The 70,611-nt window shown below is 44.3% G+C and overlaps 5 protein-coding genes and 1 non-coding gene across 25 annotated transcripts; 2 read left to right on the top strand and 4 right to left on the bottom strand.

Annotated features, from left to right (window-relative positions):
- Positions 1-23,334: 23,334 nt before the first annotated feature.
- LOC123123732 (uncharacterized) lies at positions 23,335-26,271 on the top strand. Its single transcript, XM_044544327.1, has 2 exons — positions 23,335-23,603; positions 24,713-26,271. The coding sequence occupies exons 1-2, from the start codon at positions 23,503-23,505 to the stop codon at positions 25,887-25,889; spliced, it is 1,278 nt and encodes a 425-aa protein (XP_044400262.1). The 5' UTR covers positions 23,335-23,502; the 3' UTR covers positions 25,890-26,271.
- A 930-nt stretch (positions 26,272-27,201) lies between these two features.
- Positions 27,202-44,880, top strand: LOC123123731 (uncharacterized). Of its 15 annotated transcripts, none has more exons than XM_044544321.1 (18): positions 27,218-27,482; positions 27,590-27,703; positions 28,554-28,714; positions 28,818-29,030; positions 30,983-31,152; positions 31,260-31,505; positions 32,307-32,361; positions 33,178-33,300; positions 33,410-33,481; positions 36,009-36,126; positions 36,990-37,153; positions 37,250-37,571; positions 38,655-38,802; positions 38,942-39,006; positions 39,154-39,267; positions 39,431-39,514; positions 39,972-40,081; positions 43,220-44,880. In XM_044544321.1, exons 17-18 carry the CDS (start codon positions 40,062-40,064, stop codon positions 44,436-44,438), a joined length of 1,239 nt encoding a protein of 412 aa, XP_044400256.1. In that variant the 5' UTR covers positions 27,218-27,482; positions 27,590-27,703; positions 28,554-28,714; positions 28,818-29,030; positions 30,983-31,152; positions 31,260-31,505; positions 32,307-32,361; positions 33,178-33,300; positions 33,410-33,481; positions 36,009-36,126; positions 36,990-37,153; positions 37,250-37,571; positions 38,655-38,802; positions 38,942-39,006; positions 39,154-39,267; positions 39,431-39,514; positions 39,972-40,061; the 3' UTR covers positions 44,439-44,880. The 15 variants fall into 15 exon arrangements, 11 of the variants coding, with proteins under 11 accessions (XP_044400261.1, XP_044400256.1, XP_044400255.1 ...); XM_044544320.1 differs by adding an exon at positions 30,003-30,339 and having other exon boundaries at positions 33,178-33,481; XR_006460795.1 differs by having other exon boundaries at positions 27,208-27,482; positions 33,178-33,481; positions 40,001-40,098; positions 43,223-43,444.
- On the bottom strand, positions 40,808-41,008 carry LOC123126797 (U2 spliceosomal RNA). The gene has a single exon (XR_006462016.1). It is a non-coding gene; the product is annotated as a U2 spliceosomal RNA (small nuclear RNA).
- A 158-nt stretch (positions 44,881-45,038) lies between the features above and the next one.
- Positions 45,039-48,166, bottom strand: LOC123123730 (uncharacterized). Of its 6 annotated transcripts, none has more exons than XM_044544312.1 (6): positions 47,925-48,164; positions 47,553-47,813; positions 46,521-47,417; positions 46,155-46,304; positions 45,437-45,900; positions 45,039-45,339 (listed from the first exon to the last, which is right to left on the bottom strand). In XM_044544312.1, exons 3-5 carry the CDS (start codon positions 47,382-47,384, stop codon positions 45,529-45,531), a joined length of 1,386 nt encoding a protein of 461 aa, XP_044400247.1. In that variant the 5' UTR covers positions 47,385-47,417; positions 47,553-47,813; positions 47,925-48,164; the 3' UTR covers positions 45,039-45,339; positions 45,437-45,528. The 6 variants fall into 6 exon arrangements, with proteins under 6 accessions (XP_044400247.1, XP_044400250.1, XP_044400248.1 ...); XM_044544315.1 differs by having other exon boundaries at positions 46,521-47,414; XM_044544313.1 differs by having other exon boundaries at positions 47,553-47,792.
- A 3,387-nt stretch (positions 48,167-51,553) lies between these two features.
- Positions 51,554-52,657, bottom strand: LOC606391 (receptor-like protein 3). Its single transcript, XM_044544308.1, is given in 2 exon segments — positions 51,554-51,826; positions 51,829-52,657. Coding segments are annotated over 2 exon segments (852 nt in total). The 5' UTR covers positions 52,546-52,657; the 3' UTR covers positions 51,554-51,691.
- An 8,999-nt stretch (positions 52,658-61,656) lies between these two features.
- Positions 61,657-66,085, bottom strand: LOC123123728 (probable inactive receptor kinase RLK902). The gene is made up of 4 exons (XM_044544307.1): positions 65,121-66,085; positions 64,589-64,634; positions 62,082-62,161; positions 61,657-61,883 (listed from the first exon to the last, which is right to left on the bottom strand). The coding sequence occupies exons 1-4, from the start codon at positions 65,974-65,976 to the stop codon at positions 61,657-61,659; spliced, it is 1,209 nt and encodes a 402-aa protein (XP_044400242.1). The 5' UTR covers positions 65,977-66,085.
- Between the last annotated feature and the right edge of the window lie 4,526 nt (positions 66,086-70,611).

Here is a 70,611-nt window from a genome sequence, read left to right as displayed (position 1 = left end):
TGTGGTGAAGATGGAGCATAGCCAGGCTATATGATTTTGTAGGGATAACTTTCTTTGGCCATGTTCTTTTGAAAGACATGATTGCTTTATTAGTAGGCTTGAAGTATTATTGTTTTTATGTCAAATGATAGACTATTCCTTTGAATCACTCGTGTCTTAATATTCATGCCATGATTAGATATGTGATCAAGATTATGCTAGGTAGCATTCCACATCAAAAATTATCTTTTTTATCATTTACCTACTCGAAGACGAGAAGGAATTAAGCTTGGGGATGCTGATACGTCTTCGTCATATCTATAATTTTTTATTGTTCCATGCCAATATTCTACAACTTTCATACACTTTTGGCAACTTTTTATACTATTTTTTGGGACTAACATATTGATCCAGTGCCTAGTGCGAGTTCCTGTTTGTTGCATGTTTTATGTTTCGCAGAAACCCCATATCAAACGGAATCCAAACGGGATAAAAATGGACGGAGAATATTTTTGGAATATTTGGAGAATTCCGGAAGAAAAATCCACGCGAGACGGTGCCCGAGGTGGCCACGAGGCAGGGGGCGCGCCACTGACCCTCGTGGGCCACCCGTAAGGCGGTTGATCCCTTCTTCAGTCGCAAGAAAGCTAATTTTTGGTAAAAAAATCACGGCGAAGCTTTCAGTCCAATCGGAGTTACGGATCTCCATATATATACGAAACGGTGAAAGGACGGAGGGACAGAACGCAGAAACAGAGAGAGACTGAGAGACAGATCCAATCTCGGAGGGGCTCTCGCCCCTCCCATGCCATGGAGACCAAGGACCAGAGGGGAAACCCTTCTCCCATCTAGGGAGGAGGTCAAGGAAGAAGAAGAAGGAGGGGGGCTCTCTCTCCCTCGCTTCCGGTGGCGCCGGAACGCCGCCGGGGGCCATCATCATCACCGCAATCTTCACCAACAACTTCACCGCCATCATCACCAACTCCTCCCCCCTCTATGCAGCGGTGTAACCTCTCTCTTACCCGCTGTAATCTCTACTTAAACATGGTGCTCCACGCTATATATTATTTCCCAATGATGTATGGCTATCCTATGATGTTTGAGTAGATATGTTTTGTCCTATGGGTTAATTGATGATCGTGATTGGTTTGAGTTGCATGTTTTACTATTGGTGATGTCCTATGGTGCTCTCCGTGTCGCGCAAGCGTGAGGGATCCCCGCTGTAGGGTTTGCAATATGTTCATGATTTGCTTATGGTGGGTGGCGTGAGTGACAGGAGCACAGACCCGAGTAAGTAGGTTGTTTGCATATGGGATAAAAGGACTTGATGCTTTAATGCTATGGTTGGGTTTTACCTTAATGTTATTTAGTAGTTGCGGATGCTTGCTAGAGTTCCAATCATAAATGCATATGATCCAAGTAGAGAAAGTATGTTAGCTTATGCCTCTCCCTCAAATAAAATTGCAATAATGATTACCAGTCTAGTTATCGATTGCCTATGGACAAATAACTTTCTCGTAACAAAAAGCTCTCTACTAAAACTAATTTAGTTGTGTCTTCATCTAAACAGCCCCTGGCTTTTATTCACTCGCTCTTTATTATCTTGCAAACCTATCCAAAAACACGTACAAAGTACTTCTAGTTTCATACTTGTTTCCGGTAAAGTGAACGTTAAGCGTGCGTAGAGTTGTATCGGTGGTCGATAGAACTTGAGGGAATATTTGTTCTACCTTTAGCTCCTCGTTGGGTCCGACACTCTTACTTATCGAAAGAGGCTACAATTGATCCCCTATACTTATGGGTTATCAGAGTACTATGTATTGTTGAAACTCAGATTAGTAGTGAGAGAGCAGAAAATCTAGCAAGTACTCTAGGTTATGATAATTCTTTTGCTGTGGGCTCCTTTGGTAGGAGCGGAGGTTTGTCTATCTTTTGGAACAATGAAATAAAAGTTGAGAATTTGGGTTACTCAAAGTATCACATAGATATTAGGGTGAGTGATCTTGGGGGTGATCCTTGGCGATTGTCATGTTTCTATGGGGAGGCGCAGACACACATGCGCTGCCATACATGGGACACAATGAAAAATTTGTCAACTCTCCATGATATCCCTTGGTTACGTATAGGAGATTTTAACGAGGTATTGAGGCATGATGAGCATGACGGTATAGGCACCAGAAGTCAGGCACAAATTCAAGGCTTTCGAGATGCAGTAGATGTTTGCGGTTTGATTGATCTTGGCTTTAATGGAAATAGGTGGACATATGAGAAAAAGGTTACAGGTGGGACGTATACACGTGTACGCCTGGACAGGGCCCTTGGATCGGTTAGCTAGTGTGACCAATTCCCAAATGTTGTAATCCAACACCTCACGGCAACCACTTCGGATCACACGCCAATCCTTTTGCAATTGGTACCGGCCACACCAGGGAAGAAGGAGAAGATCTTTAGGTATGAAGCAATGTGGGATACACACTCAGAATTGAAACCCACCGTTCGTTCTGCATGGGAGCCGAACAGCCATAATCTTACGGTCAATGGTGTACGAGCGAAGCTGGCTGATATGGCGAATAACCTCGACGACTGGTCAAAGGCTACTTTTGGGAGTGCCCGCGGGGAAATCAGAACTTTGAAGAAAGAGCTCGAGCGGATGCGGAGTGATGTGCTGAGAACTGCACCTTCTAGTGCAGAGATCAAAGTGAATGACCGCTTGATTGAGTTATATATGCGGGAGGAATTGATGTGGCGACAACGATCCCGAGTGGAATGGCTCTCTGCTGGTGACTGAAACACACATTATTTTCACATGCGAGCATCCATGAGGAGGAGGAAGAACCTTATCAAGGCCTTACAGAAGCCAGACGGCCAGCTTACGGATGACCCGACGGAAATACAGCAGCTAGCTCTGGATTTTTACAAAAACCTTTACACATCGGAAGGAGTGCAAGGGGTAGCCGAAGTGTTGCAGCATGTCCCGACCAAGGTCACCCCAGCTATGAATGATATTCTGTTGGCACCATACGATGAAAAGGAGGTAAAAACGGCACTGTTCCAGATGTTCCCTACAAAGGCGACGGGACCCGATGGGTTCCGTGCACACTTTTTCGAAAGGCATTGGGACATCTGTGGTGAAACGGTGACCAAGGCGGTGTTGAGTATTGTCCGTGAAGAAGAAAGTCCTGAGTGTTTGAATGACACAATGTTGGTGCTGATCCCAAATGTACCTAGCCCTACATTACTATCACAATTCCGCCCTATTTGCTTATGTAATGTCTTCTATAAGATTGCATCCAAGGTGTTGGCTAACCGTCTCAAAGTGATTTTGCCTGACATTATATCTGCGGAACAGTCTGCTTTTGTGCCTGGCAGACTCATCACTGATAACATCATATCAGCTTATGAGTGCCTCCATTTTATGAAGAGGAACAGGTCGAAGAATAACACCTTCTGTGCACTAAAACTCGATATGATGAAAGCATATCATAGAGTTGAATGGACTTATCTTCAGTCTATGATGGAAAAGCTGGGCTTTGCTACACAATGGATAACTACTATCATGAATATGGTGAGCTCAGTATCGTTCTCAATTATGTTTAATGGAGTTATATCATAGGAATTCAAACCTACACGAGGTATTCGACAGGGAGACCCTATCTCTCCATATCTCTTCTTATTGGCAGCAGAGGGCCTTTCGTGCCTTTTACATTCTCAGAATCAGTCATCCCAGCTCGGCGGCATTAAGGTGGCGCCATCGGCTCCGCCGGTGAACCACCTTTTATTCGTGGATGATAGCCTGCTGTTTTTCAGGGCGAGTATCAATGGGGCAGAAGCAGTGTCAAACCTATTGGATACATACTGTTCGGCGTCAGGCCAGCGGATCAATAGAGAGAAGTCCTCCATCTTTTTCAGCAAAGGAACTCCGGAGATAGTACGAGATGTTGTGAAGGGTTTCTTGCATGTTCCTAATGAATCTTTGAGTGAAAAGTACTTGGGAATGCCAACTGACGTGGGACACTCAAAGAAGGGCACCTTCAAATATTTGAGTGATCGTGTTTGGGATAAGGTAAAAAGTTGGATGAGCAAGTGTTTATCAGCAGGAGGCAAGGAGGTACTCATCAAATCAGTAGCCCAGGCAATTCCGGTGTTCTCCATGGCTTGTTTTAAATTGCCAAGGGGTTTGTGTGATCATATAAAGTCCATTATCAGAAAGTTTTGGTGGGGCTGCAGGGAAGGGGAAAGAAAACCAGCTTGGGTCTCATGGGATGTTATGACTCGTCCTAAATACTTAGGCGGGCTGGGTTTTAGAGATATGGAGCTATTCAATTTGGCGCTCTTGGCAAGGCAAGCTTGGAGGATTCTGCAGGAGCCAATGTCTTTGAGTGCTAGGATTCTTAAAGCCTCATACTTTCCTGACACATCTCTCCTTGACGCGGAGTTGGGGTCGCGGCCTTCTCAAATTTGGCGGGCAATTGTTGAAGGACGAGATGTCCTGAAGCAGGGTTTAATTAAGCGTATTGGTAATGGTCAGACGACTGACATTTGGGAAGACAACTGGATACCAAAAGAAACCACACCGAGACCTATAACTTCACTAGTCACTGATCCACCGAAGAAGGTCTCGGAGCTGCTTATCCCATCGCTGGCAGAATGGAATGTGGGCTTGATTCGGTCTGCTTTTCTCCGGTTTGACGCTGATGCGATTCTTAAGATACCTGTGTGCACAAGAAACACAGAGGATTTTTGGGCATGGTGCCCTGACAGCAAAGGATGGTTCTCTGTTAGTTCGGCGTACAAGTTCCTAGTGAAAACCAAACTGCAGAGGGAACAATGGCTTGACGGCAGATTGGGGTCTTCAAGCAATGAGAGAGAGGAGAAAGCATGGACGTCGCTATGGAAACTCTCGGTCCCTTCAAAAGTCAGGGTGTTCCTCTGGAGATTAGCACGTCACTCTCTGCCAACGACTGATGTGTTGCAAAAACCTAATATGTCGAGCCAGTCGACCTGCCCGCTCTGTGGAATGGCAGATTCATGGAGACATGCTCTTTTATCTTGCACCATGGCCAGGTGCGTTTGGGCCCTATCCGATCAGATTCTGGTAGCGAAGATGGCAGAAAATTTGGAACCAAGTGCAAAGAGCTGGATGTTTGATATGTACGAAAGTCTAGATCACGCAAGTTCCACACGGATGGCTGTCACCCTATGGGTGGTCTGGTATGCCAGACGTAAAGCAATTTACGAGTCGATCTTTCAAAGTCCACAACAAACTATAATATTCGTTAACAGGTTCCTTGGGGAATTGGATCAGTTAGCAACACATTCAGCAAGGCCGGTATCTTCTGTGATTCCAGCTGCACAACCTAAGCGTTGGCTTTCCACCAACGCAGGGAGAGATGAAGGTAAATGTTGATGGGGCAGTAGCGAGACACAAGCGGGGAGGTGTTGCTGCAGCAATTTGCCGGGACTCAAATGGTGTTTACCTAGGATCGTCAGCGGTGGTCTTTTTTGGGGTCACCGATCCTGTGATTCTGGAAACATATGCCTGCAGGGTAGCCCTCGTTCTTGCAGATGACCTCTCCATCTAGAATTTTGTGGTAGCCTATGATTGCCAGGGAGTGGTGAATGACATAAAAACCGGGACGGGAGGTCCCCATGCAGCTATCATTCATGAAATCATAGAACGTAGTAGTAGCTTCTCTTGCTCTTTTGTTCATGAGCGTAGAAATTTTAATTTCAAGGCACATAATCTCGCCAAGTTTGCTTGTAACTTAGGTCCCGGGAGACATGTTTGATTGGGAAACCCACATGACCCAAACCGTGTACCTATGAACATTGTTTTGAATCAATAAAGAGGCGAGATTTCTCAAAAAAAAGCTACTTAACCCTGGTTGCTAAAAAAACTACTTAACCCTGCCTCACACGCAAGTGCAAGGCATCTAGTGGATCACGGCAATGGCGGCGGCGGCACCTGTTCCTCTCCAACCTTCGATCCCCTTCTTCTAATTTCTGTACCAGAGTCTTGTAATTGCTATTTGAGACCCGAATTCATGAGCAAGTGTAATAGATCGAGAGATATACAAATGGGTTCTTAACATCTGGTATTCAGAGCCATCGATCCGCACCCTGGCGCATCTGATCAAGACGCGGCTGTAAAAATCAATCAAGGATCGACTAGGCGCCATGGATCCGTCCTTCAAAGACTACTTCGACAAACTCACCAACTCTCTCGATGTGATCCACTCTGACATCCGCTGCCACACCGCCAAGCTAGACGTTTTGGGCCAGTGGCGCCCTGATCTGGAGCGGCGCGTGGATCAACTCTCGGCGGCGGTCGCTGAACTCCAAGCGCGGCATGCAGCCACCACGGAGGAGCGGCCGGTGGAGGCACCAGCGCCACCACCACCCGCACCCCCGGCGCCTCTGTGTGACCGCGTCAGCACCAGCAAGAGCGCGGAGGGCGATGCCCTCGGGTCAGTCGACCGCGGCATCGACGTCCTACCACGGGGTCTGGCACCGGCGTTCGCGTCGGTGGCCACCCCGGCCAACGGTCAGTCACAACTTCCCGCCTCACCATCCATAACATCTCCATACACGCATGCCAGCCAACTTCTCTTGGGAATATATAGGCCAGGCTCATCCATCAATCGGGTTTCCCCATTGGGAAACGTTTCCAACCAGGACGCCGGCCGAAACATTGCGCGGGTCTCTCGCTGACCATCTGATCTGACAATGCGATCTCACGCCCACACGCCCCTCTGCATACGCGTTTTTTCTGGGCCACCCACCGCTCCAGCCCTCAAACCTTATCCTCTTCTCTACATCGTCTTGTCCATATGTTCTCTTCCTTTCTCTCCCCCACTGTCGTTCTTTGCGCCCAGCGCGTTCTCTTCCTCGTCTTCTCCATGGCTACCCTTTCTCCACCATCTTCCTCGTCATAGCCGGCGAGCCGCCTTCCCATCTCTCCTTCCCACTTCAGCCACGGGGGCACGCACGAACTCCCCCGGAGATGCTGTGAGTTCGTCCTGGTCACCCCCGGGACGCACACGACGAGCATGTTGCTAGGAGAGGCGCTGGATTGGGCCACGGCCATGCGAGCCACGGCGGTGTTCCCTCGGGATGCTACAACGGTGCACCCGAAGACTGTGCTACAACCAGCATTAGCCGGAGCTGGAGACGACGAACACAGGTGTTGCAACCGGCACCCGTCGATGCTGGAACGAGGTGTTGTCGGTATGATGGCTAGTCCAGGTTGCTGCAACCGGCACCTGAGAAAGCTACAACCGGTGAGAAAAAAGCTTCAACCGGAGGGAAGACGGAAGCTGGGGCCGGCACCATAGAAGCTGCAACGGGTGTTTGAGAAAGCTACAACCCTTGATGGAAAAGCTTCAACTGCTGACAAAAAAGGCTTCAACCAGAGGCGACATAAGCTACGAACGACACAAAAAAGCTGCAACCGGCATCTGAGAAAGCTTCAACCGGCGGTGAGCTGACGATGGTGCCAGAGGCGACGCTGGTGAGAGGCAAAGGATACACGGTGGTGCTGCAACGAGACGGCGAAGAAGCTACGACCGGCCGGCGAGAAGCTGCAACCCTTATCGTTGGCCGATCAGCAAGCACGAGCAGCCGCCGGCGAGCGCGGTGCCACGAGAGGCCGGCGAGCGCGGGGCGCGGGTGGCCGGCAAGAGCGGGAAGCCGAGGACGAGCGCAGGTGGCCGGCGAGCGCAGAGTCCGGCATGTGCGCACGCGACTTCCCCCAGTGTTCTATATCCTCCTCCTCGTGCTGACTATTTTAGGGCGAGACCGATTAGAGCTAACGATTACAGGTTGCATCAGACGGTGCAGGAAGTTTCGATCCAACGCATGCGCGGCGACCGGCCGAAATTGGGTCGGTCGACCTGCGCCTAGCCTTGGCCTTCCCCAATTCACGGGCAAGAACCCGCGCCCGTGGAAGACGCTATGCCAGCAGTATTTTCATATGTTTGATATCCATGAGAAGTTCTGGGTTCCAATGACCTCACTGAACTTTGCAGGCATTGCGTCAGTGTGATTGCAATCAGTGCAGAGGAAGTTAACTGAATTTGATTAGGAGTCGTTCTCGTCACAACTGTGCACGAGGTTCGGCCGCGATCGTTACCAGCTCCTGGTACACCAATATTACTCTCTATCACAGAAAACTTCCGTAGCTCATTACATTGAACAATTTGAGTTGATTATCAATCACCTTTCTGCTTACTTCGAGTCAATTCACCCTTATTATTACCTCACTCGTTTTGTCGAGGGACTCCGAGCCGACATCCACGCGATGGTGCTAGTGCAGCGGCCACCCGATCTCGACACCGCGTGCGCCCTGGCGTTATTTCAGGAGGAAGTAGCGGATGTTGCCACGCGCGAACGCGCATGACCCTCTGCGGCATGGACCGCATCGGATTGGACCAACCGCAGTAGCACGAGCGTGCCGATGGCACTTCCGCCGCCACCATCTCAAGGACCGCCGACGCCGACACCGACAGCCACGGATCGGCGTGCAGTGGAGGCCAGCCGTGCGGATGGCACCAAGCTCAAGGCCCTACATGAGTATCGCCGCGCGAGGGGCCTCTGCTTCAAGTGTGGGGAGCGTTGGGGGCAGGACCACAGCTGCCCCACCAGCATCCAACTCCACATTGTCGAGGAGCTTCTCGAGCTGTTCGGCATCGACTCCATCGGCGATCCACCAAGCCCGGTGACGCGTTGGCAGAGACTGCAATGGCGATCTCGTGCCACGCCCTCACCAGTGGCACGTCTTCAAAGGCGATTCGCCTCCACGCGTGGCTGCGAGGCCATGAAGTGTGCCGCTCCTGGTGGATTCTGGGAGCTCCACGTCCTTCATCGACGCGCGCCTTGCATCAACTCTGACGGGCGTGGTACCCCTGCACCGACCCTGCCGCGTCAAGGTTGCGGATGGAGGCGAACTATGTTGTTCCTCTCACATGCCACAATGCAGCTGGACATCACAGACGGACGAGTTCATCACTGACATGAAGTTGTTGCCACTAGGAGCTTATGGCGCCATCCTCGGCATGGATTAGTTGGAGGAGCACAGTCCGATGAGTGTGGACTGGCGTGGCAAACATCTGCTGATCACAACTCCTCGAGGGCCGACCCAATTACAGGGTCACTCTAATCGCATTGCACCCTGTTCTGAGATCAATACCTTGCAACTGCAATCCTTATAGAAACAAGGCTCGCTGACGCAAGTAGTTCAGCTCTATCAAGTCACTGAAGGAGATGAAGTGTATACCCCAACACCAGACAACATTCAACAAGTCATTGATCAGTTTGAGGACGTGTTTGGTGAACCAACAGGCCTACCTCCATGCCGTGACTGCGATTACAGAATTCCTCTGATGGCTGGAACACAACCGGTCAACCTGACGCCATACAGGCAGTGGCGGATCCAGGATTGGAAGAAGCCCCGGGCCCCAAAAAAAAATTCGGCACAAGAGAAAACTTAACGTTCATCACGCTATAGCTACCTGAAAAGAATACCTCAAATGTGGCTCAGTTGCACCGGAATTTAGAATTTAAACTCAATGCTTAAAGATACGACAAAATACATAAAAGATGACAAAAACTATGAACAATACGTGATAAAAAAAGAGTACCAAATCAATGGCTTGCTTCATTAGTGTCTTTCATAACTTGATCAATGGTGGAAGAAGAGCCAACGCCTTAGAGAAATCAAAAGCAAAATTTCATTAGAGATGACATAAACATCAAGTGAAACAATTAACATTGTACAAAGTTGAAACAATTAAATATCAAGTGAAACAATTAATATTAACAACAACAATACAAATACAATTGAATATAGGACGGTGATTAACAACAGCAAAAATATCTGTTCAACTCTATTGTCAACATTCATATTCAAATACAATTGCTAGCTAGCACAGTCATGTATCTCTGAATCTCTCCATTACCAATTCTGCAGTGCAGCCGGCAAACAAGTTCAGCAGTTTCTGGGGAGGCCGGAGCAGAGCTGGCGTGCAGAGCGAGCAGCGCCGGCGAGCGGGCCCCGGGCGGAGCAAGGGGCCAATAGCTCCTGTGCGATGTTTTTGAGGTGAATTGGCAAGAGTGCGACGTTGTTCGAGCGAATGGCTGTGGTGCGACACATTTGAGCGTGTAAATAGCCCAGGGCCACATGGGGTGTTAAATGTGGTTAAATTGGTCGTCAACCAAGCCCGCCCGTTTATGTTAGGACATGTGGGTCCAACTTAATTGTTCCTCAAAACAGCTGACCGTGCCCTGCCGCCCGACCGTGCCGGGCCCGCCACTCTGCCCCCCTTCTTCTCCGGTGGCGGCCGATCTTGCGTTCTCGGTGGCGGCGGCGGAGCCCTCATTCTCAACGGCAGCGGAGCCTTCATCCTCAGAAAATGGTGAGTGAATTCAAACCCTAGTCGCCCTCCCGTTCCTCTCTCGGGCCCGTAGATCTCAGCTCGTTTCCTCTGTTTTCGCTTGCGGAATCGATAGGTTGTGAGGGGAGCCCGTGGGCATACTGAGATGGAGCCGCCAGATTCAACTTCGAATAGGTAATGCGCCTCTCTCCGATCCAATTTTGCATGCAATTAGGGGGTGGCCTCGTCTGCTCTTTCTCACGGGCTCACACTGTCCGCCACTGACAGAGGGGATGCTGCCGCTCGGACCTTCGAATTGACAGTCAATTTCTTTCCATCAAAGGCAAAATTAGTTGATGGTAGCATACAGAACATTGAGAGAGACACAATTGTTAAATGGGAGGTTGAGTTTACAGAGATTGATCCACAAGTTCTACAGAACATGGGAGAGACGGCAGTGAAGAAATGGGTGGAAAAAATTGGGGAGAATATTGTTTGGGGTCCAGAGCAAGAAGTATCACTGTTGCGGTTTGATGATTGGAAAGGAGAGTATGTGAGAATAGAAGATGGTGAACAGATTGTTGAAGAAATCGATCGGCAAAACGGCTGGACAAGCAAACGGGCTAATTTTTTTGCTGAGCTCGTTGATCTGAACATTTTTTCGAAGGTTGGATATGTGCCATCACAATTGGCTGCGCAGATGGTAGATGATGATTGGGCTACACAGAGGCCATTGATTCCCATGTGTACTGAACTTACAGTAATAGCCGAAGAGGGACAGGTGACTGGAACTGAAACTGAAACTGCAGCAACTGTTGATTGGAATGTAGTTGAATTAGATGAGCCTACTGATTTGGTCATTGCACCAATGCCTGACATTGAGATGGCCAAACTTTTTGGCATTCCAGTCGATGACAGAGATAAGCAGGAGAGGGGCGAATCTAGTTTGCCTGCTAATGCTGATGAAGAAGTAGATGGACAGTTGATGGAACAAGCTGCGGATGAAGTAGATGATGCACATGATGATGAGCTGGTGCATGTGTATGACAAAGAAAACCCTGTCATTGAAGTAGGCAAGTTGTTCCCAAGCATGAAGGAGTTTAGGATGTGTTTCAAGACTTATGCAGTGAAACATGAGTTTGATGCCAAGACTGTTTGGACTGATAGAAAGAAGTTTTATGCGAGGTGCAGAGGATTTGATGGTAGTGTGAAGCCTTGCAAGTGGTACATATCTGCTAGACTGCAACCTGATGGAAGTACTGTCAGGGTTAACCAAATCCCCAATCAACATACTTGTATTACAAGTTCACAGAGAGTATCAACCATGACATCACAACTTTGGGTTGCAGAAAAGATCACCCCAATTTTAGCCAAAACACCAAACACTACTGCCAAGAAACTCAAAGTAGACTTGGAAAAGATGTACCCCATTAAACTGAAATATACCACAGTGTGGAAGGCAAAACAAAGGGCAATGAAAAATTTATATGGTGATTGGGCAAATACATTTAGGATGCTTTACAACTTCAAAGCAGAGGTGGAAAAGAGGTCACCTGGCAGTGTTGTGGAGATAGATACAGAGGTATCAGCCGAAGGTGAAGTCAAGTTCTCCAAGTTTTTTATGGCTTTGAAGCCTTGCATCGATGGGTTCAAAGCAGGGTGCCGTCCATATTTGAGCATAGACTCATCATTTTTGACAGGCAAGTGGAATGGTCAGTTGGCAGCATGCAATGCTCTAGATGGACACAACTGGATGTTTCCTATTGCTGTTGGCTTGTTTCAGTCAGAAACAGAGGCTTCATGGACATGGTTCATGATCCAGTTGAAAAGATGCCTAGGGCCAGTGTCACCTTTGGCTATACACACAGATGCATGTAAGGGGCTTGAAAATTCAGTGAAAAATGTTTTCCCACATGCTGAGCAGAGGGAGTGCTTCGGTCATTTGTGGATGAATTTGATCAAAAAATTAGAGGAGAAGAATTTGGGCGCATGTGGCCAGCAGCAAGATCTTACACTAGACAGACACACAAATATCATCTTGATAAGATAATGGCAGCATGTGATGAGTTTGGTCCATGGCTGAACACCTACCATTCTTTGTTATGGTACAGGTCAGCATTCAACACTGCCATCAAGTGTGACCACATCAACAACAATTTGGCAGAGAGTTTCAACAACAAGGTGAAGGAGTTAAAAGATTTGCCTGTGCATGACATGGTTGACCAAATCAGGATCATGCTCATGCGGTTGTGGGAATTGAGAAGAAGGATAGGTGATTGTCTGCAAGGTGATAAGCTTCCAGCAGTGGTACAACAGGTGGTCAATAGGAGCAGATGTCTTTCACATTTGTTTGTTGAAAAATCTTCACCTTGGGGTGCTGAAGTTAGAGATAACAAAACTGGAAGGAGACATGTTGTTAACACTGAATTGCATGATTGCACTTGCCTCGAGTGGCAACACACTGGTAAACCATGTGAGCATGCCATTCTCTTCTTAGCATCCCAACCGAAGATAAACATGCACCCATATTTGCATGAATATTATTCGGTAGCAAGATTCAAAGCTGCATATGCTACTCCAATTCCAGCACTTACAGATCAGTCTCAGTGGCCTGAAGTGGACATTGAATTTTCCATGTGTCCTCCCTTGACGAAAAGAAAGGCTGGCAGGCCTAAACAGAGTAGATTCAAGGCATGGTTTGAGAAAGGTGGGAGTAGTAAGAAGGGAAAGGAAGATGGAAAGCCAAAAAGGCCCAAAAAGGTAACAAAAACAGATGCAAGTTGTGCCAGGAACTTGGGCACAGAGTGGGATCTGTCAAATGCCGTTACACTCCTGATAAGCCAAAGTATGTTCTTGTGTATTTGTTTGTGTTTTGATTTGGTGCTTTTTTCCAATTACTATATCTATAACATTTTCCCAATGGCCAGGAGGAAGCGAGCAAGTCAGCCCCTTGTTGTTGAACAGTGTTGGCCAACAAAAAAGCAAGAGTCAATGGCGGTAGAAAGAAGAGAAGTGTGCCTGAGCCTGAGCAGACTGAAGAAAATCTTGCTGCAGTCAACATTCAGACTGAAGAAACTGCTCTCGAGGTTGAAACTGAACCTGAGCGTGTCGAGGTTCAGACTGAAGAAACCCATGTTGAGGTACACACCGAAGAAACTGAAACTGCTGTCAACATTGAGACTGAAGACACTGATCACGAGGGTGTTGGCGAGGTGTTGAAAAGACCAGCGAAGAAAACCAAGATGATCAGTGAACTTGTGTGTGTAGTAGAACCAAAAACAAGAAGTGCTAAGGCGAAGAAGGGCACGCGACGTGGTAGGAAGAGGTAGAACAGAGAACAGTTTGAAAATTTGGGGCATGTAATAATATTTGTAACTTGGTGCGTACTGGTAGTCACTATGTATCCCCGTATTTCTATTCGAACTTGTTTGTTGGTACCTTGTCTAAACCAGCCAAATAAAATTCAAATTTAAATTCAAATTTGGGCTCAAATTTGAATTAGGGATGGGGTATTGATGTTTTAATGCTATCTAAAGTACCTCAACTGAAATATGTTTGCTTGCTGATCATTCCGAGCCCTTTTGGTAAGTTGAACTCATAGTCATGAAAAGTGTGTCTCAAATGACCTCCAAAGGTAGGATAAACGGCCTCATATTTAAGCAAGTTTTTTTGGCACCTTGTCTAAACCAGCCAAATAATTTTTCTACACATCTATTCTACCTATATAGTGTAAATCTAAAGTCTCACTATTTATTGAATTAATTTTCTATTATTTTCTTTTTTTTGAAAAAACAAGGTTTAATAGCAAATTATATATAAAACAAGTTTAAAACATGAAAATGAGAAAAGTAAGTTAAGATCTTTCTTAGTCAATCCAAAATGAAGTTTTGGTGAGGTTTTCACACTTTTCATTTTCAAAACCCCACCTACTCTCGGGTGCCCACTACTCTCTCCCTTGAACTCCATACTACATTGTTCGAGGAATGACAATTTTGTGAAGGATTTTTCGTAAAAATGTATGTAAACCATATTTATATTTTTTTCTCGTTACTATACGACATAATAAGACTATGTGCGCAAGTTTTATATTTTTTTGATTTTTTTGAATTAGTTATGCTCAACCCTAATCAGTCAAAACCCCTCTCAAACCCAAACCCCGCACACTACCGGGTCGTCGATCGTTGTGCGTGGACGGTTGAGATCAGGCGCTAGGGTTAGCTACAGTGTGCATCGATCCGCATGAGACGCGCTGATTGGTTGAATCAGTGTGCATCGATCCGCATGAGACGCGCTGATTGGTTGAATCAGTGGGGTTTGGATCAGCCTCTCTCGTTGGGGCATCAGGACCGTTCATTTGAATCCAACGGCAAGAGTTGACGCGGTGCATGGACCAAGCCTACGCAGTGCCCTTTCCATCGTTGCATGCGTGCCCGTGCCTACCCGCAGCATGCATGCCCACCCGCAGAACTGCGCCCGTGCGTTGCATGCATGCCCTCGACGTAGCCCTGCTCCGCCACCCCTATCGACGCAGTAACCTGTCGCATGCCTACCATTAGAACCGATGCATCGTCGCATCAAAGCATGCACCCGGCCACAATGCAGCAGCCCGATGAAGACAACCAAAAAGCCAACGCTGCATGGCGTGTTGTACATGGCGTGCTCCTCTTTGAGGACGCAATACTGCCATGGGGTATCGATGTGGGTATCGATGCAGTTCAAACGGCGTGCTGCCCGTTACAAGATGGGCAAATGAAGGTGTCCATTATTGTCACGTCTCCCATCGACCGAACGTTGCCCTCTAGCCAGGCCCTAGCAAGATGTGCAAATTAATGGGCTACGTCATGAATGCACGGGCGGCACACGCAGAGAACCTGGGGCAGGCGTGTCCCCTTGACCCACGCGGCACAGACGCGTGCGTGAGCCCGTCCCCCTTGACCCGCGACCGGTGGCACAGAAGGATCACGGCCCGTTTCCCACGCTCGTGTACACACTTTCATGGGGCGCCACCAAACGCCGCCCGCCCATTAATTCTACGGGGTGAAACCACGTCGCACTTGGGCTATTTAAGCCGCACTATCGTCTTCCTCTCCCTCCTCATCCACACCCCATCCTCTGCCTCCTCTTCCCTCCTTCTTCCTTCTTCTCCATCAAACCCGATCGAGCCCTCGAGCCACCCCGCCACCATGCAGTACAACGGCCTCACCTACCGCTTCCCCCCAACCGTGCCGGAAAGGCTCTACCCGGCCGGAGTGTATGTAGAGAGAACCCTTAGGGTTTGGGCGATCTCGAGGTGGAGGGGCGCAAGGGAGTTAACGGAGTTCTTCCTTGCGGCCGGCTTCCGCCACCTCCCCCGCGGCTCTCCTCGGATGTACCATCTTGAGGAGGTCAACCACAACGGCGTTGTGGTTGGGCTCCTCGCCACGTTCACTAACCCTTTCGATGCTTTCCATCTCCTCGGGCGAGCGTATTGGGTTGGTTGTGAGTTCATAGCTTTCACAACCTACAATATCTTCACCGACTTCAACGGCATCTTCCCCAACAACGGCGTTATGCACACGCTCCCGTACCCCATCAACAACGGGGAGGAGTGAAGGGCGGCGCCCGGAGGAGCGAGGTGGCCCCGGAGGAGGAGGACAAGAAGAACCCGAAGAACCCGCGTTTGGTGCCCCCCTGATCTATCTAGCTTGCTATAGATCTGTCGTATTAGTTTTTTTAAGTTGTAATCGTTATGCTACTATTATTAAGTTTTATTAGTACTTTAAGTTGTAAGGCTATCATGGAGTTGTAAGGCTATCGTGGAACTATGGGTTGCAATCGTTATGCTTCTATATAATCGTTATGCTACTATATATATTGTGTGTTTCGTGCTATTATTTGTGGATTGCTATGGGTTGTTTTGCTTATTATTCGTGTATTGCTATGGGTTGCTACGGGCCCGGGTTTCTACACCCCAATCACCACACACACCATCTTCAAAATATTGGCCAAACCATGGACATGCAACTAGGAGCCCCATGCAAACCCACTATGGACATGGGTGCAACTAGGAAATGCAAACTAATTTACTTCGGGCACTTCATGCAAGCATGCAACTCATTTAGTTCATGGAACCGTAGACATGCATAAAAACAATTAACATTTAGTTTTAGTGCATCAAAAAATGATCCATCACAAAATTTAGTGCAAGAAAAAGGCCAAAATAAAAACAAGTAACATTTTATTGGGCCCCATTTTATTTGCCGAAGTTAGAGGTGGGCTGGTGCCCCTACGCGGGTGGGCTGGTCTTGGCCATGGTTATTTTCTCAGGGCCCATTTTCTCACGGCCCAACATCTATTCGGCAGCCAGTTTTGTTTTTTACTAGAAACTGAATTTGGGTGTGTACTCTGTTAACTGAAGAACAAAAACAGAGGAAACAGAGCATGAACACTGAATAGGGCCCCTGAGAATATCATTACAATAATTCAAGCAAGTTTTGCTTCACACTAATTCAAATTCATCTAACAAATGATCCCTGGCTAACTCAAACTACTGGGCACCCCTGAAACTAGTTGACACACTAACTGAAACTCTAACAAATTCTAGCGATTGATGAACATCAAGTAAAATAAACCCATAGCAATGACACAACCATAAAATGCTCCAGCCATCATATTTGCTTGCTGCTTCAAATCGATCAGATGCTTTAGTTGCTTGCCAATTTTCTTCAATTCACACTTCAGTTCTGCACTGTGCATCATCGGATCGGCTCTGTCCGCCAAATTGGGGGCTTGTTCCACGGCAAGCCGCCCCCCAAAATTGAGCTCTTGGGTTCCGGTTGATCCCTCCAATTTCAACCTTTCAACATAGTCATCGAGCCACTCAAAATGCCCACATTTCTTCAGAACCTGAAAAACAGGGGGCCGGCGGCGCATGAATCCTAGATCCACCACCCAGATCCACCGCCCTAATTCGAGGAAAAAAAGAAAGAAATCGGGAGAAATTAGACCATAGGATTGGTCAAGAACACAGATCTAACCTGCCCCGGCTGTGGCTTGCTCAAGCATTTCACAAACTCGCGCCCACGGTTGCCATTTTCTTCCCTCACACAAGTCAAACGCTTCAGAGGCTCCATGCGCGGGCAATCGGGGCATCTTGTCAACGGCAGTGGACCGTACTGCGTCCATGATTGGCGGGAGGCCGAAGTCGAGCTAGACATCACTCGCCGGCGGCGCGCTTCGTTGCCGGAGCAGAGGAAGAAGAAGGTGGGAAAGGAAAGGGGCAAGGCAAGCAATGGAGGGCGGGGGGGTGGGCTGGCTCGGGCTCGTGGCTGGCTTGGGTCGGGGCACGCTGATGAGCACGGGCATGCTTGTGTGGATAAGTTGTGGGTCCCACCCGCATGCGAGTAACTGCTAGGGCCCGCGTGTCATAACTCGAATCGCTAACCCCTCGTGTTTTTCATTTCATGGTTAAACAGAGCCATGTCGCATTGGAGCTATTGTTTGCTTCTAAAACATCGCATCACAGCCATTCATTCCAACAACGTCGCACTCCTTCCAATTCGCATGAAAAACGTCGCACAGGAGCTATTGGCCCCGGAGCAAGTGAGCGGCGGAGCGGACGAGCGGGCGCCGAGCGGAGTGGCCGAGCGAGCGGGGGAGGGACCTGGGAGGCTGCGACGGCCGGGGAGCTCCCTGGCGGAGGGAAGTCGTCGGCGGGCGGCGGCCTGGCTAGTGCCAGTGCCAGTCCTGGCGGTTGCGCGAGCAGTTCCTGCGCCCGTGCATGTGCTCGCTGGCTCGCTAGGTCTGGGAGTGCGAAGGTGGAGGCTGCCTTGGGCCCTGGCTGTGTGTTGGGCTAAGCCCCGGGCCCATTCAAAATTATACCTAGGTTACAACTATAAAAAAACGCCATGCCCCGGGCTTGGGCCCTGGGGGTCTGGGGCCCAGATCCGCCCCTGCATACAGGCACAAACTAGAACATAAAGATGAAATCGAGAAGCAGGTGCAGGATTTGTTGAAGGCAGGTGTTATTCAGCGCAGCCACAGTCCCTTCTCTTCGCCAGTGATCCTAGTCAAAAAGAAGGATGTCACGCGGCGGTTATGCATAGATTATCGACAGCTCAACGCTATGACTGTAGTGGGCAAGTATCCCGTGCCCGCGATTGAAATGCTCCTTGATGAACTGCACAGGACTCAATGGTTCACTGGCCTCAAGCGAGGAATGATATAAGGGATCCGGTTGGGTCAGTTTTTCTCTTCTCTCTCCTGTCCGGCCATTGACCGGGCGAGTCCGCGGTCTTATGAGAGATGGTTTGAGGCATCCGACTGTAGATGCTCTTACAGAAATTGACTTACCCTTGTCCATAGCAGGCGAAAAGTGTTCGTGCGCGTGCCCTAAGGACCGGTGTGCCAAAGCTGCTGTTTTCGACATTGAGACCTTGAACTGATCTCATGTGTACCCTAAGGACCGCCGTGCCAAAGCTGCAGTTTTCGGCATTGAGACCTTGAATGATCTGATGTGTCTGACACTAAATTTTGCCGTCTAGCACATATGAAGGGAATCTACACCACAACTTCGTTGATTCCATCCCGACGAATAAACTCACGGAGGATCAAAGCCTGAAAGACCAACTCAAAGATGAAGCGTCGCCATCGGCTATGCCGCCACCCTGTGGGGACTAAAAAAAAATCTAACCAAAACTACTAGGCGAACCAAGGCATCAGAACTCTCCTAGATTGGTTTTTCGTGGTCGTATTCTTTGTACCCATATATTTCTGAGCAAGGGATCTTCATTGCAACATAATTGTAATGTAATTAGCAAGCACCAAGTTGGCTACAAAGTCTAGGTTGCCCTATAATATAATTCAAGATAATGCACTTCGAAAAACAATACATCATGTTGTACTCTCAATCAAATCTGTAATGGTTACAAAACTAGAAAGAAATTGAAACTTGGTGTTTATTGTTGTCTGTCGATTGAACCGGGTTGGACTATAGTCAATTATTTTAGTTCTATCGGAAACCTAGGGAAATGATGTACAACGGAGGGAGTAGTATACTTGGAAATTGGAATTCGTTGCACATAGAGCAGACAGCTTTAGGCACGCATAGATATACGGTGAAGGTTTTTTTTCTTGAACCAATTTGAGAGCTTTATTCAACGAAAGAGCTCCTAGCATCATCAGCCATAAGGCTAGTGAGTAGGAAAGATGGTCTAGATCCAGTCCAACTTTCGGTGACCAACAATGTGCATGCATGTTTTGCACAAAGGTGGGCCGGTACATTGGCTGATCTTATTACATGTTGAATAACAAAAGAAGAAAAAGAGGAAGCTAGCTCTCCAATTTCTAAAAGTAATGGTGCCACAATAGAAAGGCTATTGTGACGAGTGTTCCAGAGATTAACAATCTCCAGGCAGTCTGTTTCCATGATCACATGGGAGAAGCCACGTAGATTAGCAAAGATAACTCCATCTCGCAGCGCCAAAGTCTCCCCTATGAACGGATCCGATATCCCCATATATGGTGAAGGTTAGAAAAGAATATTTTACTGTCAGTTAAACGTATTTTCATCGCCATGGTAAATTCTTAGCACATGGTCCCGTGACTACCAGTTGCAGGTTGACAAAAAGAATAACCCATTATAGTTGAACTATAAATTGAATTCATCCGTCTATTCACTTGTTCTGAGATAATTACAGCAAATATTCATTAGAATTCAAGTGAACGGTACAATTTTGGACACGTCCATGCATCAGACTTTGATCAGCAGATTGTCCGTGCGGGGTGCCCAAGAACACGTCAGCCAGTGTAGAGAGGCGACGAGCGGAGGGCTGCCGCGTCCTCCTCGTCGGCGTCCAGAGGTGCGGAGTCAGGCCAGACCCGCAGTCACCGTCAGTCGGGTCCTTGTCAAGTATCCGATCCGTTACGGATCAGACCTGCAGCACACCAATTGTTTCTTTCTCGGTGATCTTTCGTGCGACATTCGCGGCTGCTGCGCGGCCCCGACGTCGCTGTGGTGTGTCCACAGACTGCATAGACAGATGAACACCAGAAAAGGAGTACCAATTGTTTAATATATAGTCCCTCTGTTTCATACTACTCCCTCCGTTCCTAAATACTTGTCTTTCTAAGCATTTCAAATGACTATCACATACAGATGTATGTAGACATATTTTAGAGTGTAGATTCACTCATTTTACTCCGTATGTAGTCACTTGTTGAAATGCCTAGAAAGACAAGTATTTAGGAAAGGAGGGAGTATTAGTTATCGCTGAAACATATGTATGTAGGTGTATTTCAGTGCTAAACATATCGGTTTGAGTGAAAATAATATGTAATGCAGGGAGTATTTGGCATACAAGTGTAGGATGCATACGCTCGAAACAAATTGACAGCAGTTGCAATATTGAGTGAGTCAGAGGCAATGTTTTAAATAGCCGGCTATAGCTCCGCTATAGCCCGCTATATAGCCTTTTCAGCAGGGTGCCGCTAAATGATCCTATGTAAAATAGCCCGCTATAACTCCGCTATAGCTGATTTTGAGGTCCGCCGCTATTTGGCAATAGCCCGCTATTTAAAACTCAGAGACGGAGACTTCGACAAAGCCGACAACGGGATTCATCAGAGACGATGATGGCATGTGGTGGCTGCCGTCTTAGTTGTCTACTTCACGTGGAGATGATGGGTTTCATACATTGTATCAGCCTCTGGAGACAAAAGCAATGAGTTTCCAAGTATTCAATTGGATTTATCACAGTTGAGAAGACAGCACCGTGTGATTACACTGCAATACAAAATTTCGTGTGAAATCGTAAGGGGCGAGCAGAGATGGAGGAGAAGGGGTCAGGATGAGGATAGAGGAAACACATGGGGCGTGTTTGGCAGCCGTAGAAACCGGGCCTGGCTAGCTCAAGCCTGGCTCACATGAGGCTGGTTGAGCAAATGCAGCCTTTAAACTAACATTTGCAACCTGTTTGATTGCCCACATTAGGGGATAGCTTAGCGCACGGTGTTTTGTTGCCTGCTTGTATATGCGCAAACACAAGCCTACTGTTTGGTTGCATGCAACGTTTGTTGTCTGATAACCTCTTCGGCGCAGTGGTGAGGTTACCAGCACACAGCGGCGTCAGGAAGAACACACAACAGAGAGGTTACCTGCACACATCGACGTCAGGAAGAACACACACAATAGAACATAGTAGTAATCAGTTATAAATACTGTGCCACACATAAACAGACCAGTTCAAATGCAAAGCAGTTTGATATTAAACTAAAGCGGCTGGAGCATACAACATTTTCCCGTAGCGATGCTTGAGATCTCTATAGCCTATAGTCTAACAAATGTCTTGATGGTGGTTTCTAATGTACTATTATGTAAGTGTATTTATAGAAAATTGTAGAATGTAAATTGAATCGTTAGCATTGCCTTGCAGGTTTATTTTCAGGAATCACTGAGATTTATTAATCACTGAATAGGATTACAATCATGTTGAATAGTATCAGCAAGGAATGTTGGGTTTGGTTGACAACATGTGCATGCTTTGTAATATTATGGTAATCATAAGAGAATGTAAAAATGTCTTCGGTATTTTTGCATGCATATAATTTGATATGTCCATCTACAATACGCTTCGTTTCATGTAGTGTGCAAGAACTTCGAAACGTTTTGTGGAATAAAAGGTTGTGCATGAACTTAGAAATCTAGCCATACAATCTAGAGGATGTCCATCATAGTGAAAATAAACTAAACTCACCAGTTTGTTCTACTTTGTTTTGTGGAAAGGCCTAAGGCCATATAGTAAGTATCATAGGCCCTTACAAATACGCTCTTCCAGAAAATTGAAATACATTCACAATCTTCGGGGTGCCGAAGTCCTCTTCCTGCTGTATCCACCGGCGGTGCACCGTGTGCATAGCTTGATGCCGCCTTTGGGCCTTTGCGCACTTTTTGAAACCCCGGAACTTGTAGAAGTTGTGGTTGGGAAGTCGTTAATGCAGACCAGGAGACGCCGGCGACCATGATCTGCAAAGAAAACCGCCGCCCTAGAGAAAAAATATCGATAAGGGCATTTAGAAACTCCAAAAACAACAGAGACCAAGAAAGCCAGCCGAATCTAGATGGATCCACCAGAAACCTAAACGGGACGGATCCGAGAAGACCCACCTTAGACACAGCTCCACACGTCCTCCACCGGTGAAAAACACACCAATGGAATGGGGATAGGGCGGACAGAACATTATTCCTTATCTGGGCAAAGCCGCCGCTTTGCCGTCTGGCCCAAACCAAACAGAAAGACTCACTAAAGAAAACCTGGGGGAAAAATACCCATGCCATTGTATGGGTCTGATGTCGAGCTCATTGTCGGTCAAAATTGTGCACCGACGCCTTCTTCTCTGATGATCCGGCCGGACCAGCAATGAAGACCTCCGCCAATGTCGAGCACCAATGTCCTTCACTGTCCCACAACAACCCCCAACGTCTCCAAAGTCGCCCCCCGTATCCGGAGCTCCCGGCAGGCGTCACTGGTGCGCCATGGCTGCGGTGAGAGGGTTAGATGAACAGGGTGGCGGCTAGGGTTTGTCCATCGCCTGCTTAGTCGTTTGTCCATGCCAGATTGATTTATTCTACATAGATACACCATTGGTACATCATGTAGAAGGTTCTGCAATAATCATGTGTGCACTTGCAGGAATGGTTGGCTTCAAATCTAGTCATTAGTGGCTTTTGTTTTCAAATTGTCGCGTCGTCCCGAGGAATGAAATCATATAACTTTTTAAAATGTATAGCAAAGGTTTGGCAAGGGAGTGGCGATGGCACATAGGCTAAGGCGGTGGTTAGGACACCAAAGGGGCCGCCGACGGTCCATAGTGAGGCGGAGGATACATCTAATTTTGCTTCTTCCGAGGTCCTTCTTGTAATTGTGGTTTATATGTTTATTGTCTATTGTCCTTTATAAAGCAGGATTTTATGTATTAAAAATATATTCTATTTCAAATATTTATATGTCTCTCATAATTTGTCTTTGCTTTTTGAGAAGAAGAAGAAGAAGAAGAAGAAGAGGAGGAAGAAGAAGAAGAAAATAAAAAGATGAAGCGGGCCGGCTTGTTAATCTGCTGGCTGAGGCCCATACGAGGGACGAAGCGGAGGGGAAACTTGTAGTGGTGCGCCGCCCCCATGGCCGGAAGCCGTCGCCGCCGCCGCCGCCGCGCTAGAGCGCTGCTGCCGCAGCAGGGCACCGAACCCTCGCCACCGGAAGACGCCGCTCTGAGCTCCAGGTCTGCACCCTGACCCCAACCGTAACCTCGCTCGTCTCTTCTTTTTCTTCCAAATTTTTATTTAGGGTTTGTTTATTAGTTAAGCGGATGCGGTTGGTCCATCGCAACTGTAATCAGTAATCCCGCTCTAGTGATTTCGTAGTGAAATTTAGTAGTGGCGGTTAGTGCACTGGCCTCCCCTGAATTTGGATCTCCAGCACTGTCTAGTGTCTACAAGGTGCGTTTGTACTTGGGACAAGTTCACTCGGATCAGTTGTTGATAACTTCATTGTCTCTCACCAGTGAAATAGTTTCGTTCCTTAATTACAATTTTGTAGATGAGTATTACAGTTTTGATAACTTTTCTTTTGGCTGTGGTCATGCTGCTGCCTTGGTTCGGTCATGAACTGAAACTCACTGTCAAATGTGATTTGGTGGATACTTTTGGAGACTGATTATTGAGAAGGAATAAATTTTAAAAATTATCGAAGTTGTCCACATAAACAGGGGACGGATTATCGTCCTTTTTTGTGTTATTATGGAAATGTATATTCATCACTTGATGTGATTCAGTTTAGTGCGTGCTTGTGTTGGATCCAAAGTAGAATCAGCAAAGAGCGCTTCTCATTTCGTCAGCATATGGTCTCTTGTTCATTCGGTCTTTCTCATGGAGTCATGGTCATAGGGCTCCCATGAACAATGCTCACTTTTTCTTAATGACCAAATGAATCGCAGATAAGAAAATCATCACATAAAGGTTTTCTAGAAGGGGAGCATACTATTGCGTTTTTACGTGGAGCAAAATCATCGCTTATTGTTATTTATTTTGAGGATACTCTGTACGCACCCCCTCTGTCATGATTTGAAGATATAAAACTGTACATAGCGTTGGCTGGCGCACTGAAGATATTATAATTAAGCTAATGTAGAAAAAAATGGTAAGTCCTAGGTGGTTCTGGACTAGCTTCTAATTGAAGTTTGGCTTGTCACAGTTGACACTCCTGTTTACATTATTTTTTATTTAAAGCGTACTGCATTTCTTGTAGGATATTAAGTCCTGAAATATTCATTAAAATATTTATGTTTCAGTTCTTTATTTGATCCATTATTCTTGAATTTCTATGTGGCAGAGAAGTTACTACTGTGGAGAGTCCCTGCCATGCCTCAGCCTCTACCTTTTTGCCTATGCCTGGACCTCATGTTTGTGCAGATCTCCTGGACAGCCTGCTTCATGAAATTATTGCTCTCTTTAACTCATTCCAAGACTTCCTTGCTTTCATTGGCACCTGCCACTCATGGCGCACTGCAGTCTCTACCTTTCCCTCTGTGTATACATTCAGCTTCCCGCCACTCCATTTCAAACCAGATGGTCCATATATTCATCCACATAGTGGCGATATCAAGCCCATCCTTTTATCTAATTGCAAATGGCAGCTCAGTGATCCTACCAAGAAAAACTTATCCCTTGTGTGTTCAGTGCCTGAAAATAGTCCAAATGCAATGCACTATTTGGGCTGCTCATATGGGTATCTTATCTTCTCCTACGAGGAGCACTGCCTCCTTGTGGATGTGTACACTGGTACCAAGGTGAAGCCCCCCAAACTCCCACCCAACAACAATCTTGGATACTTTTGTGGCATAGGCATCCTTACGGCTCCATTAATTTCAGCCAACTCTCGCCTCCTCCTTTTCTCGAAGATTTCCATGTTCGAGTGGCAGGTTGGAGCAAACTCCTGGTCAGAGCACGCTCTTGATCTTGGCCGCGAACGCATCTATCAGATTGTGTTCTTCAAAGGTGATATCTTTGCCATCGATGCTCTTATGAGGCTCCACACTATACACTTGACACCTCGATTCAGCATGCGAGAAGTACCAATTCAATGGGAATTCCTGCCTATTAACTCATGGTTGGTGGTCTGTGGTGACATGCTCCTCATGATTGCCCAGAGGTCAAACTCTGGCGGATTGGGCTCATCTTTTAAGGTCTTTCGACTCGACTTCACTGTTGAACCAGCCAAGTGGGTGAAGGTGGAGAAGTTGGAAAATATTGCCCTGTTTGTTAGCCTTGACAGGAGGGATCCTACATTTTCTTGCATGAGCCCAGAAAGATGGGGAGGAAAGAGTAACTGCATTTATTTTGCAAGGCTATCTGAAGATCCTGATGAAACTTGGACTTCCGCTGAGCTTGGTCAGCTAGTGCCAGAAAACGCAATTCACCCCATGTTCTATGGTATGTCATTCCCTCCCGACTGCGGTTTACTGAGTAACCAATGGGTGTTCCCCAGTTTAATTTATGGTTCTGGCTAGCGATCCCGTCACGGAGTTTCAATCTTAGTTAGCAACTGGTTTTGTAGCCGTGATGGTCTCTGACTTTGGGAGCAACGTTTTGTGTTCAAGTACAATTGATCTCCATTGGCATTCTGCTGTTATGCCTGGTTGTATTGTGCACTTGTCATCTGCTTGTGCTGGGTTTCAGCCATGTGCTATTCTGGACATATCGTCAAGTATAACGTGGGTACTATTCTGGACAAACTCATCGTGTATTCAACTTTACTTTACCTACCTTATTATGTGTGTACATGCTGGGGTGCTCTAAACCATCACCTTGGATAATTTTTCTTTTTGCTGGATCGGATTGAGTCGTTCATTGTTGAACTGAATGTAATGTACCGGATGGTGGTTTTCTTCCCCTTTTAGTTGGTAATCTGTTGATGGAGCAGGAGAAAGCTTGTATGTGTAGTGTGGAACGAACCACTCTGGAAATCACGTCTTGTACCTCGTGTATTCTGTATGTACAACTTGGACCTGGCGGTAAGGGCAAGCAATGGCTCCATCTCACATAAGGAACCAGTTTTCTTTTTCACGTATACAAGTACATCACTTATAGACTAGCTCATCATTTTGATTTAGAAAAACATTCAAAATGATTGAACTGAATCAAATATGTATGTTTGAGACAGAGAGCCAAGAGTTTACATGTTTTCATGTAAACAAAAAGAAAGTAAATAAACATTTTCTTCTAATGTTTTCATTTTTTATATTTGAACGTGGTATCCTTTTCATGGTACCAATTTCTTTTTGCTCCGGTGCCCCTTCCTGTGTCACCTGCACCGCCCCAAAGCAAACAAATCGAACCCGTCATGCACGAGACAGAGCAGCTGAGAGTAGATATGCATGATGCGTGAGGGAGAAGAGGGCTTGCTTTCCTCCGCCCATCGACGCGACGCCGTCGGAGGTCTCTCCGGCGAAGGTGGTGGCGGGAGGCGCGCGGCGAGGAGAGCATGGAGGAGGAGGTGGCTCCGAGAAGAGAAAGTGATGGGAGCCATTCTGATGCGGCGGTGGTATTAATACCGAGGGAGCAGGTGAGCTTAATCGGACGACCAGGGTTCTTTCGTGGTGGATGGGAATTCACGGAGGCCGTCCGATCTGATCCAGCCCTGCGTGTCACAATTACACCTGTGCGAGTCGGCCGGTCACACGCCAGAAAAAAAAAGCCCAAAACCGTTTCCTGACGCGCGGGACCCACGAGTCAGGAGCACAGAGACCATCTTGCGCCGGAACCGGAAGCCGGCGGCCCAGCGCTGCCCGACTCTCCCATCCGTGCCGTCCGTTTGAAATCGGGCGTCCCCGATCTCCCGGCCCGGACCCCTCTCCCTCTTCCTCCGCCCGCCGCCTCCTCCTCCGCATCCCATTCTCCCCCAAATCGCCCGAGTAAACCCTAGCTAAACCCCGGCCTCCGCCGCCCCTCCCCACTCCGGCGAGCCAGCGATCGCGACGAACTTCAATGGGGGCACGGACGCCGAGCGCGCTGGTCAGGCTCAGGCTGCTGGGCGGCGCGGGGCAACAAGACCCGCCACAAGTCGTCTTCAACCGCCTCGAGGCGAGGGGATCAAGGAAAAGGTAACCCTCGGGCCGATCCTTGGATGGCTTTGCTTGCTCGCTGTTGTTTTCTGCGCGATTGGTCCGTGGTTGATTTCTGGTCGCCCTTGGGCGTTTGCTCCGTGCAGGTGTACGCCGAGGGGACCCAAATCGTCATCTAGTGGCTCCAGAAGCGATCATCTACGACGTCTGCGCACGACCCAACCCAAGCTGGTGGAGAACACCTTCGGGAGCCGGGATTGGTAACGTTCTCCTGTCTCGATCCCTCGTCGCCTAGAACAGATGCGTGATTTATTGCTTACCTGGGTGCCAAATCCATGATTGGGAGGGTCCTATTTTAGTTGGCCTGTTGATGTTCTTCAATTGTATCCTCTGAGAGGTTCAGACACATGTGAAGTGATTAATTTGCTAGCGATTTGGACATGTGGTTGGGGTTCATTTTTGAGCATATTCTGTAATTGTAGACTGTAACAGGGTCGTGCATATAGCAATTTGGACAGGTTGATGGGGTCTGGTACATGTAAAGGGTCGTGGCATTGTCATTTCTGAGCCCTGTAATAGGATTGGACACATCTGAAGTGTTTATCAATTTTGATAGGTGGGTGGCGTCGGGTACACGTAATGTGTTTGCCATTATCATTTCTGAGTTTCCGGTCCGTGACAACAGCTGCTACCGCACACCTGCCGTTGATGGAGTCAATTTTTGTTGACTCATTTGGATTTCAATGCATCCCATTTCAGCTGATCTACGAAATCCTACTGCATTGTACCATATGCACTGTCTAGTGTCTATGCTCTGTGAATATGCATCTTGGCTAATTTGCTTTTAATTTATTAACAGTGGTCACCATAATATATTGCCTGTGAATAAGCATTTCAACTCATTCGCTTTGAATCTGTCACAAGTACTTTTTTTTTGCTTCATCATTATACGCCGCCATGACGATTTAAGATGGTTGGCTGATGCTGAACAAGTTATATCATTCTGACTATGTGGATTTGCTAGTGGCCATGCGCTTCTTTTCTTTTTAAAAGTAGCGTTTACACAGCAGTTCCTTGCATATATTTGATACCGCTTGATAATTTGGGCAGGCGAGAATTAGTCCCCGTGTTCTTACACAACCAATACCAGAGACTACCAACTATGGATAGGGCCCACTGGGAGAGAACTATAATGAGAGAGTGTTGCCTTCAATCATTCATGAAACACCCAAAGCTGTGGTTGCCCAATACAATGCTAATCACACAGAGAGGTACAGCTTCACCATGTTTGCTGTGTGTACATGCTTTCCATGCTATAGTAGATGCTGGTCTTACTTGAAATATGTTACTAACTTATCCTTCATGTAATGGCAGGCCGTGAGCAGGGAGATCAGGAAGGTTCTGACAGAGAGGGCAAAGAATTTCAACATTGCTCTGGATGATGTGTCCATTACCAGTCTCAGCTTTTGTAAAGAGTTCACTCATGCCATTGAAGCCAAACAGGTTGCTGCTCAGAAAGCTGAGCGTGCCAAGTTCATTGTTGAGAAGGCCGAGCAAGATAAGAAAAGTGCAATTATCAGGGCACAGGTAAGCAAAACAGGAATTAGATATTTCTCTTTCACACTACTAAACCTACTTATCCTGTTTATGGTTTCAATCATAGTTACTAGAGGCATATTGCCAGTGTTCTTTATGTCTTCATAGCTTCATCATATATTACACTTGTTGAGTTTTGGCACATTTGAGCCTAACACTGGTAGCGCATCTGAGCCAAACACCGGTAGAAATGTACATTCCATCTGTTGAGTTTATGGTACATAGTTTCCATACGGTTTCACCTTTTTTCAGACTTCCAGTGGTAGTTAGTAAAGGCATATTGCCAGTGTTGTTTAAGTCTTCATATCTTCATATATGTCCCTGCATTTGCTGAGTTTGGGAGCACTTGAGCTTGGCTCTAGTAAATTTGTACATTTCATATGATGATTGGATTGCTACGTCCATACTTTAGTTTTAGACTTTCAGTGGTATGTTTGTACGATTGAACATAGTTTCAGACTTCCAGTGGTATGTTGGTATGACCGAACATAGTTTCAGCCTTCCAGTTGTATGTTCACACGACTGAATATAGTTTCAGCCTTCCAGTGGTATGTTCATACAACTGACCGTAGTTTCAGACTTATTCTATGTTGATAGTGTCACTTCCAGTGGTAGTTAGTAGAGGCATATTGCTAGTGTTGTTTATATCTTCATAGCTTTGTATATTTCCTTACATTTGCTTAGTTTGGTAGCACTTGAGCCCAACACTGGTTGTCTTCTACATTTTGCTTGTTGAGTTTCAGAGCACCTGATCCTAACACTGACGCGTCTTTCTGTATCTAAACACTGATGCATCTTGCTCATTGGTAATGCCATCGCCAATAACCCTGCGTTCCTCACGCTCAGGCAGATTGCAGCCACCAGGGACATCCTAACACTGACGCGTCTTTCTGTATCTGAACACTGATGCGTCTTGCTCATTGGTAATGCCATCGCCAATAACCCTGCGTTCCTCGCGCTCAGGCAGATTGCAGCCGCCAGGGACAGTGCCCACACCATCTCAGCCTCCAACAAAAAGGTGTTCCTGGAGTTGGGCGACCTGCTGCTTAGGCTCCAGTCGCTCAAGATCTTGGGCAACAAGAAGAAATGAGACCGCTTCTTGTCATGCATGTTATGGTTACCGTCGGCCGTCTCCATGGAAGAAGAGTACTTTTGAGAGGAACGAACTCTTAGTCTCTAGGACTCGCCACCTGAAAACAACAAAGACGCCTTTGCTACTGTGAACCGTTTGTGCGCTTTTCAAGTGAACCTGTCAGCTACTATTTCTATGTGTAGCTTATAACGTCTGGGCGGTTATGTGGTGAGTGTGTTGGCCTTTTCATGTTCATCTTGGCTTGTTTCTTTCATGCTGCGAATTTTATTTCTGCTGCGAGTTCTATGAGGCATTGCATCTGTTGTCTATTATTTTACACAATTCAACACAGGACAGCTTGATGCCCAGGACCATAAACTTCTGTACTTCTGCGTATTTTTTTAATCTTTTCTGATTGTCGAGTTACCATGACAATGTTGTCATAGCTTACCTGCCATCAATGAAGTATATTTTTGTCGACTCACTTGGATTTTAATTCAACTCATGTCAGTTGATCTATGAAATCCTACAGCATTGTAGCCTATGGACTGTCTAGCGTCTACTGCTCTGTGAATAAGCATTTTAGCTCATTTGCTTTTAATCTATTAGCAGTGGTCACCATTATATATTGCCTGTGAATAAGCATTTCGACTCATTCACTTTAAATCTGTTAACATCAGTGACAAGTACTTCTTTTGCTTCATCATTATGTCTTTCCATGACGATTTAAGACAGTTAGCTGATGCTGAACAAGTTATATCATTCCGGCTATGTGAATTTATTAGTGGTCATGCACTTCTTTTCTTTTCAAAAGTAGCATTTACACTGCAGCTCATTGCATATATTTGATACCGCTTGATTATTTGGGCAGGTGAGAATTGATATTCATGTTCTTACACGGCCCATGCCAGAGAGACTACCAACTATGTAACAGGACCCTCTCGGAGAACTATAATGAGAGTGTTGCCTTCAGTCATTCATGAAACACTCAAAGCTGTGGTTGCCCAATACAATGCAAGTCAGCTAATCACACAGAGAGAGGTACAGCTTCACCATGTTTGCCGTGTGTACATGTTTTCCATGCTGTAGTAGATAATAGCTGGTCTTACTTGGAATAGCTTGCTAACTTATCCTTTATGTAATGGCAGGCTGTGAGCAGGGAGATCAGGAAGATTTTGACAGTGAGGCTAAGAATTTCAATATTGCTCTGGATGGTGTGTCCGTTACTAGTCTCAGTTTTGGTAAAGAGTTCACTCATGCTATTGAAGCCGAACAGGTTGCTGCACACCAAGCTGAGCATGCCAAGTTCATTGTTGAGAAGGCTGAGCAAGACAAGAAAAGTGCAATTGTTCTTTATGCCCTGTTGACAGTTTCAGTCATAGTTACTACCACCGGTAAGCAAAATAGGAACTAGATACATTTTCTTTCACATGACTTACTTGTCCTGTCGACAGTTTCAGTCATAGTTACTAGATTCATATTGCCAATGTTCTTTATGTCTATATAGCTTCATCATATATTTCATTACACTTGTGGAGTTTTGGAGCATCCGAGCCTAACACTGGTTGTTTTGCACATTCCATTTGTTGAGTTTATGATACACGGTGTTCATACGACCTCCTATTTCCTGCGTCGATGGTTTCAACCTTTCCTGCGTCCATGACATATTCTAGTCTTGTTTATGTCTTCATAGCTTCATATATTTCACTGCATTTGCTGAGTTTGGGAACACTTTTGCCTGACACTAGTAATTTTGTATATTTCATATGATAGATGATTGCTATCTCCATAGTTTAGTTTCAGACTTCCAGCTGTACGTTCGTACCACTGAACATAGTTTCAGCTTCCAGTAGTACGTTCGTTCGACTGAATATATTTTCAGACTTCCTGGGTTTTTTTCATACGACTGAACATAAGTTTAGACTTTCAATGGTATCTTCGTATATTCATACTAGTGAACATAGTTTCAGACTTAACCATTTGCTATGTTGATAGTATCACTTCCAGTGGTAATTAGTAGAGGCATATTGCTAGTATTGTTTATATCTTAATAAATTTCATTGCATTTGCTGAGTTTGGTAGCACATGAGCAACATTGGTTTTCTTGTACATTTCGCTTGTTGAATTTAGAGCACCTGATCCAAACACTGACGCGTCTTTCTATATCTGAACAACGCTGCTTTCATCACACTCAGACAGATTGAAGCTTCCAGGGAGATCACCCATACCATCGCAAGCTCCAACAACAAGGTGTTTCTGTACTCGAGCAACCTTACAGAGTATCACCCATACATAGATGGTATTCAGAGCACACGCTGACCGTAGGACGTAACCCCTAGGATCGGAAAGCCATAGGAAAAATTACTACATGTTTTATTTTCCGTATTTCTCCCCTGGTCATTTCTGACTTCTCTCCAATTTCAACCTTCTAGATGGCCGCTGAGTTCAACCCAGTCCTGCTGGTGGAGTTTTGCCAGCCGGATGAGACGATGCCTTTCGGCAAGCAGCTGGTTCAGATCATCAAGGAGTTGAAGATTGCTCTGCCCTCTATCACCGGGACTCATACCAACGCACATCCGGCGGACACTCGTTATAGGATTGTGGTGCACATCTCAAGGAGGACTTTCTGAAGCTTCCGGAAGTCCTCCCTGGAATGTCCTCCACAATCCTATAGCGAGTGTCTGCCGGAAGTGCGTTGATAGGACTCCCGGTGATAGAGGGCAGAGCAATCTTCAACTTCTTGATGATCTGAATCAGCTGCTTGCCTAAAGGCATCGTCTCATCCGGCTGGCAAAACTCCGGCAGCAGGACTGAATTGAACTCGGCGGCCATCTAGAAGGTTGAAATCGGAGAGAAGTCAGAAATAAACAGGGGAGAAATGCGGAAAATAAAACATGTAGTAATTCTTCCTATGGCTTTCCGATCCTAGGGGTTACGTCCTATGGTGCTCTGAATACCATCTCTGTATGGGTGATACTTGTTGTTGGAGCTTTGCCAGATATGGCTTTCGCTTGTTGAATACCATCTCTATATGTGTTAACAAGGTTTTTTTTAATACTTGAGCAGGGTGAGGCTAAGAGTGCAGAGCTCATTAGTCAGGCCATCGCCAACGACCCTGCTTTTGTCCCGCTCTGACAGATTGAAGCTGCCAGGGAGATCGCTTATACCATCACAAGCTACAACAACAAGGTGTTCCTCGACTCGAGCGACCTGCTGCCTGGGCTCAGGTCACTGACATCTTGGCCAAATACAAAAAATGAGACCATTCCCTGTCATTCATGCTATGGTTGCTGTGTAGAGAGTAGAAGGTGTCGAGTTCATTCTTGAGAAGGCTGAGCAAGACAAGAAAAAATCAATTATCAGGGCACTGGTGAGCGAAACAGTAACTTGATAGTATTTCTTTCACTAGCATAGTGCCCATGCATTGCCACGCAATCAAAAGGAAACGGCCAATAACATAATTGTCTCAATGAGTGCATTTATTTTGGATTGTCCATCAGTTAGCTGCAACAAGATAACGACATTATATTTCATACTACCCAAATAACAATATATAGTTCATAACAATCCAATACAAGATGAGAGACAAAATAACAAAAAAAAAAGACTTGTTGCGCTTAATTCGGAACTTATTGCTCATATTTTCCAAAATCTTGAAATGCTCCTAGAATGTTTTCCCATGCTAACACAAGTTCAGCAAGAATGGACTCGTGAAGATCTATAGATGGTGGTGGTAAACTGGTAATTGTCGTGCAACAATTGTAAAAGTAGTTTGTTGTTACGCACTGATTTATCAGCGTACAGCTGCAGACATGAGATGAACCCACTCTTTTCCACGGCGGGCCAAATTTAAATAGATCGTAAAACAGTAGATAACAAAATCTTCTCGAAGTTGAAGCAGAAATTCAGTAAGGTTTGTCACATATGTCGTTTTATTAACCTCGACAAGCAGCACAACAAGAAACTGCCAATGTGTTATGTGTCGTGCCTCATGCTTATTTGAATGTCCTCATATTTCTTTTGTATAAATAAAATTTGTTTTCATTTCTGGTGGTGTTCAAGGAATCTAATCATCTTGTAAAGTGAACAAAGCTGCCCTTGATCCTTTGTGCAAATAGCTTGTTCAAAGCTAGTTATAATTGCTTCTGTTATATCTAGCACAAACTAAACTCAATTCTGCAGCTATCTGTTCTAACCTCTTGACATCAGGGAACTTATGTTGTGTCCATTACTTTTACACATGATATAGTTAAAGGCAGGTCCATTACTTTTACACATGATATAGTTAAAGTGAATAAGTAGTTCTTAACGTATCCTTATACAACAACCATTTTTTTAAATAATAATAAATCTTTGCAAAAATAGAGGATCTATTTATTGGAACCCTTCCCTCTACTGTATCTTTGACCCTTGAGTTAAAGCATGTGGGGTTGCGCAAAATGTCAAAACAAATTTGAAACCTAACTATTGGTGTGAGTGTTTTTTTTTCCTTACAGTGAACCCAACTTAAAGGACATAATTTTGTTTGGAAAGACACCAACACCCAGCAGTTCAGAGAATATATTCACTTATTCAGAAATTTCGCCATTGTTGCCTCTGCTTTATTTTTACTGAAATGCTAAAATCCGACGTCAGATTTTTAGGCATGGCAAATCTGATGTTTTCGTGGCAATTTATATTAACACGATGATGTCAAATTTAGTTTGCAAGGACGGCAACTTTCTCACAACAAAATGAACTGGGGCAGATTTGCCATGCTCGCTAACTAAACTTGCCATCCTCGGGGAACATAATTTGCCATGAAAAACGTTCAATTCGCCATGGTCAAGAATCTGCCGTCAGATTGGTAGCGGAGTCCTATTTTTATTGGTTTATGATAGTCAACCCAAACTTGAAATCTGACTATTAGTGTGAGTGTTTTTCTTATACTGAACCCAACTTAAAGGATTTAATTTTGTTTGGAAAGACACCAACCCCAAGAAGTTCAGAGAATATATTCATTTATTCAGAAATTTCACTGCTGTTTCCTCCGCTTTATTTGGGGAGATACAAATTCAGTTGAAGGATCTGATATAATACACATTAGCAATGAACTTCGCTTGGCTCTCTCAGGATCTCAGGATACCACAGCAACACCAACATATAAACTCTTGCTAGAAAAATATGTGGTGATGTTGCTCGAGTGATTAGGAATGGTTGAATAGATCAACCGATTTTCATGTTTGGTACGAGATTTTAACATGGCATTTTGCATTTTGTGGAATAGAATCTGTGTTTAAATACAACAAATAGAGTATCTTGAATTATCGATGTATGCATTAGTTAGCACGTAAGGCACAAGGGACGTCACTGACTGAGAAGGTGGATAAGGTGAGGAGTTGGGGCAACAAGCGTGAGAGTCGTCAGAGGAGTGTTGGTGTCATGCGACAAATGCATGGCACCATGGGAGAGGCAATGGAAGATTGTTCAACGTATTGAATTGGCGGAGGACGGCGATTGGTGAGGAGAGGCTTCTGGAGACTGCGATTGGCATTGGGGAACGATGAGGAAGAAAGGGAGATTGGGGAAGAAAGGCGGCGGATGGGAGACGTCGAGGAAATCGTTGGGTTTTCCAAGAGCTAGCTGGCCTGTTTGCTCTGTATACAGAGTAACCGGATGCCTGCAGTGCAAACTCATAGTTTTTCTTTATCCTCAGCTTTCAGTTTTTTAATCACGGTTGCAGGTTCCAATAGGTCCCACATGTAAGGGTAGAGGATGGTGAGTGAACTCACAACCAACTCAAATCTTTAGAAGTAGGAAAGATACGATTTCACCTACTTTCCCTCTTCAGTCTATTTGCACAATTGGTCGGGCTCTGCGTTTGATTTCTGGTTGCCCTTGGTTGTTGTGCCGTGCAGGTCTACCCGGAGGGGACTCACATCGTCATCCCATGGCTCGAGAGGCCCATCATCTACGACATCCACGCCAGAACACAACCTGGTAGAGAGCACCTCCGGGAGCCGGAATCTCCAGATGGTAACATTCTCCCGTTTCGATCCTTATGTGTGATTTACTGGTTAGTGGTTACCTGCGTGCCAAATGCTGGTTTGGGACCGACCAAAGGGTCTGACATTACCTGCCTTTGTTGATGTTCTGCAAGTGTAGTATGTTAGAGGATCTGGCTCATTTGAAGTGATTAGCTAGCAATTTGGACCGGTGGATGGAGCCTGGTACATGTAAAGGGTTTTGGCATTGTCATTTCTGAGCATATTCTGTTACTGTAGCCTGCAAGGGAATTGGACACATCTGAAATGTTTACCGATTTGGATAGGTGGATTGGATCTGGTACTTGTAAGGTGTTTGCCACTATCATTTCTAAGTGCCGAGTTACTGTGACAACACCTGTTATGGCTTACCTGCTATCGAATGAAGTTAACTTTGTTGACTCATTTTGATTTTAATGCAAGCCATGTCAGGTTATTTAAGAAATTCTACAGCATTGTAGCCTATGGACTGTCTACTTGTCTAGTGTCCAGTGCTCTGTGAATAGGCACTTCAGCTTAGTTACTTTTAATCTATTAACAGTTGTCACCATTATATGTTGCCTGTGAATAAACATTTCAACTCATTAGCTTTTAATCTGTTAACAGCAGTCACAAGTAATATTTTTGCTTTTAATCTATCAGAAAAGTAATATTTTTGCTTTTAAGCTCTCAAAAAAGTAATAATATTTTGCTTGATTGTTATTTGTTGATGCTGAACTTGTGAATATGGCCATGTGAATTTGTTAGAGGTCATGTGTGTCTGTCGGTGTAGGTTTCTTATTTTGCACTTTTCAAAAGGAGCATTTACACTGCAGCTCCTTGCGTATATTTGATACCGGTTGATAATTTGGACAGGTGGGAATTGGTCTTCGTGTTACATGACCTATGCCAGAGACTACCAACTATGTACAGGACCTTAGGGGAGAATTATAATGGCAGAGTGTTGCCTTCAATCATTCATGAAACGCTCAAAGCTGTGGTTGCCCAATACAATGCCAGTCAGCTAATCACACAGAGAGGTACAGCTTCACCATGTTTGTTGTGTGTACTGTAGGTGTTTTCCATGCTATAGTAGTTAATAGGAGCACTTGAGCCTGACACTAGTAAATGTCCAGATTAAACCCAGTAAGAGGGACATGCTGCTTGATTGCTCGCGTATGCCATGTCGGATCGAGCGGTGCCAGGTGATTGGGTACATGGATTTTGTCTCGCCCATTTGGTTCGTCCACATGCAACATGCGTCGTGTTCCTCTCGGTCGTGGAGGGCGCGTTCCTGGCCAGCCTCGAGGGTGGCGGTGTGGCCGGCGACGAGCTTCAGCTCTGCGTCCAGAGCGGTGACACCAGCACGTGCGCCAGTTTTTTGCTCCTCGGTCACTGATGGTTTTGTTCTGTCTACGGCGATGGGATTGCTTCCTCTGCTCCGTTTGTGTGGTTGAGGTTTGTTCTTCTTCCTTCCTCTTCTTCCTTTGCCTTGTCGCATTCTTCTTTCGTCTCGCTCTCACCGATCCCCTGCCCGCAGGTGCATTCCGACTTACGCCCTTAGCCCTAGGTTATGTATGTGAATTCTAGTGTGAGCATACTGTAACCTGCTAGGGGATTGTCGCACCCATGTTTAGGGCGCCTGTTGCATCTGTGATGATGATTATCGAACTGCGTTCCCGAGTTGATAGATGAGGATTGATATTTCGGTTATATTTAGGTCTTAATGGTGCAAGGTCCTGAATCTGTAGCAGCTTGTTCTTCTTCAGGCATGGTTGACTTGGCAAATTTGTCCCGGAGTCAAATGGTTAACGTCTTAATTATGAACATAAACTCACTTGGCTGCTTTCAGTCCCTTCCCTAGATCTATGGTCTATGGTTCGATCTTCTCTGGTAGTAATATGACATTTCTGAATTCTGCATCGGAGTATCACTTATTAAGCCGATGTTTGTATTTATATTTTCTTATCTAAAATTAAAAGTTCAATCCATGCAGTTGAGTGAAATTCCTATTTCAGAGTTGGTAATCTGCCTGTGTGACTGAACCTAACAATCTACTATATCTTATTATGCTAAATTTCCTTAGTTCTGTATTGAACCTCTGGCTTCAGACTTGGATCATCGGATTATTCAATTCTTTTTGTGCTACAAAACGTACAGAAGTACTACTTGATCATTGCGGTCTCCTGTTTTGTGTATGCCAATATCTCTACCACTATAATATACCAGTTTTGAATTTGGATTGATCACCCCACCTGTTTTTTAGTTTGCTTGGGTACTGCTTACCTGAAGTAATAGCTAAGAACAGTGTAGAGAGTAAACTTGCCGGGTAATAAACAAGAGCTTGTGTATATAATAGTTGGTTAGATCAAGCTTTTTACGATTTATACTGAATTATACCTGTTGATACGGTGATAGGGTGCCCAGTGAACACGATTGTGGATTAAATTTGTGTATAAACTTCTTCCAATTTGTTCTATTATAAGCCCAGTGATGTAAGAATGAACATTGATTATATTGTTCTGCTCTTGGTTAGTACAGGAAATGCATGAGCTGTCAATCAGAAAGAACTTGAATCTTCAAGCAAGAACTCCAGACTCGGCTTTCAAGTAACTACAATGTGATATTGAAATTTAATTGTCAGTTCGCACTATCGCTTCTACAAGATCACCTTCCAGTTTACACCATTGTAAGTACATCATAGCTGACTCCAGTAAGTAAATCCTAGATTGTTGTTAAGAGCTCCATTCATTTGGGTTATGAAAGAGCAGTTATTGTAGTTTTGTTGCCAGCACATGTTTGTATTGCTAAAACCTCATTTTGTTCAGCTCCTGAAGCCTGAACTATGTGAGTTATCAAGAAGCACAATTTGCATGATGCTAATCATGATAAGGTATGCTGTAGGTATTCCCAATTTGATTATAAAATTATTACAAGCATTTTACTTGGTTCTTTGGTACATGCCTCTCTTATCGCACTCTCTACATTGGTTGTGCGGCCATCGGCGATGGTGACCTTGACCGAACTGATGAAATTTCAGGACCATAATGCCTTCCACATCAAGGGGTTGCTGATCAATTTCATCCACTCAGAGTGGCCATTTCTTCTCAAAGTTCCTTCTTTCTTGGTTGATTTCATTACTCCAATTATCAAGGTCTGCAACTCTCTGGGTCATTCATCACATATATAATTTTTTCTTCTGAAGATACATGGTTATACATATTTCAGTATTAAGTTTTGTCATTCTGTTGTTTATTTCTACCTGCCAGATCAAATAGGGTTTTATAACTCCTATAAACGTTTCCTTATTTGTCCAGGCAACCAATAACCAGAGCATAGCTGTCAAGTCGTTTTATTTATTGCCAGACTATGAAGCATGGAAAGAGCAGCTAGGAGGAAATGTAAGTTGTTCTATAAAGTACTACAGGGTGTGTTTTTGCCATTTGCTTATTAAGTTTCGCCCTTGTTTTTCACTGGATGGTACTATCATAAAGATGACTGTACTTGTATTTGGTCTTCACTGAGTTAGTGCGCGCTTGGAGTTCCTTCAGAATCAAGACAAGAAAAGCTTTGGGTTCAGAGAAATTTTCAACACTGTTTTATTATTTCAATTTTTTGCGATTTCTGACGTTCGAGTCAAGGATGTCAAGATTTCCTTGTTTTGTTATTGATGGAAAATGTATATGCTCTATTGGGAACCTTTTATTCTCTGTTTAGTCTGTACTCTGTAAGTTTTCATTCTTGGTAAAGAACTAAATGATGTTTTGCTGCTACACTCTTATAATGCCTTTTCTTGAAGAAGATTATATTAATTGGTTGGTGAGCTGATCTATCTGTGATTTGTACCTCGGTTGACAGGATATCTCATATATGAAACCATGAATCAGGGATCGTTGGGTTATCTGAGCTGGTATAACTCCGGAACGACAAAGTGGTTCAGGTCTGGCCATGACGATCCAATACTTCAGGTGACATTGTGAACCAGGTTATCCCCATTGAGCTTGTTGACACCCTTACTATTATTTGCTGCTCTGTTTGGTTTGGAGGTACCCCCATGTTCCATGAGATAGCTTGGCTGGCTGACGCATCCATGTTTTATGTGGTGTTCGTTGTGAGACAAAGTTTGAGCCTTTGAGGTTGATCTGATCTGTAGCTATTTAGTTTGAGTACATGCATTCATAGATTTGGGTCCTCTGGAGCTTGAGTTCTTTTTGGGTGCTATTTGGGTGTGGCTTTTTGTACACATGATCACATGATCATGCCATGAGTGACTGGGGAACTACCAATGAGAGCCTTTAATTTTTTCCTTCTAATGGCTAATACTTCTCTTCTTAACATATGTTTATTGTCCAAGAGAAGGGGGGGATATCATCTACTCAGATTTAGCCCATTTGAAATTTCTAAAAAAAAGTCAGACCCTATCAACATGCTTGTTCTTCCTGGTGCATGTCTTCTTCAAAAGTGTCACAACGATCGCCAAAAAATGCCGTGGAATGGACGTTTGCCTATATGGCACCGCACAAGCACGCCTCAAGCGGCGCACCCAACCCCTAGTTTCATATGGACGTTTGCCTATATGGAGCATTACCCGGCTACTAATGTGGGCCCGTCTGCTTGCACGCGCTGGCGATACATGTCGACATGTGGATGAACATAATATGGTTTTCAAGGCTAACCATTTTATTTTATTTTGGTTGGAGTGTGTCTGTTCCGAAGCAGTAGTGAAACGCTTGGACGACACATAAGAACCATCCATGTAGCAAGCTACATAAATAGATTCTCCCCATAAAAAAATAAATTAATATCATGTGTGGATCCAAAGATCCACGTATCAGATATTAAACTGATAAGAACAGATACTACACTTGATCTTAGCCGGAGGCCGAGAAAGGTATGCTTTAATTGGTGACCCTGCGTCCACTTTTATTGCTTCCTGAACCACCTCTCCTCAGGTGCAAAAGCAATATGAGACTATTCCGACAAGTCAAGCTATATGATTGCTAGAACTAGAAAAACAAAACGCTGGGTAGGTTATTTTTAGGGGGGCTGGGTAGGTGAACCTGGCTGGGCTGGTCCTCGTTTGGGATCGGGAACCCAACCAACAAGGATACGACGGCCCACATCCCCGATGGCCCAATTTTCCTATCGCAATTCGCAAAGATGACGGATTCACAGTCGCAGAGACCAATTTGGGACGAGGGACGGACGCGGCGGAGCAACCAGTAGTCGTGCGCCCCATGGCCGGAAGCCGCCGCCGCCCCCGCCGCCGCGGAAGAGCGCGGCTGCCGCAGCAGGGTGCCGAACCATCGCCGCCGGAAGACGCCGCTCACAGCTTCAGATCTGCACCCTCACCCCAACCGTAACCTCGCTCGTCTCTCCTTTTCCCTTCTTTTATCTTTCACACATCTTCGTTAGTTAGGGTTTAATTAAAGTAGAACCGGGAGAGTCAGTAATCTTGCCCTAGCGAATCCGTAGTGAAATTTCCAGTATTTTGGCAAATTAGTAGGAACATCTTGATGATTTGACAGGTGATATTTAGGGTATTTTCGTGAATTAGTGGTGGTATAATTGACTCACTGGCCTCCCCTAAACTTGGATCTCCAGCACTGTCTACAAGGTGTGTTACTCGGTTCAGTTGTTGATAACTCCATTGCCTCTGATGAGGGAAATAGTTTCAGTTTTTCCTTAATTGCAATGTAGATGAGTATTCCAATTGCTGCCTTGAACTGTGCTCACTTGGTTCAGTGATTGCCTGAAACTCAAAGTCCAATGTGATTTGATCGATTCTTTTACTGTGACTGTTATTGAGAAGGAATAAATTAAAATTTCTTATCAAAGCTGTCCACGTAAACATCGGAGGGATTATCACCATTTTTTTCGTTTGGAAAATGTATATTGGTCACCTGATGTGATTCAGTTTAGTGCGTGGTTGGGTTGGATCCAAAGTAGAATCAGCAAGGAGCGTCTTCCATTATATCACCTGATATGATTAAGAGTGTTGCACGCTTGGGTTGGATAAAATTTATATGGCCTCTTGTTCGTTTGGTCTTTCTCATGGTCATGGTGCTGCCATGAACAATGTTTACTTCTGTTTGACGACCAAGTGAAAAATAGATAAGCAAATGATCGCTATGCAAGTTTCTGGAAGAAGCGGAGCATGCTATTCCGCTTTTGCGTCAAGCAAAATCATCACTTAGAACTATTTATTTCAAGGATACTCTACAAGGCACCCCACCTGTCACGATATGAAAGTTATATAATTGTATATAGCGTTGTCTCACTGAAGATATTATAGCCAGAGTATGTTATTTTAGAAAAAAAGTCAAGGTGTAGGTGGTTCTAGAGTAGTTTCTTTTGATAGAAGTTTGGCATGTCTCAGTTGACACTCATGTTTGCCTTATTGTTCAGCTAAAGCCTACTGCATTTCTTGTACTGTATTAACCAAGCTTCAAAATATCAGATATCGGGTTCGTATCAGTTTGGCTTCGACATATCAGATGTCGGATATCGGGTGATATATCAGACGATATGTAGATATATCGGAGAAAACATGTCTAGTTCTTTTTCGTTATTTTTGTTCAAAACATGTATTTTTAGTAAAACAAAATGTATGATGTCAATGCTTCAACATAACACTTTTAGATTCCTAGTTTATTAACTTGTTGATTAAGAAACTATTAAGGAAAGATTCACAAAATTCTTACTCTATGATTAAAAACAATACGATATGTATGCATTTGTACGAAACATTGTGCATGACTTTGATAATATATGCTGAAGTTGTAAGTGCATAATCTTATTTTACTGTTATTTAATAAAGAACTATTGTTATCTACGTATAGTGCTATATCGGTGGACATATCGGGCTAGATATCAGCGATATCGGTTGATATTTCGGTCCATATCGGGTGGTATGTTTGAAAATGATATTTACAAAATGATATGTTATGTCTATATCGGTAGAGCCCCAAAAGTGATATATCGGCCTTTATATCGGTCATATCGGCCTTGATTTAAAAGCTTGGTATTAACTCCTGAAGTATTTATTAACTCCAATTATGTTTCAGTTCTGTATTTTGATCCATTATTCTTGAATTTCTATGCAGCAGAGAAGTTACCACTGTGGAGAGAACCTCGAAGAACGCCTGCCCTGCTTCAGCCTCTACCTCCTTGCCTTTGTCTGGCCCTCATGTTTGTGCAGATCTCCTGGACAGCCTGCTTCAAGAAATTCTGCTTCATGAAATTATTGCTCTGTTTGACTCATTCCATGACTTCCTTGCATTCATTGGCACCTGTTGCTCTTGGCGTGCTGCAGTCTCTACCTTTCCCTCTGTGCATACATTCAGCTTCCCACCGCTCCACTTGAAACCAGATGGTCCTTATGTTCATCCACATAGCGGCCCTATCAAGCCCATCCCTTTATCTAATTGCAAATGGCAGTTCAGTGATCCTAGCAAGAAAAACTTATCCCTTGCGTGTTCAGTGCCTAAAAATAGTCCAAATAAAATGCACTATTTGGGCTGCTCATATGGGTATCTTATCTTCTCCCACAAGGTTCACTGCCTCCTTGTCGATGTATACACTGGTAGCAAGGTGATGCCCCCCAAACTCCCACCTAACAACGATCTTGGGTACTTCTGTGGAATAGGCATCCTTACGGCCCCATTGATTTCACCCAACTCTCGCCTCCTTTTCTCTAGAGATTCCATGTTTGAGTGGCATGTTGGAACAAACTCCTGGTCAGAGCACACCCTTACTCTTGATTATGAACTCATCTATCAGATTGTGTCCTTCAAAGGAGATATCTTTGTCATAGATGCTCTTCTTAGGCTCCACGCTATACACTTCAGACCTCAATTCCACATGCAAAAAATAGCAATTAAAAAGGAGTTTGTGCCTATGTACTCATGGTTGGTGGTCTGTGGTGACATGCTTCTGATGATTGACCAAAGGTTCAGCTCTGGCGGATTGGGTGGCTCATCTAACGCATTCTTTAGGGTCTTTCGCCTCAACTTCTCTGTCGAGGCAGCTAAGTGGGTGAAGTTGGAGAAGCTGGAGAATTATGCTCTGTTTGTTAGCCCTGATAGAAGGAATCCTACATTTTGTTGCATGAGCCCGGAAAGATGGGGAGGAAAGAGTAACTGCATTTATTTTGCGAGGCTATCTGAAGATCCCGATGAAACTTGGACCGCGGTCGAGTTTGGTCAGCCAGTGCCAAACAATGCAGTTCGCTCCATGCTCTTCTATGATATTTCGTCCCCTCCAGACTGTGGTGTACTATGTAGCCTCTGGGTGTTCCCCAGTTTAGTTTATGGTTCTGGCTAGTACATCTTTCTAGTCTTGCACAAGACCTGCCTAGCGTTTATCTCAGCTTGCAACTAGTTCTGTAGCTGTAATGGTTTTCTGACTTTTGACCAATTTATTTGTGTCCAACTACGATTAATCTGTATGGGCATGCTGCTGTTACTACTGGTTGTATTGTGGTGAAGATCGGGATTGCATTTGTCATCTGGTTGCGCCGGTAGATGCAGCAGCAGAATGGTCACATGTGCTTCAACCATCTGCTGTTAAATGAGACATGTACTGTCAAATGTAACGTGGGTACTATTGCGGACAAACTTGTCGTGTATTCTACTGTACCTCCCATGGATCATTCATTGTTGACCTGAATGAATGTATTGGATAATGGTGGTTTTCTTGCCAATTTTAGTTGATAATGTGCTGACAGAGCAGGAGACGTCTTTGCAAATGACGTCTTGTGCTTTCCACTGTAACCAAATCGTAGGAATGTACTGTCCTCTGCTCCAGTTTATTATCTCCAGCCGCAGCCTGCATTTACAAGATGGCTGCATTTCAGCAGCTAAATTAATGTGTCTTTTGACTGAACTTTAAGCCTAGATAGAGGCAGCAAAACAGTTTTGTCCCTCAACTTTAAACCTGGATGTATAGAATCCTGACAAATTTCAAAGCTGTTACATGCCAACTCATAAACACACATTCAGGATACCATTGGAGAACTGACCAACTACTTTTCAGGAACATAAACTCTATCAGAACTGTTTCTATGATAGAGAACAACACAGCTGTGCACGCTAAGGTTACATACAACCAAACTACTGTAAGCCACAAGGTGCTGTCTGTAGATGTTGCCAATCTTGGAGGCCATCTCATCTAAGTCCATTCGCATACTCAGCATGATCAAACATCACACCATAGTTTACATCATCTGAACAAACAAACAGGCAGAAATATGCTAAGCAGGGCAAATATAGAAGAGTCACGTACGCTTATTTGCAATTCTCAATAGAAAAGAAAAGGAATACCTTATTTGCTGGTACATAACAGCTCCAGAATTGATGCAACTGTTTGACTAACATAGAGAAAGTTACATAAGGCTGATCCCCAAGGGAAACGATCATTCATGGAAAATCACCTGGGGTGAGGATTTGCCATCTGTGATTCGCCTCGCCACCAGTTCTTGCTCATCCTCACCCTTTGGAAAGGAAGACTCTGTTGAACAACACGACTTGGTATCAAGGGCATCGCAGTATTTGCATTGCTCAGCTCCTTTGAGAAGTATCGTCTGCAAGTTGGGAGCTCGGTCCAGCAAGGCTCTTATAAACGCAAACTGCTGTTCTAGTGACCTAAAGCCGACAAACTGGAGTTCTTTCAGTAGCCAGTTCTTGGAGCAACGGAAGTCCATCTCCCACTGAGGATTTTTTCTTTCAGCAAATACCGACCTTCTCTCCTCATCGTTCACAAATGCGCTGCATGCATGGTCCCATACCTATATTTGCATGAACAATATGTTACAGATGCAGTTGGATTACAGTATTAAAAAACATTTCCCTTATTATGTATGAGCAATAAAATGCATTTTGGTGTGTGTTCGAGGGAAGAAAAAGGAAGGCAACAAGATTTGGGGGTATTACAAAGATGGAAGGTAGAAATGTGTTCATAAGTGTTAAGGGAGAAAAGCTTACAAACATTAAAATGAAAGGTTAACAACAAAACTGGGATGGTAGACTCAAACAGCATTACCTCAATAAGTAATATTTCCATGGAGGGTGCCGCCTCAAGGAAGGCTGTTATCCATAGGATGTCAAATTCAACAAAGATACCACGCAAAGTCAGCTTCCTTAGCTTGTTGAATGCGGTGCGGAGTTGCTTCATTTCAGGTTGCATCCAAAGCTGATCACAAGATAAAAAGAAAATACAAACAAAGCAGTTCAGGAGCATCTATAAAAAACATAGAAGAATAGAGATGGATGTTATCAAATTATTTACAGCTATGTGTGTTCTCCATCATGCAAAATACGCATCCATGGTATAACTAGATAGCTCTGACCATATAGAAAATACAAATGTGTGACATTATAGCGGAAAAAAAAAAGAACTGGCACTTACATTTTCTCCTTGGAAATCCAATGTCAGAGTATGTATGCTTGTGGTTCCATGTAGAAGCTCACTTAATTTAAATACTGTATTATAATATGTTAAAGCAGATGAGAGTTTTAGTTCCCCAAGAGACGGGGCATCACCAAACGACAAGGGGATATATTCAGACACCCAAGTATCCCAATGGAGCTTCTCCAGTTCTGGAAGGCAGATCAAATCAATTCTCTCAAAGCAACATGTGTCGATTTCCAGAACACTGAGTTTTGAGTTTGGTGCATCTATCTTCCACACAGAGCGGCGACCGGCATCACAATAATGGAGGCTTAGATGCTTCAGTTGTGTGCAGCAGTCAAACAGGAGATGGTGCATGTCCAACTCGATAAAACAAACACCATGCAGAGAGAGTCTCGTGAGGCAACCGAACACACTGGGGTAGGCATTGAAGAAACCATACATGTCTTTTGCGAGCTGTAGCATGTGCAGCTCAGAAGAGTCACCAGGTTTCAGATCATCAAGAAGGCAAAGGTCCAAATCTTTCAGCAAACCACTGTCAATCATATCACCTAATAGTGGGCCAATGTCGCTCAAGAAAGTGCTGATCAAGTAGAGCTGAAGCTGCAGTGTTGTGATGGTGGATTTTCTCTGAGGTTTAGCGAACAAACACTTGGCTGCTTTGGTTAGAGCCACCATAGCTTGCTGACAGTCATTTGCCGCAATCGAGTCTGGGCATGGAACAGGTAGGAAATGCCTGACATCAATGCTGAGCTCAGGCAGCAGCCAGGGCAGCTGCCTCCACCGCGTTGACAGCGAACTTGTCCTTACAGCGGTGCTTATGTCAACTTTCCGCAAGATAGACAGTAAAACATCATCCATCAGCACGCTCAACCTATCTTCCTCCTCCGGCTGCTGCATACAGAAATATGGATCCCGTTACTTTGTCACTATCAGTTAACAAAATTCAGAGGCTCAAAACATTTATAGCGTAAAAACAAACAGTAGTACCAAGCCATACAGGGACAAGAACAACAAATATGTACCTACCCGAGACCCAAACTAGCACAGAGTTATCCCAAAGCACCCCAAAAATCTCACTAGTCCCAGTCAGTGTCAATCCCCTTCCAATACACCGGACCTGCAGGCGCCTACTACTTGATGCCGTCCTAGCTGGGGGTCGAGGAGAATGCAGCGGACAATGCGACGCCGGCCGAAACAAGTACCACACCAAAGCCTTCAGGAGTCTGTTCTGTTAATAAGGGTTGATCCCTGCTTACTGTAATTGCCCTGATCATCAATGAAGAACCACTACACTGTTTTGATTACAAATCGGTTGTTTCCTAAACGGCGTCCACCGAATCGCTGCATAAATCGAGAGTAGTAGAAGAAGAACGGCGACAGGATCATGGCGATTCTCACCGTCCCTTTCTTCGCCACGGGGGACTCCATCCCCTCGGTTCCTCACGGAGTGGCGGCCCTTCCCGACGCGGCTGTGGCGCTCGATCTCGGCGCTGTAGGCGGCTCACACCACCGCGGTGCGGTGCGTCGCCGGCCTACCACACAACCCTCGGCTTGGTAGGCGGCGGCCCTCTTCCGGCGGCGCTCGATGCGGAGGTTACAGGAAGAAAATCTCGATCTGGACAAATTTCCGGCCAAGTCCCAGATTTAGGGCCCGTTCTGGTCCCCCGCTACATAGGCCTGCCGCCCAGCCCAGCACCGCACAGATGGAGGGAGCGCCTACTCGGCGCCTTCAGCGTCGCCGAAGGCAGCTGGCGCCTGCGGCAGCTCCTGGTGGGCCGGCCCATGAACGCGCATGAAGAAAAAAAATGTATTATTGTGAGAAAACCATATATAAAGGTGGCTCTTGGTGAATTGAACTCACGACTTCATAGTTGTCTTTGAGTTTAGCTATCCGGTACACATACTGGCTACTAGTGATTCACTTCAGCGCGACTTTATTTAAGAACTAGCGTAGCAGCGCTACTTATCTAGCTTAGATTTTTGAATTATTTGAAAACATTGCTGAAAAACGTGAATGTATGGAAAAAATGTAATTTTTTTTGGAAAGTTGATGAACATGCAAAAAAAAGTTGGCCAATGTAAAAAAGGTTCATGTATTCAAATAAGTTCATGAATTCAAAAACAAAAGTACATGAAAGGGAAAAAGGTGCACAATTTTTTTAAATAGTTCACAACAATGAAAAACGACCACGAATTCAAAAAAAGTTCATTGAATTTGAAAACGAGTCCACTAAATATGGAAAAAGTTCATCGAATTTGAAAAAAGTGCACTAAATTTGGAAAAAGTTCATCAAATTTAAAAATAGTTCATCAACTGTTCAAGAAAGTTCATCGGATTTGAAAAAGACTTCAGCGAATTTGAAAAAAAAAATTCTTCATCCAATTTGAAAAAAAGTTCACTGAATTTGGAAAAAGCCTCATCGAACTTAAAAAAAGTTCATCAACTTTTCAAAAAAGTTCAACGGATTTAAAAAGAGTTCATCAAATTTGCAAATTCTTCATCAAATTTGAAAAAATGTTCACTTGATTTGAGAAAAAGTTCATTGATTTTGAGAAAAGTTCATTGAATTTGAAAATAGTTCTTCAAATTTGAAAAAAAGTTTATTGAATTAAAAAAGTTCATCAAATTTGCAAAAAAAGTTCATCGAATTAAAAAAACATCATTCGTTAAAAATTGTTCACTAGAAATAGAAAAAAAATTCATTGATTTTGAAAAAAAAAGTTCATCAAATTTGACACAACAAACACCATCGATTTGGAACAGTTCGCGCATTTAAGAAAACGAAAAAACGAAAAAAAATCAATTAGGGAATAAACCAGGAAGATGAAGAAAGAAAAAATAGAAAACAAAAATGGAAAAAAGGAAAACGAAAATAAGAAAAAAAGCAAAAAAATAAAACAAAAGAGAAGCACAGAATGAAAGGAATAAAGAGTTTTTTTTTACAATAAAAGAAATAAAGAGTTGAAGCTTAGCAATGTTTTCATGGTGGTGGCTGTACGAAAGAAGCTGCAAGTGTGAGGTCATCGGTTCGATTCTCATTGAGCTCGCCCATTTTTCTGCGTACGTAAATACACAGTAATAGGCCGGCCCAGCACAGGGCGCTGCAGGCGCCTGTTTGTAAATTTGCCTATAGTGGGCGCCAGCAGCGCTAAATAGGAATAAAATTATTACGAGGCACTGGGGTCTTCACATTTTTCACATGTACATATTCTTTGAAGTACTTCCTCCATCCCAAAATAAGTGTCTCAATTTTTTATTGTAAAATAATAATTTTCATTTATTATTCATATATACTTTGTAATTATTATTTTTTGTAAAAATATTAGATCTATTATAAAGATTCGTCGGAAGTACAAAGCACCCCAAACATAATAAAAATTACATCGAGGTCCATAGACAACCGAACGACCATTGCCGCCGCCAGAACGAGCCGCCGACGCACCGCTGTAGCCGCTCCGATACCGGAGCCGGGTTGACCTTATCGATGACAGCCTAAAAGTCTTCATGCACGTGCCCCTAAGGACCAGTGTTCGGGAGCTGCAGTCGTCGCCACTGAATCCTTAAATCAATATGAAGAATCTGACACCAAATCTCGCCGTTGCGTACGCACGATGAGAAACCCTAACCTCGCCGCTCCGAGGAGCTGGCATGAATCTATGCCGGAGCTCCGTCTAATCCGTCCCGACAAATGAACTTGAGGAAGATCGGAGCCCGGAAGACTGACTCGAAGAAAGAAGCGCCGCCATCCGTCCGGAGCGGCAGGTGGAGGGGAGGCGAATCCGCGGACTCGCGACGGAGATCGAAGGGAAAAAGGCTTTCCATAGTCGCCTTGTGAGAGCGGGAAAAAACTTCAGACAGGCAGGCTACAACATAGAGATACTTTGTAATTACTTATTCTTTCTTATTACCCGGGTAATGCTATTGTAAAAATAATATTTTGCATTTTTTATTATCTGCATATGAATATGACATCCTATAAACCTAAATAGTTCATCCCCATTATTTTTATTATCTTAACATGCACGCATGCCACATCATCAAAGGTCCATTATAATATGCATGCGAATTATTTTTTCATTATTAGTTGATCACCACTAATTCTGTTTAGGTTAACAAGCACACATGTCACCTCATCAAAGGCTCACCCAACATACATGGGAATTTTTTTTCATTATATTATAATGCTTATATTAAATAAATATTTTTTAACTACACAATAATCCAATACAATATATAATGTATATTTTTAGTTTTTTAGTATATTTTATTAATCTAACTGTTTCAAACAACCAATTCTTATTGAAATATATTGCAACAAATTTTCGCCGTAACGCGCAGGGTATCATCTAATTTGCTTGAAAAGGGGAAAACAAAAGGTAGTAGAGTCCTAACATCAAGCTGCGTGCGCCAGGGCAAAAACTCAGGTACCATTCAGGTACCACGGCAAAAACTTTCATACAATTTGCTTCACAAACACATCGATGGTCAAGCCGGGTGTCCTGCTCTAGCCTATATTCTTCGACGATCAATGTTCGATTCTCCTTTTAAATGGGGTGTCCTGTAATGCTCACGATTAAGCTCTTGGTTCCACGGGAATTTTTAGCCCAAAAAAATATTTGTGCTCGTTGCACTATATTGTATCGGTATATCGAAGGATCCGGTCCATTAGATAAAGTCGGATGTATAGTTCATATTTATTAGATAAAGTGCTCACCTATTTGAGTTCACTACGGGGACAAATAGGCTAATCTCTGCTTTTTTGCTACATCTCCTTCGAGACTTGCACAAGAGAATTTTATAGCTAGCTGACATTAAACACTTAAAATTTACCATGTAATACACATGCCCAATCAGCATAAGAAAACGTCACACATTACAGCGAATACGAGAGATGGAATAATCACCCCATCTAGACATCCAGGATGCAAATTTGTTCATAAGCAAACATGCTTCGTCCACATCAGCTGCAAGCCCACGTTGATATTCAGGTCAGTATGTATGTAAGATATTTTAGAGAAATCTTATATAAAGTAGAAATAAGATGCTATATATATCCATGAAGTTACATAACACTATTGACCCCACCCAAGTGATTGTGGGCTACACTGAACTTGGACAACCACATAAGCTCCATCAAGGAAGATGCAAACAATTCACTTACAAATCATTCATCTCCTACGACCTTGTTGCTCCCAGATACGACATGGTTGCTCCCAGATACAGTGTTGTTGGTCCCAGATACAGTATTGTGGCTCCCGGATACGGTATGGAAGCTCCCGGATACATTATTGTCCCGGATACGGCATTGTTATTGTCAGTCACGATATGTTTGTCCCCAGATACAACATGGTTGCTACCAGTTACGGTATTGTCGTTCCCGGTTATGACAGTGTTGTTGCTCCCAGCCACATTGTTGTTATTCCCGGATATGACAGTGTTGTCATTCCCAGAAACAACGTTGGTGCTCCCAGATCTGACAGTGTTGTTGCTCCCAGATATTGTATTTGGTTGTTCGTCGAGTGTTCTTCTATTACGCTTCACATACAATGGCATGTTAGTAAAAACCATACCTAGTGAATGACCAGCGATGACAAGACCCTTGAGCCGTATCAAACTCTTGGGTACCTCGCCAACCAATGAATTATCCGACAGATCCAAGTAGCAAAGGTGATCAAGCTCGCCAATCCATGATGGGATGGTGCCGACCAGTTTGTTGTTGGCAAGGTTGAGCTCCTCTAGCCGTGCAAGGCCTGCCAAGGATGCTCCTGGGATGAGCCCCACGAGGCCGTGCCCAGGGAGCCGCAGCGCCGTGACACGGCCGCTAGTGCCATCGCAGTTCACGCCTTCCCAGACGCAGCAGGAGGCACCGGACCAGGCAGCACGGAGGAGGGCAGCCCCACCGCTGAGGTTTCCGGCGAAGCCCCGTAGCGCACGGAGGTCATCGGGGTGGCACGACGTTGCACGTGCCGCCGGCAAGAGGAACGCCAAGAACAGGAGCAGCAGCCCGCATTTCGCCATGGATTCAGCTGTGGCAGCAAGAAAGCCTTTTGAGGTGCAAGTGATTGGCAAGTGCTCTCGGCAAAAACTTCTTTTGGGGTGCAAGTGATTGGCAAGTGCTCTTGGCAAAAAACTGCTTGAGTGGTGCATGTTATCTTATAGTGTGTCTGTTTGTAACCATGTGTTGCAAGTGGTTCAGTACTATTGGTCCGTGGTTACAAGGCCCATGACTGCCTCCCAATTCAAACGTGGTTTTTGTTGTCTTCTGTCGACTGAAATGCGTGGGTGGCATATACTCAAGCTGGCAACTTCTCCTACTCAATTCAAACCTCTTCTAGTCCATTATTGCTTTGTCGCCAGCTGCCATAGTTACAGTGATCCCATGCGGCTATAGGTCCAGTGCACAGAGAGAAAGAGAGGGACGCAAATAAAATCCTAGGAAGATATTATTATGCGGACGTCAAAAGAAACAACACCCATATAGATAGTGTGGATGACATGGTATGGCTGAAGACAGGCATTGTGACCGGCCTAATTTGAGGAATATCTTGACTTTTCTGGAGCCGAATAATTCTATCTGATTATAGAAAAATTGTGGGAAAATGCCGAAGCGCCATCATTAATTACCAAGTAACATGTGGTATTTGGCTAGGTGTGAAATAAGGATTTAGAAACATACTGTTTTCTAGCAATCTATTGTTCATTGTTTTGGGTATAGCTCACCATTCATGCCGATGGTCTGTTTTCTAGCACTCAACCGAGGCTACCAAAGAACATAAGGTAGATGTCATCGAAGACTTGTCCATTGCAACATTATTATAAAGTAATTGTAACATATTATATTTGAAACGGAGGAAGCACACTGCTAATCATAGTAATGCACTGTAGTCTGCTCCAGTTTATTGTTTAGTACAAACGTAAGGCACATGAATGCACTGTACTCTGCTCCAGTTTATTGTCTACAAATCGTAAGACACATGAATGCACTGTACTCTGCTCCAGTTTATTGCCTCTTTTTGCGAAATGCTCCAGTTTATTGTCTCCAAACGTAAGACACATGACTGCACTGTACTCTCGCAGGATGTTTGGTAGACTGCACTTACGAGCGACACCTTCGTCGAGCGCCTCTCTGTCAACTTGGCCATGAAGAAAATAATTCTGTTAATTTCTACATGTCGGCAAGAATGAGAAACTACTTGATGCCACCACAAGTATCACAACAAGCAAGGCAAAATATCAAGTACTCCCTCCGTAAACTAATATAAGAGCGTTTAGAATACTAAAGTAGTGATCTAAACACTCTTATATTAGTTTACAGAGGGAGTAACATATAGGCTGGATGATATTTAGTGAACCTACTATACTAGTACAAGTGCATTCTGCCATAGGCAAGTACTCCCTCTGTAAACAAATATAAGAGCGTTTAGATCATTAAAGTAGTGATCTAAACGCTCTTATATTAGTTTACGGAGGGAGTACTAGCTAGTTAGAAAGAAGCTGCAATTTCTCTTGTGAGATAATGGGAGTACATGAGGTGTACTACACTAGATAAGGTGTGAGAAAATTGAGCTACGAGCCAGTGGCGCAGCTAGAGGGTTGGCAGGATGACGCATGGACCCTGGAATTTTCCCATAGCCTATATATGCCCTCCGTCCCAAAATTTATGTCGCTTAAAGTTATCCTAAATCAGCGACACTTATTTTGGGACAAAGGAAGTATATCATATACAAAAGATGAGATTTTCTTTTAAATAAGTAAATTCATGTGAATAGTTTTACTCGTGGATCGTCCTGGGCCACTACTATGAGCTGTAATAGGAAGGAACTGGTAATTGTTTTGTCTTTTAAACGAGCCCAATGTTTCTTCTACCCAGAAACCGTAGAACAATCGCTCTATGTTATTTGTCCCAATGTAATTAAGTCAGTTCTAGTACTCCTATGCAATGGTAATCATAGAAATGCAATGTGCTCTCTGCTCCAGTTTATTGTCTACGCAGCTTAAGACACAAATGCACCATCTTCGTCGAGCGGCTCTCAGTCAACTTGATTCTGACGAAAACAGTACTTTTGACCTCTACATGTCGGCAGGAACGAAAACTACTCGATGCATGCCGCCAGAAGTATCACTATCACAAGACAAAACACCAAGCAATCATGCACGTGGGATGATATTCAGTGAACCTACTAGCCAGTGGTCACATGCCTGTACTAGCTAAGGCCTAAGTCAGGTGTGAGAAAATTCAAAGAAGCTGCAGTATCTCTTGTGAGCTGTGAAGATGAAGTACATGGGGCGTACCTACCAGTCACTAGATAAGGTATCACTGAATATCTAGATGAGGTGTACCTAACTGTCCATACGGTGAGAGCTTGTAGTTTAGCTAGTAGCCTATCTTCAACGTCGACGCTCTGCTCCACGACACCCATCACAGCAAGCTTTGTACACCGGGGCAAAACCTTCTTTGGCAACCCGCTCACACGTCCGCTTCTTCATATGGCTCCTCGACCACGATCGAATTGTTCCAAACGCGCGAGTCAGCATCTTCTCTTGCGCTATATGTTTCTTCGGCGATTGAGACGGCTGAGCACCTCCCCCTTCACCGCGCCTTCGCCTAACAATTTTGGGCCCACCTAAATGTGCTATTTTTTAATTAATTTTCATAAATATTACGCTGGATAAAAAAATTTCAAAAATAATACACCGTCGGCCCGCTGCAGGCCGACTGGGCCTAGTCGGCCCACAGCAGGCCGATTGGACGACTGGCCCCTGTCGGCCCACTGTGGGCTGATTGGGTCCTGTCGGCCAGCTGTAGGCCGACTGGAGCTAATTGGCTCGATGTGGGCTAATTGTTTTTGCAAAAAAATAGGCACAAAAAATATATGTTTAAAAAATATTAATTATGTAATTAAAAAATGTTAAATGTGTATAAAAAAATGTTCCTGATGTATGCGAAAAATGTACAATATATATGCAAAAAGTTGACATAAAAAATATGTTTTAAAAAGTGTTAAGCATGTATTTAAAAATTGTTAAATGTGTGTATAAAAAATGTTCCTTATTTATACAAAAAATATAGAATGTGTATGAAAAAAAGTTGACACCAAAAAAATATGTTTGAAAAAAATGTTAATCATGTATTTGAAAAAATGTTCCTTATCTATACAAAAAATATAGATGTGTATGAAAAAAAAGTTGACACCAAAAAAATATGTTTGAAAAAAATGTTAATCATGTATTTGAAAAAATGTTCAACGAGTACACAAAAATGTTTCATGTATTGAAATGAAAGGTTAAACGTGTATAAAAAAATGTTTCAGCTCCGGATCCGGTATGGGAGCATCACGGACCTAAGTATGATTGGTTGCTCTTTTTGTATGGAACTGGAACATTTTTTCAAACATATCTTTTTGGTGTCAACTTTTTTTCATACACATTCTATATTTTTTTAATAGATAAGAAACATTTTTTATACACACATTTAACAATTTTTAATCATGTATTTGAAAAAATGTCAACTTTTCAAACATATTTTTTTGGTGTCAAGTTTTTTTCATACACATTCTATATTTTTTGTATAAATAAGGAACATTTTTTATACACACATTTAACAATTTTTAAATACATGCTTAACACTTTTTAAAACATATTTTTTATGTCAACTTTTTAGCATATATATTGTACATTTTTGGTATACATCAGGAATTTTTTTTATACATTTTTTAATTACATAATTAACATTTTTTTAAACATATTTTTTTATGCCTACTTTTTTTGCAAAAACACCCAATCAGCCCACAGTGGGCCGACAGGGGCCAGTCGGCCAGCCGTAGGCCGACTGGAGTCCAATCGGCCTGCTGTGGGCCGACTAGGCCCAGTCGGCCTGCAGCGAGCCGACGGTGTATTATTTTTGAAAAAAAATTACCCAGCGTAATATTTATGAAAATTAATAAAAAAATGTATTATTTAAAAAAATTAGCCCTAAATGTCTTCTCAAATGCAGATCTTTTCTTTTTTTGCAAGGTCACAAATGCAGCATCAGCTGGATGCAAATTATGTTTGCTGGCAGTCATATCCTTTGGTAGGGCTGGACACGAGCCGAGCCGTGTCGGACTTTGGTGAACCAAGCTGAGCTAGCTCGGAAGCTGTGATGAGCCTACTGAAGCACCTTGCTCGAGCTTAGCTCTGGCTCGGTCCGGCTCGCGAGCCTCTAAGGAGCAGTTGTTCAGGAGTGGTCCAGGACCTATATTTTCGGCCTTTGGAAGCAAACTAAAAATGTATATTGAACATGTATGACTACATATATCTAGAAATTGTCATAGTACAATAAAATGATTATATTTTCCTGTGAGAAGTGTAGAAACTGAACCAATAGCCAAGTAAAGTTAGCCACTGTAGCATCTTTCCATTCGAACAGACAGCACAGAGAAGCAATCTATTTGTTAGTTAATAATAGGGCCGAGAGACATTCGCAAAAATTTAAATAAAAATATTAATAGGGCCGGGAAAAGGATAGATATCTCACATGCCTAAAATTAAAAGGATACATTTAGGCTCTACCACAATAACATAAACAGAAGTCTTAAATGGGTAAATGATGATAACGACGCCAAGACAAAGTTTTTATACATCCAATGCAAAAAATAGAAACATACACATGATAAGACCACATATGAGCAAAAAGTCACTTTGGAGGACGAGCTCTAATGAACCCTATATTTTGAATAGTGTCAAAAAGGCATTTTGAAGTTTCGAAAAATTCTGAAAAAGTCAACATGTGCAAAAATTTGGTGCTGAAATAAGTAACCATCCGAGTCACACAAAAATAAAGAAAAATCAAGATTTTGGAAAGATGGACAGTGCGTGTATTATTCACTCTTTAGAAATCAGCATTTTGGCATTTTTTATAGCTCATATGCTTACTTATTTCATCACGAAACTCTACACATGTGTAATATACATCCATATAATCATGTAGAATTCTTTTCGGATTTTTTTGAAACTTTAAATGTGATTTAAAACTATTTAAAATAAAGTCCTCCAATGCACATGGGCTCCAAAAATTCACACCTGGGCTCCAAAAATTCACTTTCATGACCAAAATTTCACTTTGGAGGACGAGTTCCAGTGAGACCTATTTTTGTAATAGTGCCAAAAAGGTATTTTGAAGTTTCGAAAAATTCTGAAAAAAATACAGCCTCAGCAAAGAAAGGCTTGTCAAATTCTTTCCTGGCGCCAGAAGCAATTTCAACCATGTTTTGACTTGCAGGCCAATATATCTGAAGATAATTCCAGATTCTAACACTAAAGTTACATTGAAAAATAGATGATTTCTGTCCTCCAAACATCTGTTTATGTTATTGCATTGGATGAGCACGAAAGGCTTGCCAAATTCTTTCCTGGCGCCAGAAGCAATTTCAACCATGTCTTTGCAGGCCAATATATCTGAAGATAATTCTAGATTCTAACACTAAAGTTACATTGAAAAAATAGACGATTTCTGTTCTCCAAACGTCCGTTTTCTTCGGCGATTGAGACGGCTGAGCACCTCCCCCTTCACCGTGCCTTCGCCTAACAATTTTGGGCCCACCTAAATGTCTTCTCAAATGCAGATCTTTTCCTTTTTGCAAGGTCACAAATGCAGCATCAGCTGGATGCAAGTTATGTTTGCTGGCAGTCATATCCTTTGGTAGGGCTGCACACGAGCCGAGCCGTGTTGGACTTTGGTGACCTTGCGACCTTGTCAAATTCTTTCCTGGCGGGGCACATATATTGGCCTACAAATCATCTACATTGGAAAAATAGATGATTTCCGTCCTCCAAACATCGGGTGGGGTATATATAGGACACATTGTGGAGTATCCTTAATTTTCCAATGCCTACTCAACACCATATCCTTGGTATTCACTCTCCATAAATTTCTCACAGAAATAACATTTAGACCCGCATGATTTAGATGGAGAGGGCGCCCGGCCGTGGAGGGATATCCTGATGCAAATGACTCAGTCAAAAAACTAATTCCTTGTGTTATATGTTGTTAATTCTCATGTGTGTTATATATGGTTCTACAAGTCTGATTATTCTGCTATCACAGGAAACTAATTCTTTGTCCGTTAGAAACTAAAAAGGAAATCGAGGTACATTTGGTATTATTTATAATTTTTTTATTCATTTCAAAATTTGTACTATTTAGTTATTCCCTAGAACTATTTGGAAATGGAAAAATAAGAACACACAAGCTAATTACATGCAAACTTTGTATGAATATGTAACATGAAATATTAATTAAGGCTATTAGTAGGCGCAACATTAATTTACTAATACTCGATACGCTGAGTTTAAGTCTCATTATTACTAAGTGAACAAAACCGACTCTAAAGTTTTTGATAAACAATATATCACAATCACAATTTGATAAGTGAATTGAGATTTAGCACATTTAATATAGTAATAACATCACAGTATCCGAAAGTGGTAGACATATTCTCAAGCTTCTCTACGCCCTTGCAAAGAAACTTTGCCAACACACTCAGATCATTACTTCACTTGACTGATCAACTACCGAGTAAGTCTATAACTCTAGATTAATTGCTCATAAATAAATTTCACACTCCTTTCTTAAGACCCGTGTGAACAAATTATTAGTCTGAATCAGAACTTACAGAACTTCAGAAATGATACAACAACAACTTTAAGGGCAAAAATGCGTCTGTAAAGTGTAACCATACCACAGCATATTAAAATGTTAGGTATCTTACTGACCTATCTTCGGAACAGTGAACTATCCTCCACAACCCTACTTACATGGTGGTAACTGGATAAGAAATCACTACAACGAATGTTATTCAGCGTTCTCTTGAAGTTTGTATGTGGTAATAACCGAGTACTCATCGCAAGAACTCGAAAGAGACAAGATATTGGTCCATAGTACTCAAGCTTAAGCCACTGTGAAACCTTATGCATGATCATTTCTTTGGCATGATCCCATCACTAGACAACAAAAGTTTCAACAAGCAATGATTGAAGTAAAGTTCTTTAGAGCCTTGATGATGAGACACTCATGGGTGTGTTAGCAAGTTACTCTAGTATCATGTTGTCTTTACATACCTTTCACTCCCCAATTTATGTTTTCATTTCTAAAGAAAGAAAAGTTCTATTTCATGCGTTCTTGGCAAACAAGTGTTAACTAGAGTACATATAGTAGAAGTTACTTTATTATTTTGTCTAGTTGTGCAAGAGCTTTGTGTCGATTATCTTGGAATCACAAACACTTACATAATAACCATGCCACCGCTACAACTATACTAAGTTTTCAGGTAAAGAAAGCGGAAGGCTATCTAGGCATACCGATCGTAAGTGAATCAAAACCTTCTCGTTATTTCGATTTAAAGAATTGAGATCCTTAGGATTTGGAATCCATTGAGTCTAGGATAATGTTTTTATTACTTTAAAATGTGAAGGATTGGTTCCTGCCGTATATAGAAATAGAAACCCATTGCTACAAACCAAAGGGCTCCAAAAAATCTACAAAAATGTCTATCCTTTAGAATTCTACAAAATTCATGTGAACCAAAAGAGACCTTATTGTCTGTAGCGTAAGACACATGAATGCAGTGTACTCTGACAGGATGATTGTTAGACTGTATTTATGACTGCCACCTTCGTCGAAAACCTCTCTGTCAACTTGGCTATGGTGAAATAATCCTGTTGATTTCTACATGTCGGCAAGAATGAGAAATTATTTGATGCCACCACAAGTATCACAAGCAAGAAAAATAATATCAAGCTACATGCTGGCTGGATGATATTTAGTGAACCTACTACTAGAGTACAAGTGCAGTCTACCACAGAAAGCTGCAATTTCCTATCATGAGCTGAGGATATGGAGTAGCACATGAGGTGTACCGGTCACTAGATAAGGTGTAAGTCTGGTGTGAGAAAACCGACCTATGAGCCAGTGGCATAGATAGAGGGCGGATAGGGTTATACATGGACCTTGGAATTTTCCCATGGCCTGTATAGCATACTAAAAACTACTCTCTCCGTTCCAAAATAAGTGTCGTGGTTCTAGTTCAAACTAAAACCACGACATTTATTTTGAAACAGAGGGTGTAGAATTTCTAAATAAATAAATTCATGTGAAATAGTTCTACTCGTGGACTATCCTGGGCCATTGGGTTGGATACAACACTACTGTGAGCTGTAATAGGAAGGAACTGGCAGTTGTTTCTCTCATGAACTGTCCTAGTGTAACTAAGTCAGTTCTAAAAGGGTATGACTAGTTATCTCAACAAACAATGCTGTGAGGCCTCCATGCGACGTCACATGAATATATTCCTAGTATTTCCCTCCAAAGCTTGTTTACTCTGGACAACCAAGAAGAGTATAATCTCCTGCTTCCATGTATTTCCCTCCAAAGCTTATTTTCTGTCTTAAGGTTTTGACTCTTGTACTCTTTTATGTACCATAACTTGTAGCAACTAATGTACTCCTATGCAGTGGTAATCATAGAAATGCACTGTACTCTTCGCAGTTTATTGTCTATACATTTTAAGACAGAAAATGCACTATACTCTTATATGATTATTGGTACACTTCCTGTACAACCGCCATCTTCGTCAACAGCCTCACTGTCAACTTGTTTCTGATGAAAACAAAACTGTTGACTTCCACATGTCGGCAAGAACGAAATCTACTTGATGCATGCCACCAGATGTATCACTATCATAAGACAAAATACCAAGCAACCATGCATGTGGGATGATATTCAGTGAACCTACTAGCCAATGGTTACATGTCTGTACTAGCTAGAAAGAAGCTGCAGTTTCTCTTAAGAGTTGTAGAGATGAAGTACATGAGGCGTACCTACCAATCACTAGATAAGGTAGCTCACTGAATATCTAGATGAGGTGTACGTAGCTCTCCATACGGTGAGAGCTAGGTAGTTAAGCTTCTAGTTTAGCTAGGAGCCTATCTTTGACGGACGCTCTCATCAACGACACCCATCACTGCAAGTTGTGTGAGCCCGGGCAAAAACTCCTTTGGAAAACCCTCACACATCCGCTTCTTCATATGCCTCCTCTGGCACGATCGGATCGTTCCAGACGCGCAAGTGACCGTCCTGTGCTATATGTTTCTTCAAGGATTGAGACGGCCGAGCACCTCCTTCTTCACTCCGCGCCTTCGCCTGATAATTCTGGGGCCACCTAAACCTCTTCCCAGATGGGGATCTTTTATTTGTTGCAAGGTCCAAAATGCAGGATCAGCTGGATGCAAATTCCTTTTTCTGGTGGCCATATCCAATGCAAAATATTGAAACATCCACATGATAAGACCGCATATTATCCATCTCCATTCTCCGTACACTAAAATAGCAACATCCACATGATAAGACCGCATATGATCCGTCTCCATTCTCCATACACCAAAATAACAAGATCCACATGGGAGTGCACATGTAACAATAATTGTTGCAAATGTTGGCTCTCATGTGACCAGCCAAATATAACAAGATCCACATGAGAGTTCAGACCATCAAGAAGTGCAGAAACTAATGTAGTTACCAATACTCTTATAGTTGCAATTCACCACACTCTTGGGAAACTTGATGGTCTGAAGATCCACCTCCTCCTCATCCTCCTCCCTGTATAACATAAGAGAGTTAATGTGTAACAAAAATATGGAAATCATACCACCACATTATGTCTTAGTATAAGCACCCTTAATATAACTTGCAACACATACCAATCCCTAAATGACATCCGGGTTTAGAGAGCTCCTAAAGTTATCTAAAACCCTTCCACCAGTGCTCAATGTTGATCATGAAGACATGAAGCTAGTCTGTATAGTCAAGAACCACCTTACCATCTTTGCCAACACAGGGTCTCTAGATGCATTGTCCTTCCACCAATCAAGAAGACTGAATTGATGGTAGTCTATTATGTTTCTCATTCACACTTCGATGGTCTTGATGAAGTGCTTGATAAGAATGACGGGAACTCACAATCTGCTAGTGGCATTGAGCTACTTGTCATGCAATTAGACTTGGATGATGAAGCACCAGATATTTGTTATATCAGTATGTGTGGGTATAGACTGGTTGGTTGGAATGTTCTGCACATAAAAGAATGTTTTGCAAATAGTCACATCCTTAAGGTATTTGTCAGAGTGAATGCTTTAGAAATATCTACCATGATATTTAATGTTATTAAAATATACTTGAACAAACACAGATACACGCAAATTTTTATGTATGCACTATATAATTTACGGAAATTTCAAAATATCATTATTAAAATTGAAATATATTACCTTTTTCTGAATAGATTAAATACCACATATTAAGTAGTACATACCCTTATGAAAACACCCTTATTGAAATTGAAAAAAAAAATCCCAAGTCATTGTGGGTGTCAAAGTCTTCTTCCTCCTGCATCCACTGGCGGTGCATCGTGAGCTAAGCTTATTGCCACATGTTGAAAGCCAGAAACTTGTAGAAGCATCGACTGAGAAGTTGTCGATGTAGAACATAAGGTATCAACGGTCGCGACCTGTGTATACAATCGGTGCCCCAAAGAAGAAAACACAAAGAGAGAATGTAGAACGTCTAGTCCGTACAGACGGAGTTGGAAAACAAAAATCTCACACACTCCCCACTTGGCAGAGGCTGGCCAAACTTCTTCAATCAGAGAGGGAGCTGGAGGAAAAAGATGTATAATCACATTGTCCACTCCGTATGAAAACGCCACCAAGACGAACTTGTGACAGAAAAAGCCAGACCAGATAACCAGATTTGGGAGCACACCATCCTCTACATGACTCCCGATGATATGAAGAGGCAACATAGCAATGGCGAGGCAGGGACACCTTATTCCATGCTTATGAAGATGCCATCGTATCGCCACCGCCGCTTAGAGACCAAAACCTAAAAGATTCTAACCCTACCACCACCTGGACGAAGCACTGGGGTCTCCACCACATTCCATCACCGAAAGCTAGAGCCGGAGGGAAAGGGGTCCATGGTCTTGACGGGCAGCAGTAGGTCAAAGTTACCTTTTTTGCCCCTGATCACTAAGTTTTTTTTTACATTCAACTTACCCTTTATTCGCTGGTGATCAAAGTTACACCCTTTACAAGCAGAGGATTAACAGAACGTGGAGGATCTTCCATCCATACACTAGGCTAGGAGTAGAAAACTTAGCTAGGCTAGCTAATTCATGAGCAATTAGGTCTGTCAAAGTTATCACCCTTTATAGGTTCACTGAATAGGGTCTGTTCAAAAAGGGCATGTTTGTAATTTATAGGGTACTACTATAGTTGTGGCTGCTCTGCCAAAGTCATCACCCTCCATCATAGTGAACCTATAGTTAGCCACGAGATCAGGTAAGTTACATGTTTGTAATTTATCATGTGTGCTGTAGAGATGGACGACATGAGGTGTACTAGTCACTAGATAAGGTATAAGTTAGGCGTGATAAAGGAAAGCTATAAGTTGTAATAGGAACTATAGTAGTTGTTTCCCTTTTGAACTGACCCGAGGTAATTAGGTCTGTTTGAAAAGGGCATGACTAGTATAGTACCCTATAAGAATTAAGAAACAGAACAATGTCGTGAGGCCGCCATACCACGTGAGTGCATGCATATATCACCGAATATATTCCTCCTGCCCATATTGTGCGAGCTATCTAGGCTAGCTTATAGCTTAGCTAACAGCCTCCCTTCGATGCACTCTCATCCCTGACATCAAGCTTTTTTGTTTTTAGAAAAGGAGGAAAACCCTGATCTCTGTATTATTAGGATGTACACAAAGCCCTGACATCTAACTGACCAGATCCCTTCGACTCACCCTTGACATCAAGCTGTGTGTGTTGGGGCAAAACTCTCGCCAAGCATTTATCTACCGTGGCAAAGGCTCTTGCACGGACAGACAGTTTGCTTCCTAAGCGTATCGACGGTCTGAGTCGGCTCCCTTCTTTACACTATATATATGTTCTTTCCCTCTTGGTCGATCCCAGAGGGCTGGTCCCTTGTAAAAATAGATTTACTCGTGATGAACCTTTTTTTTTCTCACCTGCTTGCGATGAAGGTCGTCCTACTGCGAGGACTTTTATCCTTGGCTGAAAAAATAAAAAATACAGTGCTCGTTAAACTATACCAGTATCAAAGGATCTGGTCCATTCATCAAGACGGATACACGGTACATATTATTTGTACTAATCTATGCTCTTTTGCTCCAGCTCCTTCATCCAAACATTTCGACATTGATGCATCTATCATTTACACTTGCACAAGAGAAGTATGTACGTATAGCTAGCTGACATTAAGCGCGTATAACTCATTATGTGATTCACAGTCCAAATGCCCAATCAGGATACGGAAGCATCACACATGCATATACATCCACGATGCAAATTTATACATAAGCAAACATGCTTGGTATACACCAGCTGCAAGCCGCCGTTGATATTTATGTCAGCAAGTATGTAAGATAAAGTCTGGAAATTTTATTTAAAGTAGGAAAAGGATGCTCTATCCATGAAGTTACATAACACGATTGGCCCCACCAAGTGTTTGTGAGCTACACTGACTCGCAAACCATTAACCTCCTGTCACAACTTTGTTGCTCCCAGACACAACATGGTTGCTCCCAGATACGGTATTGTTGCTCCCGGATACGGTATTGAGAGTCCCGGATACGGTGTGGAAGCTCCCGGATACATTATTGTCTATCCCGGAAACAACATTGTTGTTGTCAGTTACAATATGTTTGGTCCCAGAAACAACATGGTTACTACCAGTTACGGTATTGCCGCTCCCAGTTGTGATGGTATTGTTGCTCCCAGCAACAGTGTTGTCATTCCCAGATACAACTGTGTTGTCGTTCCCGGATACAACATTGGTTCTACCAGATCGGACTTTGTTGTTGGTCCCAGATATGATATTGGGTTGTTGTTGTTGGAGTGTTCGTCTGCTACGCTTCACATACAATGGCATGTTAGTGAAAGCCATACCCAATGAACGACCAGTAGTGGCGAAGCCCTTGAGCTGTATCAAACTCTTGGATACCTCGCCAACCAATAAATTGTCGGAAAGATCCAAGTAGCATAGGTGATCAAGCTCACCAATCCACGATGGGATGGTGCCGATCAGTTTGTTGTTGGCAAGGTTGAGCTCCTCCAGCTGCGCGAGGCCCGCCAAGGATGCTCTAGGGATGGGCCCCGCAAGGCCGCGCCCGGGTAGCCGAAGCCCCGTGACGCGTCCACTTGTGCCGTCGCAGCTCACACCTTCCCAGCCGCAGCACGAGACACCGGTCCAAACAGCGCGTAGGAGCACGCCGCCACCACTGAGATTCCCGGCGAAGCCCTGCAGCGCATGAAGGTCGTCAGTGTGGCACGACGTAGCACTCGTCGCCGGCAAGAGGAACGCCAAGAATTGGAGCAGCAGCCAGCATTTCGCCATGGATTCAGCTGAAGTATGCTATGTCTACACAAACACAACAACTATCGGTAAGAAATCTTGTTTGGGATGCAAGTGATTCGCAAGTGCTCTTGGCAAAAACTGCTCGGTGGTGCATGCTATCTTATAGTGTGTGTGTGTGTGTGTGTAAGCACGCGTTGCAAGTGGTTCAGTAGTACTGTTAGTCCGTGGCCACAAGGACCACAACTGCCTCCCAATTCAAACTTGGTTTTTGTTATCTTCTGTCGACTAAAATCCGTGGACTCAAGCTGCCACTCAATGCCAGTATGCAAGTAGAGAGAGGAGATTAATAATTGAGTGATCCCATATGCAAGCAGAGAGAGGACTCTTGTCACCCATGCCATGCAGAGTAATAATTGAGTGATCCCGTGCGACTACAGTTCCAGTGCACAGAGAGAAAGAGGGACACCGAAAAATCGTAGGAGGATATTATATGCGAACGTCAATGAATACGATGGTGTGGATGACATGGAATGGCTCGGAAGAGACGACGCACTGTGACCGGCTTAATAAGGGCTGGGAAGATACGATGCATTCTCACCAACCTAAGGTAAAACTTTTTTTGCGTGGGCCAATGTAAGGTAGTACTCCCTCCGTTCCTAAATACAAGTCCTTTTAAAAATTTCATTACAAAGACTACATTCGAATGTATATAGACGCATTTTAGAGTATAGTTTCAGTCATTTTGCTTCGTATGTAGTCTATAGTGAAATCTTAAAAAACAAATTATATTTAAAAACGGAGGAAGTAATTAGCAAGCACTAAGAGCATTTAGAACCGCATATAGCAAATCTGGATCCTCAAACGTCGGCGGACACGCCCGGGCGCGTCCAAGAGCAGCGACCGGTCACATCTCAAATTTTCCTTCGCAAAGCTGGACACCTCAATTAGCAAATCTCAATTCCATATAAACACATGCAGCCTACGTGAACGATGCAACATAGATCATCCTGTTACTACAACACGACATGCCATCGGACTATCAAAATTTGGCATGTTCTACCTAAATATTAGTTATGCAGAAGATCATCCACGGCTGCCCTTGCCCTTGCCAGCGCCTTTGTCGTCTTTCTCGTGGAAGTGACACACGAAAACGCAAAATGGATCCACCCGGATCTGCTCGTCGCCGAAGTTGTCCGACCCGTCGCTGTCCTTCTTCTCCTCTTTGGGGCGGCGCAGCCATGGCACAGGCTGCCCGATTTTGCTCCCGGGCGAGGGCACGTTTGTTCCTCCGCCGCCGCTTCTTTAGGATGCGAGCACAGATGGCTTCCTCCTCTATGGCAGCACGCGGTGCCGCATCCGCCATGCCGTGTCGGCAGCGGGGTGACCCAGGACCACCCTTATCCTCTTCCCATGATGGGCACACTGATCCCTGTAGCACTCATACTCCGGCGGACCGGAGATGGGGAGGCTAGTGGACCACGATGATCCAGCCCCGGCGGATCTGAGCGCATGTTGCGCCGACACAATGGATTCGTGCCGGGAAGATCCCCCCGTCGGGCGCAGTTCTCCTCATAGCGGCGGAGTGCAATGCGGACGGCCATAGACTCCTCCAACCCGCACTGGATGACACCATTCAACCGATCCTGACTGGTTAGAGTAAGGTCTGCTGACCCCCCCCATCCCAGAGAAGGCCGGAGATCACTGGACGGAAGCTTTAGTGGCAGAGTTGATTGAAGGGGAATGGAGTGGACTAGCTAGGATTTGGTACAGCGTGCGGATGGGAACAAATATATGTAGGGTCGGCGTGGGCTAGCGTGGGCCGGCTCAGACGTGGCAGACGCGCCCGGTCGCGCCCAAGCCACCCCATATCCGCCCCAGATTCGGGTAGGATATGAGTTGTGCCGGTAAGTCTGGACGTTTGAGACCAGTCTGAGGCGTCCGTTTGTGTCGCTTTTTTGACCGATCACTGACCGGGCCGTCCGCCCGGGCATTTAAGGGTTTGAGGCGCCCGTTGCAGATGCCATAAGTTCAATAGAAATTTGAGATTGTCCTCTAATATAATTTCAATCTAATACATCATGCAATTAAGAAAGTACATCAGGATGTACTCCCAATCGCATGTGTAATGGTTACACAAACGAAACAGATAATGATAATCAGTCCGCCAGTCACCTTAGGCTACTCATAGTGCGGAGTATCATATACAAGTATCATGCATATGATACTAGTGTATGATACTACCTTCATAATGTATAGTATCATAAATTATATTATGTATTACCATCCATGACACAAAGTAGTATAACATTTAATATGATACGGTATCTATCTATGTTACTCTAACCCTCTTTTTCTTTTTTAATTCTCTGCCACATCAGTGTATTTGCTATTTCCAAGTACATGATACTAGCTAAGATAACTATTGGCAGCCTTAGTGTGGGGGGTTATATTTGGTGCGGCCACTCGGCTAGTATGCAAGATTGACGTTGGGCGCTTCTGTATGAAGTTTCAAGTACGGTTTAATAATGATGGATTTGAGTGGGTTTGATGGCCGTTTACCGTGCAACACAACCTAAACTCATGAAATAAATTTTATTTATTTGGTACTGTAGATTTTTTTTTTGGAAATGGAGGGACCCTGGCCTCTGCATCTGGACGATGCATGCAGCCACTTTATTAATTATTCACACAAGACCTTACAAAGTCACACAAAAGTAAGACTAAAGCCACCGTCTAGGCAACATCTGTCGCTACTCCTATCTAATTGATGATGGGATGCTGATAGTCTGGACCTAATACCACAGACCTTGCAGCCAAACTTAACATCTAAGACCTGAGGTCCCAACTAGGACGCCTGCCGGGTATGGGGCACCCACCAGTCCGGCGCACTCCTCAACCTGGACGCCTGCCGGGTATGAGGCCGCCGCAGCCACCTGCCATAAATCCATGTTTAGTGTTGTACTGCTGCATGCCACCATGACGCCAGACAACGCCACCATCCCGCGCTCGTCCATCATCACACGCCCACCGGCGAGACCCCGCTGCTCCATGCCGCTGAGACCCGCCATTGTCGACGTGTCAGATACCACGCCGCTCCTCCTCTTTTCCCCTCCAGCCAACACTTGCTCCAAAACGATGCCCCCAGGAGGGAGAACGACATCGAAACGTCGCCATCGTCCAATCCGGTAGAGCCAGATCTTGGGTTTCCCCCGGAACCTTCCGATCAGGTTGATGTGACCTGCAACGACGATGCCTCGAGAAGGGAACAACGTCCGAGACGCTGTCATCGTCCCTCATGACCGCAGTCGGGCATGATTTTCACGGGAAGCCACGTCGTCCCGATCTCGCGGTTGGCTGGAACCGAGCGGAGTCGCGCCACGAAGAAGAACGCCGATGTCGGTTAACCGGCGGAGATCCGACATCTCCTCACCGGTCCCTCCACGCGCCGCCGGTCGGCTGAAGGCCACCCCGTGGCGGATCCGATCGGGGTTGGATCCGCAGTCGCCGCCGCCACCATCTCCGCGCAGATCACGCACCCATCGGATGGGGCGCTGCCACCGCCGCCGTCCATCACAGGGCCTCCACTCCGCCGGCTTATCGCGCTTCGGCCACCGCCGCACGACAAGGGATCGCCGTCCCAGCCGCTGCCTTCGGATCCCATGAGAAGGGCCACCCCTGCCGCCTCCGATGAGATCTCGCCACGTCCACCCGCCCAGGTGCCTTCGGCGCCGGGCCCGCCGCCACAGTGGCCCTCGCCGGCGGCAGCGGCGGCAGAGGGAGGCGCGAGAGGAGGCCTGCGGCGCTAGGGTTCGGGGGCCCCTGGCGTCGCCTAGGGGGAGGCCACGCGAGGGGGAGATTTATATTGATATCTTTTCTATAACGTGTTCTAACATAAAAATGTTTGAATTTAAAATAAATAAATAATACTAATCGTATTTTCAAATGGAGGAGGTCCAGTGCTAATCATAGAAATGCACCGTGCACTGCTCCAATTTACTGTCTACAGCGTAAGACAGAGAAATGCACTGTATACTCTGACAGGATGATTGGTAGACTGCATTTACGTCCGCCATCTTTGTATAGGGCCTCTCTGTAAACTTGGCCACAATGAAAATTAATAATCCTATTAATTTCTACATGTCGGCAAGAATGAGAAACTGCTTGATGCCACCACAAGAATCACGAGGAAGAGAAAAGATCTGGTATGTATGTTTGTTGGATGATATTCAGTGAACCTACTAGCTAGTGTTCAGTTACATGTCTGTACTAGCTAAAAAGAAGGTGCGGTTTTCCTTGTGAGCTGTGAAGATGAAGCACATGAGCCATGAGGCGTACCTAGTTAGTAGATAAGGGTGTGTTCGGTTGCCCGCAGCGATTTAGCCATCACTGCATGTGTCTTAGTTGGGACTAATTGAGAAAAATAGACAAAAAAACCATTACTGCATATCGTTTGATTGCCTGCATGGAGACTGCCAGCATTAGAGGTGCAATTTTGGCATGGTGTTTGGTGCCCTGCATTGCTGTGCTGATGCAACTACACGGCGTTTGCTTGCATACACATGATATGATTAAGAGTTAACAGTTACACATAACACACAGAGTTATACATAAGTGCCTTGGCGACTGCGGTGGATGGTAGCCGCGGCGCCGTCTTCGACATGACGAGCACGGAGT

The sequence above is a fragment of the Triticum aestivum genome, chromosome 5D, assembly GCF_018294505.1.
Source record: "Triticum aestivum cultivar Chinese Spring chromosome 5D, IWGSC CS RefSeq v2.1, whole genome shotgun sequence".
NCBI lineage: Eukaryota > Viridiplantae > Streptophyta > Magnoliopsida > Poales > Poaceae > Triticum > Triticum aestivum.
The sequence above is the reverse complement of the archived record's forward strand: the minus strand, read 5'-3'. Positions and strand labels throughout refer to the sequence as shown.

Bases quoted from the DNA above. Each gene is read 5' to 3' on its own strand.
- LOC123123732 (XM_044544327.1), top strand. From the start codon at position 23,503: ATGGCCGGAAGCCGTCGCCGCCGCCGCCGCCGCGCTAGAGCGCTGCTG. The intron at 23,604-24,712 runs GTCTGCACCCTG...TCTATGTGGCAG, and splicing joins GACGCCGCTCTGAGCTCCAG to AGAAGTTACTACTGTGGAGA.
- LOC123123731 (XM_044544316.1), top strand. From the start codon at position 41,351: ATGGCCGGAAGCCGCCGCCGCCCCCGCCGCCGCGGAAGAGCGCGGCTG. The intron at 41,473-43,219 runs GTAACCTCGCTC...ATTTCTATGCAG, and splicing joins TCTGCACCCTCACCCCAACC to CAGAGAAGTTACCACTGTGG.
- LOC123123730 (XM_044544310.1), bottom strand. From the start codon at position 47,954: ATGGAGTCCCCCGTGGCGAAGAAAGGGACG. The intron at 47,418-47,924 runs GTGAGAATCGCC...TTCTGTATGCAG, and splicing joins CCGTGGCGAAGAAAGGGACG to CAGCCGGAGGAGGAAGATAG. The intron at 46,305-46,520 runs GTAAGTGCCAGT...TCTTGTGATCAG, and splicing joins TGGATTTCCAAGGAGAAAAT to CTTTGGATGCAACCTGAAAT.
- LOC123123728 (XM_044544307.1), bottom strand. From the start codon at position 65,976: ATGGCGAAATGCTGGCTGCTGCTCCAATTCTTGGCGTTCCTCTTGCCG. The intron at 64,635-65,120 runs GTTAATGGTTTG...TTATTTTTTCAG, and splicing joins CAACAAAGTTGTGACAGGAG to CCAAGGATAAAAGTCCTCGC. The intron at 62,162-64,588 runs GTGAGAAAAAAA...TATGTTATACAG, and splicing joins ACGACCTTCATCGCAAGCAG to GGAGGAGGATGAGGAGGAGG.